This window comes from Octopus sinensis, linkage group LG1 (assembly GCF_006345805.1).
Source record: "Octopus sinensis linkage group LG1, ASM634580v1, whole genome shotgun sequence".
NCBI lineage: Eukaryota > Metazoa > Mollusca > Cephalopoda > Octopoda > Octopodidae > Octopus > Octopus sinensis.
The window spans coordinates 116,567,293-116,628,346 of NC_042997.1; the positions used below are offsets into that span (position 1 = coordinate 116,567,293).

At 38.6% G+C, this 61,054-nt stretch overlaps 2 protein-coding genes across 3 annotated transcripts in view; one reads left to right on the forward strand and one right to left on the reverse strand.

The window, feature by feature from the left end:
* LOC115216481 (serine/threonine-protein kinase 36-like) overlaps positions 1 to 5,765 on the reverse strand; it is a 182,874-nt gene extending 177,109 nt beyond the window's left edge. For both annotated transcript variants that reach the window (XM_029785887.2, XM_036504210.1), the window contains exons 1-2: positions 5,651 to 5,765; positions 811 to 908 (exon numbers count right to left, since the gene is read on the reverse strand). In XM_029785887.2, coding sequence (XP_029641747.1) covers positions 811 to 894 — 84 coding nt within the window. In that variant the 5' untranslated portion in view covers positions 895 to 908; positions 5,651 to 5,765. The remainder of the gene's footprint in view (positions 1 to 810; positions 909 to 5,650) is intronic.
* A 7,926-nt stretch (positions 5,766 to 13,691) lies between these two features.
* LOC115214473 (GPN-loop GTPase 1) lies at positions 13,692 to 54,374 on the forward strand. The gene is made up of 12 exons (XM_029783674.2): positions 13,692 to 13,888; positions 15,659 to 15,752; positions 18,303 to 18,342; positions 22,000 to 22,066; positions 22,911 to 22,948; positions 24,099 to 24,177; positions 27,578 to 27,718; positions 34,209 to 34,355; positions 45,631 to 45,713; positions 49,909 to 50,024; positions 52,538 to 52,636; positions 54,103 to 54,374. The coding sequence occupies exons 1-12, from the start codon at positions 13,727 to 13,729 to the stop codon at positions 54,198 to 54,200; spliced, it is 1,164 nt and encodes a 387-aa protein (XP_029639534.2). The 5' UTR covers positions 13,692 to 13,726; the 3' UTR covers positions 54,201 to 54,374.
* The last annotated feature ends 6,680 nt before the right edge of the window (positions 54,375 to 61,054 follow it).

Genomic DNA, 61,054 nt, shown 5'->3' on the forward strand with positions numbered 1-61,054 from the left:
AGTTCAGTCCCACTGCACAGCATCTTGGGCAAATGTCTTCTACTATTACCCTGGGTAGACCAATGCTTTGTGAGTGAATCTGGTTGATGGAAACTGAAAGAAGCCCATTGGGTATATTATTATTATATATATATAATGTGTGTGTGTGTGTATCCCTACTCAATCCTCACTGCTTGAGAACTAGTGTTGGTTTGTTTATGTTCTTGTAATTTCGCAGTTTGGCAAAAATGACCACAATAGAATAAGTACCAGACTTTAAAAAAAATAAATAAACTCCATAAGTCCTAGGTTGGACATATTTGATTAAAACCCTTTAGTATTCAGACTAATCTGTGTCAAATGTGATGCTTATTTATCCAAATTCTTTTGAATTAATCCGTCATTATCTCATAACATTGATATTTCAATAATATGATAGTTTATTTTTAGAATAGTATTGTAGGGTAGGTATAAGAGGTTAGATCTGGAGATTTTTTAATATAAAACAGACAGAATATTTGGGCTGGATATGGCGGGTTTGTGTGCTAAATCAGTGGGTCTCAACCAGTGTCCATATAACCCTTGCGGGGTCAATTATAAGATTTTGTTAAAATCTCTGAGCAATAAATTGGTTAATTCCTAATAATAATTAATCATAAAAATAGGATTTTTTTGAACATGTGGGGTCCAGTTGAGTAAAACAGGAACCAAAAGGGCCCATAGGCAAAAAACAATGGAGAATCAACGTGCTAAAGGGTTAAAGCAGAGCCCCAGCATGGTCACAGTCCAATGAGTGAATCAAGTTAAAAATAAGAGACAAAACATACTTACATTGGCAGTAAATTTACGCTGTCCACGGTAGACTTTGCCATAGGACCCTTCACCAATTAATCCCAAAATATGATAGTTGTCCATAGATGTTATCACAGCTGAAAATTAAAACCAAATTTTGAAAGAGAATAAATACAACACTGAACATTGTTTTCTGTTTTGATAAGAACATTACATGTTCAAACGTGTATCTCTGTTTATTGACCAAGGAATCTATGTATCTAATCTTTACATGTAATCCCTGATCCCAATGGATACATTGAGACCAGTTGGTGAATTTTTAATTTCATGTATTTTCACCATAAAAAAAGCTCTACTGTTAAGCTGCTGTGTTTCAAATGACTGATCATTAATACAAGTTTGTAATCCAAATTCCTTTCACGTGTGCTATGCCACACACATAATCGGCAGCGAGCTGGCAGAAACGTTAGCATGCCAGGCGAAATGCGTAGCCGTATTTCGTCTGCTGTTACGTTCTGAGTTCAAATTCCGCCAAGGTCGACTTTGCCTTTCATCCTTTCAGGGTCGATAAATAAAGTACCAGTTTTGCACTGGGGTCGATGTAATCGACTTAATCCCTTTGTCTGTCCTTGTTTGTCTCCTCTATATTTAGCTCCTTGTGGGCAGTAAAGAAATTATGCCACACACATCAGCAAATAAACTTCACTCTATTTGCATATAGGTCATAGACTGGAGCAATGCTCTGCAACTGGTGTGCCACAGAGTAACCTGAACATAATTTTTTACCCTGTACTTTTAGTTATATCTTTATATCAGGTATGCCCTAGTCCTAGGGATTCAATTTGTTTTGAGATGATCCAAGTACATGGTATTGATAAGTCACAATAATGATGAAATTTTGGTAGCTACCATTCTTGGTGATTCCAAGGAAAGTTGTCTTGCTTGGTCTGTGACATTCAGATGTACTTTAACACTTGGCATCAATTGGGGAACTGTCCCCAGATGCTATCCCACAGCAAATTTGGCATATAGACAAAATATACACTTTGTATGAGTAACCTAGAATGAGTTCTAAGTTTGCAAGAGAGACCATGTTGTGTCTATGTTGAAGCTAAATACTTTGCCCCTATCTTTTTTGATTTTAATTTTTACTCTTTTTTTTTTTTTGAGTCCATAAGAACTCATAAGGCCGGATATAAGCGACCAGGATCACATTTCCCTTGGATGAGATGCCAGTCCATTGCAGGGTTCAAAGCCTGTAATTTTGAGGAGAGAGGACAAGTCGATTACATTAACCCATGAAGTATACCCTTATCTTGACATCATACGATGGTTGTAAAAGAATGTTTCCAGTCTTCGGTGAAAAATGTCTGGTAATGGGAAATATTAGTTTGCTTGGAATCAGGTTGGGATTGGTGGCAGGAAGGGTATCCAGCCACAGAAAATCTGCCTCGATAAATTGTTTGACCCATGCAAGCATGGAAAAGTGGACAATTAAGATGATGACATGTGTTTGTGTGTGTGTGTATAATGAGGATGATGATGATATACAGATATTAATAAATAACAAAGAAAGTAGAACTCAATCTGTATGGTTAGAGTAACATGTATTTAATAACAGTCTGGCTCAGTTCTGCATTACTTAAAGTTTCATGAGTCCACAGAACACATCCACCTAGTCAGATGTTCAGAGACAGGATAAAGAGTTTGAAAGGAATTTTAAATGGTTCTTGGTGATTAAGCTTCTATTTTGGTCAGCTCAAGTCATGTGGTTGTAATGATATCAAAAGCAACAGTTATTTTCTTTGTTTTTAGTCTCCAAGTTGCAGACAGGATGTTGGTGTCACATTAATAGCAAGCTGCTGGATGATATATTCAGTGATATCAATTCCTTGTATTGAGTACTTTATGGAAACAGTTACACCCACATAAAGACTGTTTTTAATGATTTCAAACTCCACTCAATGATGACTAGCGACTAACACCACTTGTATGATGGTGACACTCATTTACGAACATAACCCAATGTTCCTATGAGACACAAACAAACATTATTTACATTTGATGGATATTTGTCCTCGTCTTGTTTGTTGTTAACACGTTTCAGCTGATATACCCTCCAGCCTTCATCAGGTGTCTTGGGGAAATTTCGAACTTGGGTTCTCATTCCTAAGGTGTTTTTCGATGTTGTTATTATTATTATTATTCAGGTCAATGCCTGCAATTGAACTCGGAATCTTGGAGTTAGCAGCCTATGCTCTTAACCACTACGCCATATACCCAGACATATAGCATGGTTGTTAAGAGCGCAGGCTATTAACCCCAAGATTTCGAGTTCAATTCTAAGCAGTGACCTGAATAATAATAATAATAATAACAACAATAATAATAATAATGCCCTGATGCAGTACCAGGCAGTGGCTCTCATGGCTTCTGATCTTACCTGATTGGAAGTGTTATCATTTACATAGTTTTGTCTTAGTATAAAAGACTGGGCTACAGTAAATATTCTGCTCAATACCACAGATTTGCTTGTCAGTTGTTTGACCGTAACCAGTTGAGCATGTCCCTTAGTGGCTGATGATATGTGCATCTCTGATCATGAGCAGAAGTAGTGGGGGAGCATCATAGCCATGTGTTGAGAGGGTTTCTTTGGGGTTTGAATAATTCACGTCTGAAAACATGGGCGTTTCGTTCAACATCCTTAAACAACCTTTATTCAGGGACCTTTTGAGCGGGATGGGTTACTCGACCAGAAGAAAATTCTAACTGGGCCCCACTGTAAGGTCATGTGCTGTTTAACTTGATGTAAGATCACCATGTCGCACACATACGGTTGTGATGCATGTGCCTGGTGTACCCTAATCAAACAGGTAGTCATGATGGGTATACTAGGCTTTGTATATTTTACCCCAGAGTCACTTTGATGCCACGCGCTGCTCTCTCACTCAATAATAATAATGATAACAACAACAACATCGAAAAACTCCTTAAGAATGAGCACCCAGGTTCAAAACTTCCCCAAGACACCTGATGAAGGCTGGAGAGTATATCAGACGAAACGTTGTGTTAACAACAAACAAGATGAGGACAAATATCCGTCGAATGTAAATAATGTACATAATTCCTCATCTCTTAAATATAGAACTGTAGTAACAAACATGTCTTACAAGTTGTGTCGGTCACGAGTTATCACTGAGTGGCGTTTGAACATAACGATGAGTCTTTATGTGGGGGTAACCATTTTGATGGTTGGAGAGTTACAATTGAGGACATTTGACCAACATCTTGCCTATCCTGTTACATGCAGTCCTCAACACAAAAAAACTAATATCACAAAATACCACACTGCAACCTACTGTCAATATTGTGCTAACATCCAGTCCACAACTCAGACCTCATTTCTGTTTGCCTCCACTTGTTGAAATTTTAAAATGAAGTGAAAATTTTCAAATTTTATGTGTTGACGTAATTTTTCATGCTGAGTCTCAGGCTGTTACAGAAAAATGTTTTTAAAAAGCGGTTTAAAGTTTGATCATTTTTATCCAGTCAGAAAACAGGATTTGGAAGCATTTCAGTAATTAGCATACAAAACCACATCAATACACTAAATTTGAAATCAATTAGAACAAAATTGATAAAGTTGCAAAGTGAAAACCAAATAAAAAAAGAGTATCATCATCATTGTTCAACATCCGCATTCCATGCAGGCCTGGGTTGGACGGTTTGACAGAGCTGGCTAGCAGGGAGCTACAGGAGAAGACACTTTTCCAAGTGGGGCTGAATGTGAAATTAGGTGAGGTTAGGAAACAAACTTCTTCACCACACAGCCATACCTATTTCATTATATATATATATATATATAAGTAAATAAATAAATATATATATATAAGTAAATAAATATATACATATATATATATTCCAGGTTCAGTCCCACTACGTGGCACTTTGGGCAAGTGTCTGCTACTATAGCCTCGGGCTGACCAAAGCCTAGTGAGTGGATTTGGTAGACGGAAACTGAAAGAAGCCTGTCGTATATATATATATATAATATATATATATGTATGTGTGTGTGCGTGTGTTTGTCCTCCCAACATCGCGCTTGACAACCGATGCTGGTGTGTTTACGTCCCTGTAACTTAGCGGTTCGGCAAAGCGACCGATAGAATAAGTACTAGGCTTACAAAGAATAAGTCCTGGGGTCGATTTGGTCGACTAAAGGCGGTGCTCCAGCATGGCCACAGTCAAATGAATGAAACAAGAACATATATATATATATATATATATATGTATAGAGAGAGAGAGAGAGAAATCCTATCCTATATTTTATACGTTATATATACGCCTCATTTACACATTACACACAAATAATACACGCACACACACACGCAGATATAGATATTTTCAATTTTATTTATTTATTTATTTTACTTCTCATGAGGCTTGCAAAACATTCAGTTTCTGCGTGGGATTAAAAGAAAATAGACATCGTCTGCAATATCTCGCAAACTTCAAGAAAAATCAAGAAAATGCGAAGTCATAAAACTTTAAACAACTTCAATGTATCGCTATCTACGTCCATTATATATATATATATATATATATATATATATGTATATATATATATATTATATATATATATATATACATATATATACATATATATACACATACACAACACACTAGACAGTCTTATAAGTTCACAGACATCAGACGAAGTCTACATACAATATGAAAAAAAATAAATAAATACATGTTTAAAAAGAAAGAGGCAAAACTGAAATAGTTTCTTTTAAGTCAAATATCTTTCGAGAAACATTTGAGAAAATAAAATGGCATGCCTGATTATTATAAATAATGGTGATATCGTTTTACTTACTAAATTAATTTACGCTTCCATAGGAAATGCTACAGACGGGACAACTTTAAACTCCACTTCGTTGTTAGGCAACAAACGTAAACAAGCACTTTTATAGCCGCCGATAGTAAATCCTGTTTGAGATATAAAATTAGGAATAACAAAAATATAATTTTTTATATTATTTTTCAGACACATATAATGCATTATTTCTATTCAAAAATATTAAAAGAACATACTAAATACTGAAGTGCAACAGTTACAACCAATTACTTCGTACGATTTCTTTTGAACTCACAAGAAAACGTATCTATTTCTTTATTTTACTGATCCTGGCTAATTGCAATTATTTATATCGACCTTGCTCTATTTTAAATAAAACATGCAGAGGCGTATCTCTAAATAGTTTACTGTTCTTTGTCACCGCCCTTCTAAAGCAAGCAGCAGTTTCTTGGTATGGAATTTAAATAAACCTAACATTCTTTTCCTTATACGTGTGTATGCAGCATCAGTTTACAAGCGGTATTTCGTCTGCTGCTACGTTCTGAGTTCAAATTCCGCCGAGGTCGACTTTGTCTTTCATCCTTTCGACGTCGATTGAATAAGTACCAGTTACGCACTGGAGTCGATATAATCGACTTAATCCGTTTGTTCTTGTTTGTCCTCTCTGTGTTTTGCTCCTTGTGGGTAGTAAAGAAATAGGTTTAACCGTTTTCTTGCTTAAAAGAGAAATAATTTACTGTTGTCCATAACATAGATTCTCTTTTCAATTTAGAAACCAATTTGTTTCGTTTACGGCATTAAATCATCAGGAAAGACGTTCAACGCCTTAAACTGTCCATTTCTCTCGAAGAAGAGATGGCGGTTAAGGCGGAAGGGAAATGAATAGCTTTTCTAATCAAGCAGACTTTTATAAGCTATACGCACTGCTCTTAACTGGGTATAATATTAATTGTTTCTCATTTTGGCATAAGGCCAGCAACTTAGAAGGAAATCTGTTGCATCAACCTCAGTGCTCATTTGATCGCTGGGGCAGACCCCGAAAGAATGAAAACCAAAGTCGACTTTGGCGGAATTTGAACATAGGACATAAAGCTGGAAGAAATGCCGTCAAGCATTTTGTCTGGTGTGCTAACGATTCCGTCATCTCGTTGCCATCTTATAATTGTTCAAATTTTGTTACAAGACCAGCAGTTTTAGTGGTGGAGGAGGGGGGGGCAAGTTGATTATATCGACTCTAGTACTTAACAGCTACTTTTTTTTATCGACCCCGAAAGGATAAAAGTTGGCCGAGACAGAATGGAACTCAGAACGGAATTAGCCGGAACAAATATCACACAGCACTTTTCCGACGCTCAAACGATTCTGCCAGCACGCCAGTAATCGTATCTCACTTTTGTAGAAGTAAGGATTCCTGTGAAAATCATATTTTGGTTGGTTCCGATTCTAGAGATCAATCGCTTGACTTTTCATTATTAGATGCATCTATCGAAAGAAGGACTAAGAACTATGAAGAAACGTTAGAAGCAGGGCACGTGCTCCTCATCACCTTGAGGAAAGAAGTGCGCCCTTCTAAATAATGATATGCTCTTTTCTCCTGGAATTGTATTCCCATCTAGTCGTAAGTAGTCACTACTACAACAACTTTTTAATCTTAACCTCAGTTTGTTTATAAAGTTTTATTTACTTTGTTCGAAAAATATTAATTAAGTTTCTTTGATATGTATTCAGCCTTGAAATACAAACATACGCGCAAGTCGTTGAAGGATCGACTACTTACGACTAGCTAGCGCGCACCGGGACCAATAGTAGTACCAATAATTCTTTCTACTTTAGGAAGAAGACCTCAGATTTTGGAGGATAAGGGGAGTCGATTACACCGACCCAGTTCTTGACTGGTATTTATTTTAACGACCCAGGAAGAATAAAAGGCATAGTCGGCCCCAGCAGATATTGAACACAGAACGTAAACATGGAAAATGCTGCAAAGAAACATCAAATAGTAATATCACTACACCTACCATGACCAACTTATAACACAATAAAGGATATTAAATCAAACGGCGAATCACTTTGGTATGACAAGCATTGGAGAGCAGCGGAAGTGAAGTACTTTGTTCCATTTTAAAAATGAAATGGAACTTTGCAAATTTCTCGTGGAAATGTAGAAAAATGATAATCAAAGAGCAGGTTTCATTTTGCAAAAGTCACCGAATTGAATATCGTTGCTATTATGTAAAAGTGTCGTAAGTCCAAAACGTTGCTTTTTCAGAAAACGAAAAATTAGTTTCACCATTCCATAGCAAAACCGTTGTACTACACTTTGAGACAATTTTTGATATTTTGGCATCTGAAGTAGCTGGAGATATGATAGTTTGACCAAAAGAACCGGCCACTGCTATTCTTCGAAATTTTGGGGGGAGGGTCCAGTCGATTAGATCGACCCCAGTACGCAACTGGTAGTTAATTTATCGACCCCAAAAGGATGAAAGGCAAAGTCGACCTCGGCGGAATTTGAACTCAGAATGAAAAGACAGAAGAAAAAATAAATATCGAAAAAACGCATTTAGTCAAATTTGAAAACCCGTGACAGGGGTTATCTCACCCTTTTTCCTCCCCTCTTTTTACATAGATGTTGTGACATACAAACAGATGGAGATCAACTTCTCTATTATAAGATTATCCTAGTTTTATCGGAATCGAAACCTCTATACGCTAATTAAGCCAACCAATTCAGAATCGATCGTCTGCTTAAATTTGAGCGGTTCGATCTCAATCCTAACTCCCCAATGGTTGTTCAAGAATAGAAAATTTCTTCTCAGTTCTGTCTTAAGAAAACTTTGTGTAAAAAAAAAAAAGAAGTTTCTGAATGTACTACTTATGAAAGAGCTATTCGTATGCAGACGTTTTAATTTTCCCCGTTGTCTTGTGAGTTATTTAATAACCCTTATAAATTTTAGACCTTTTTAGATAGTTCAACAAAATTACATGATTATTTTAGCGAAGCAGGTGTTTTACGGAATCAGTCTGAGAAGCGTAGTTTAGACTAGAAAAAAATTGTTCTAACTAATTGGCTTTCTCTTGACAAATCCGCTCGACACCAGATTAATCAACCAGATGTTCAGATTTGTTCTCTCACTTGTAACCATGATATGCCGTGTTTTTTCACCTTTTCCGTAGCTTTTGTCAAGTTATAACGCTGAGCTTAGCCTCCACAAACAATTTCTCCTAGTAATTTTCAAGAATCGCTTTTATATAAACTTTTACTGGATTGAAATTGCAAATTAAGATTGAAATTTTTAAAGTCAGAATTTTATTCTATTTTAACCGGTATTCGCATAGTATTATTAAATTATTATTATTTCATCCTATGAACAAGATTCGGCTATCATTTTCTTTTGGTAATCAGAAAACAAAAGAAAAATAATATACAAGCCAACTTTTGTAGCTAAATGTTAAAGACCATATTATAATTTTGTAATAGCATCTTCAAAACATACCAATGAAATTTCGCTCGCTAATACCCTGCAACTCGGCACCAACAGCATGATGAAGAGTCTTTAGACAAGAATCTGCCAGCCCCCAAAACCTTATGTAAAGGTTACCCATTTTCATTCTATGACCGTAGTTCAGCGAAGAGTCAGTTCCTGATGTTTTTATCAGTGCTTTGTGGTTGTCGTTAATGCGAAAGCATATATCAGAACTTTAGATTTCTTGAACATATTTGGTAAGACAAGAGCTCCTAGTTCGGTTCAACACAGTTAAATTATTCAAACAGAGCTACTATATCCGAATAAATTTCTACTTTGTGAAATCAACGCAGAATTCGTTTCGGTAACAGCAGCAGCCAGTGCCAAATGCTTTTTCATTTTTTTTTTCTCGTCTGTGAGTTCTCAAGGTATTCGCGGATTAGTTGACCTGCACATGAAACGAAGTCCACTTCTTGTACAGAGGTATTCATAAAGGCCTACACACTGTTTCGTACAAGCTCACTCCTATGGTCGCACACTTACATGAACGACGACCCAACCTGTTGCCACGGATCATATTACGAACATCGAACCATCATTTTGGATACCCTAGCTTGACAGCGAGAAATGATACTTAACATGAACCAGCATTTTCTAAAAGCTATAACATTCTTTTTTGCCAATAAAAGTTGCCGGATCTACGACAACTACAAACCACTGATAATGACATCACAAATTAACTTATATCCGTTGAATTGAGCTCTTTTCACCCCACTCCAACACCTTTTTAAAAAAATTATTCCTTAGTTAGGAAGGAAAAGCAGTACTGATGACCCTTTAAAGGAATTCAAGATTTTATTTACATTCGACGGATATTTGTCCTCATCTTGTTTGTTGTTAACACAACATTTCAGCCTTCTTCAGGTATCTTGGGGAAATTTCGAACCTGGGTTCTTATTCCTAAGGTATTTTTCGATGATGATGATGATGTAGTTGTTGTTGTTTTTCAGGTCACTGCTTGGAATCGAACTCAGAATCTTGGGGTTGGTAGCCCGCGCTCTTAACCACTACACCATATGCCCGTGGGCATATGGTGAATGAGAACCCAGGTTCGAAATTTCTCCAAGACACCCGAAGAAGGCTGAAGGGTATATCAGCCGAAAGGTTGAGTTAACAACAAACAAGATAAGGACAAATATCCGTCGAATGTAAATAATGTATATAATTCCTCATCTCTTAAATATAGAACTGAATTCAAGATTCGTTGGAGGGAGGGAAGAATATATACTCAAAATGCAGACCTGACCCAAATGCCGTACAAGAAAACTGACCATTCTTTCTAAAAGTATGCAGTGGGTGTAATATCTTTGACCATTGTTCTATATTCTCGCCTCAAATTGAAGCTGAAGGTGTTGTAGGGACTACACTAGATCCACAGAGGAACGCATGAAAGCTGTCGCTAGATGCAGTGTGTGGTCGCCAAACTTGAATGTTGAGACTGAAATGACTTGTAATGTTTGTGAAGTATGCTCTCGGGATCAAAGCAGTCCAGCTCAGCCCCGGGAATATCCAAACCAGCCATGAGAAATAATATACGATAGACTTTACTGGTCGATTCGTGAGACATGGTCTTAATTGTTGTTAAGTAATCGAAATGGACGGAAGTCTGTATCAAGAACTGGGCAGCTGCTACTGTCAAAGTGAAAAAGTTGAGAGAAATCTTCGCCATTCCTGGTCCGCCGATAATATCATTAAGTGACAATGGTCTATGTTTTGTTAGTAAAGATTTTAAATTATTTATAGGCTTTCCTGGAATAAGGCATATATTCACTGCCCCGTAACATCCCTTGTAACGACAATGTGTAGCGATACGTTACATCGAATAAATGAATGAAGAACATTTTCTTACTGATTGGGATGACTATTTTATTTTTATGATGGTCGTTACAATATATAAGATGCAACTTCTTCGAGTTGTTTGTGTACACATCTTGTTAGTTTCTACGACCCAGTAGCGTAACTAGGGGGGAGTAGGAGCGGTCCGCCCCGGCCGGCATTTTTGAGTCTGCTGTTGGCAATATATGTTTTTTGTGGGGTCCGGGGGCGGTAAACGGAAGGGCCGCTCCAGATGGCATACACTCTAGCTACGCTAGTGCTACGACCATTTTTCACCTACTGAAACCAAATACTCGCGGTCGAGTTTTACAGTGAGGGCCAATATATGAAATAAAGGGCGAAGATATTACATCCGCTGCGTCTATTTAGAAAGGATGATCGTGTCCTTGTAGAGAATTTTGGAGCTGGTGAACACTGGGTGGGGGTGGGGGGCACTATTACAAGGGCCACATCAGGGTACCGGCAACTCGGGCAGTCGCCCGGGGAACCATGTATTCGGGCCAAGGAGGGCGTGACAAAGACAAGGAAATTTCCACGATTGTCAGCTTGTACGTGCCGAAGTTCAGCTTGCTCGGGGCGCCAACAACCTTAGGGCCGACCCTCGCTATAACCCAGCAGTTGGTAGCCGTGAATTTTGAACTAAGAGTAGATGGAAACGTGTTAGAACGACATTTAGACCGAAGTATCGAATCTCATGTTCCTACTTTCATCGCATCTGAGGTTCCAGTTATTCTTGGTATACCTAAAATTTCTGAGTTACCTGAAATACCGGGTGAAGTTTTTGAATCATAAACTGAAATACCGAGTTCCAGCATCGCTTGAGGTGTCAATTATTGCCGATTCTTCTCTGTATGATTTTGTTCTCTGTCCCAGTACATCTAGAGCACTGATTGGTCCCTGAATTTGGGTGAAGGTAAAAAAATACGCACACCCGATGTTTAGGGTTAGGGTTAGTTTTGGGGTCAGTGGGTTAGGGATTTTGTTACACCGAAAACAAGTGGGTAAATTTTCAGATTAACATCCGCACGACCCCCCACCCCCGGATTTTTTTTACGTGGAATCATGTACCCTGACCTCTTAATATGCTGCAAATCCCATATTTTGGTTCGGAAGGGGGGAAGCGAAGGGATTTGCAGCATATTAGGGAGTCAGGGTGCTTGATTACACGCAAAAAATCCAGATTTTTTTTGTGAAAATCGTACGGGTGTTAATCTGAAAATGTACTGATACTTCTGCTGGTATACCAAAAATGAATGTAAATACAGAAAGCGTAAGAGTGGCTGTGTGGTAAGTAGCTTGCTTACGAACCACATAGTTCCGGGTTCAGCCCCACTGCGTGGCACCTTGGGCAAGTATCTTCTACTATAGCCTCGGGCCGACCAAAGCCTTGTGAGTGGATTTGGTAGACAGAAACTGAAAGAAGCCCGTCGTATATATATATATATATATATATATATATAATGTATGTATGTGTGTGTATATGTTTGTGTGTCTTTGTTTGTCCCCCAACATCGCTTGACAACCGATGCTGGTGTGTTTACGTCCCCGTAACTTAGCGGTTCGGCAAAAGAGATCCTATAGAAATAAGTATTAGGCTTACAAAGAATAAGTCCTGGGGTCGACTAAAGGCGGTGCTCCAGCATGGCCACAGTCAAATCACTGAAACAAATAATTGAGTAAAGAGTAAGACGAGAAAAGGCTTGACAAAGTCGAATCCCCTTTAAAACGGCAATGAAATTCGAACACGTTAGGAATATTGTTTTCATTAGAGTTATTTTTCTCTGCTGTTTTCTTATACCTGTTTCTCTCACTACTACAAACCGATAACTAGTTTATTCGCCCATATGACAACTAACTTATTCTAAACTAGCAGTATCGCCCGGCGTTGCTCGGGTTTGTAAGGGAAATAACTATATAAGCATTTTTAGAGAGTTATAGCAAAAAAATGCATTAAAAATGGAATAAAAAATGATGGTAATTTTTTTTTAAATCGTTGACTCATCGTAGACATTTTTAGAGAGTTACTTCCCTTATATAATAGCGAAAAAATGCATTAAAATGGAAAAAATGATGGTAAATTTTTTTTTAAATCGTAGACTCATGTAGACGCTTTCTTAGCCATTTCTGTTTTGGTGTCTTCAAGCCATGAAGTCGTTGTTCTAAAAGAACGCTGGTCTCCTTGACAAAGCATTACGACGTTGATTTCCTTACACTCCCTTCCCCACAGGTGCAGGTGTGAGTGTGGACGCCAACTCCGCCGCCATCGACACACGAAAAAATGTGCATTAAAATGGAATAAAAAATGATGTTAAATTATTTTTAAAATCGTAGACTCATCGTAGACGCGCGCTAATACCCAGACGGGCTCGATATGAATCACGACTATAAGATACCCGAATTTGGTTAAACTGCACCGCAAAATGTGGTAGTAGTTAGGAATCTAAATCGTAGGAGACAGACACTCACACAACTACAGTTTTATATATATAGATATTGAATTCATAAAACTTTAAATAATTTTTAAAAAATATTTGTGCTCTATTAGTTATTTTCGTATAAATTATATTTTCAATTAGAGAGAAAAAAACTGGGTTCATTTAAATATAGATTTGATATCAAATTAGATTATTTAATTCTTATAATATTTATTTTATTCTAATCTTTATTTTAAGATTAATCATATTTTACGCTATTTGTTTACGAAACAGTGGTAATTGTTTATATTTACAACATGGCGGACGCAAGTGAAAGTTCTCCGTCGGAGAAAGAAGAGAAAATGACACCTGAAGATAATAATAACGTTGAAGGAGCTGAAGGTGGAGCTAGTCAGGTGAAACCAACGTGTGTCATTGTTCTTGGAATGGCTGGATCTGGTAAAAGCACATTTGTACAGGTATTAATTCATTTTTCTTTCTCGTTCCGATTCATGACTTGTTTATACACGCTGCTTGTTTATATCAGGCCAGGCCCCGACTGAACAAGCAGGTGATCAAAGACAATCCAACATTCACCATCCTATCCATTTATATATCTAGGTTTCCATTGTCCAGTTTACTGGATAATGGAATCAGTATTTTCTGAATACTGTATGTTTTGATTTTGGTGGCTGCTGTTTCTAGCTGGCGAAGCTACCGCGATTTGACTGTTAATTCTAGCTCGTTGAGTAATCATATACTAACATCCACATCCCAGTGCTTATTACATTGTTTGTTAAAAGGCCAAACAACAACCACAACGGCAATGACTAAAAGCTATTAAAATAAATTGCTGGTACTACTTAATAAGAGTGGTCCCGGTGCGCGTACTCGCGCATCCGCGCTAGCTAGTCGTGACTAGTCGATCCTACAACGACTACCTAGCAAAGTAAAACACAAAATAAATAATTGGCGTAACTTCGGTAGAGAAGCAGAAAAGAGAGGTTGAAAACGGTGGAGAAATGTTGTCAATGGCCTATGCTCCATTGGGAGGAAAGGGCTGTAGTAATTCATAAATAAAAACAGGACGATCATGGTTGGAATACCTTTAATCATTGATCTCTTTGTTCATGGTTGACCTGAGTTTAAAAAAAAACTTGTATTTGTTTGTATATAATATTGTTTATTTCATAATATTCCAATATCTTGAAGGCGGCAAGCTGGCAGAAATGTTAGCATGCCGGGCAAAATGCTTAGTGGTATTTTGTCTGTCTTTACATTCTGAGTTCAAATTCCACCAAGGTTGACTTTGCCTTTCATCCTTTCAGAGTTGATCTAATTGACTAGCCCCCTCTCCCAAAATTTTGGGCCTTGTGCCTAGAGTAGAAACGAATATTCCAATATTTTGAGAAAGTATGATGGCAAGCTTGCAGAATCGATGCCACACTTGTTAAAATGCTTTGTGGCACTTTTGCAAATCAAAGTCGCTGACTGGCGCCTGTGACAGTGGAGCGCTAAGGGCACCATCCGAGCGTGATCATTGCCAGAGCAGCTGACTGGCTTCCGTGCTGGTGGCACATGAAAAAACATTCGAGTGAGGTCGTTGCCAGTGCTGCTGGACTGGCTCTTGTGCAGGTGGCATGTAAAAAACACCATTTGAACATAGCCGTTACCAGTACCACCTGACTGGCCCTCATGCTGGTGGCGCGTAAAAGCACTCACTGCACTCTTGGTGTGGTTGGCGTTAGGAAGGGCATCCAGCTGTAGAAAACTCTGCCAGATTAGATTGGAGCCAGGTGCAGCCATCTGGTTCGCCAGTCCTCAGTCAAATCGTCCAACTCATGCTAGCATGGAAAGCAGACGTTAAATGATGATGATGATGATGATGATTTACATCCTGAGTTCAAATGCCACCAGGGATGACTTTGTGTTTCATCCTTATGGTTTCACTAATATAAGTGCCAGTTGAACAGTGGGGTCAGTGTAATTGTCTTATCCCCTGAAATTACTGGCCTTCACCCATTACACTTTTGGAGTTGTTGGTGTTAGGAAGGGTATCCAGCTGTAAAAACCATGTCAAATCAGTTTGGTGCAGTCCCTCAGCTTACCAGCCCTGGTCAAACCATCCAACCTATACCATCATGGACAATGGATATCAAATGATGATGATGATGATTACAATATTTTAGGAATGTAAATATTTTGAATATTTCATTTTGCTATTTCCAATCTTTTTTTCCTTTTATTAGCGGCTAACAGGGCACCTTTTTATGAAGAACAATGCTCCCTATGTCATTAACCTCGATCCGGCTGTACTTGACGTATCTTTTCCTGCTAATATTGGTAAGTAAATTCATTGATATTGATTTTTGTTGAGATGAGTTTTTGTCTTTGATTATTTCAGGTTCAACAACTTAACCCTTTTGCTCTGTGTTTCTTTCATTGTCTTTTACTCTTTTAATTGTTTCAGTCATTTGATTGTGGCCAAGCTGGAGCACCGCCTTTAGTCCAGCAAATCGACCCCAGCACTTATTCTTTGTAAGCGTAGTACTTGTTCTATTGGTGTCTTTTGCTGAACCGCTAAGTTATGGGGACGTAAACACACCAGCATCAGTTGTCAAGCGATGTTGGGGGGGGGGGACAAACACAGACACACAAACATATATACACACATACATACATATCTATATATATATATACGACAGGCTTCTTTCAGTTTCCGTCTACCAAATCCACTCACAAGGCTTTGGTAGGCCCGAGGCTATAGTAGAAGACACTTGCCCAAGGTGCCACGCAGTGGGACTGAACTCGGAGCCATGTGGTTGGTAAGCAAGCTATTTACCACACAGTCACACCTACGCCTATATTTACTTCAAATATAACAAAGAATTTAGTAAAATAACATAGTTATCATTAAGCTAGTGTTAGAGACATAAATTGTGACTAAGGTTTGGTGGAAGATTTTAATTCAAAACTTATGAAAACAAGACATTTGTACTCTGAGCCAGAACCGGTTTCAGCTGGGTTGGTAACGAAAGGGTTAAATCCCTTTGGCATTCAGATTACTCTGTCAAATCTCTTGCTTATTTATTCACATCGTTTTGAATTAATCAGGCATTATCTGATAGCCTCAAAATTGCAATGATGAGATCGTTTAGTTTAGAATGTCATAGCAAGGTGGGTGTGCGAGGCTGGATCTCGTTAGTTTGAACATAAAAAAAGGTAGAATATTTAGTCCAGTTTAAATGCTAAAGAGTTAAACACCTATAGTTAGCTTAATTATCCCTTTCCTTATTAATCTTTTATATTAATGTGTTAATGCTAAATTCCTGTGGTGAAAACAATCTGTTGACTCTGTGGGAAGGAGATAGTCAAGTGTGTGTGTAATAGAAAATGAGAGACACAAAAGAATGCTACCAACATATGCACATACACACACACACACACACACAAATACAACTGACATGGACTACAATGAACTCTGTGTGTCTGTGTAGCAAGAGAGAAGGAGAGAAAGAGAGAAAGGGAGTGGTGGGTATTCATATTTGTGAGAACTGAAACTATTTTTGGATCTTACATTTCACACATCTCTGTTACCGAGAGATTGGTGGCTTTGCTAAGGACACAGTGTGACATGGTGACTGAAGCAAATCTCAGCTGCAGATTGGAATGGTCCAGTTAGTTCACTGTAGTTAGTGGCAAATCACTGTATGATGAACATCATCATCATCATTGTCATTTAATGTCCGTTTTCCATGCTGGCATGGGTTGGATAGTTTGACTGAGGACTGGTGAGCCAGAAAGCTGCACCAGGCTCAATCTTATCTGGCAAAGTTTCTACAGCTGGATGCCCTTCCTAATGCCAACCACTCTGAGAGTGTAGTGGGTGCCTTTTACGTGCCACTGGCATGAAGGCCAGTCAGGTGGTTCTGGCAACGATCATGGTCAAAAGGTGTTTTTTACGTGCTACCTGCATGGGAGCCAGTCTGGTGGAACTGGCAATGACTACGCTTGAATGTTGTTTTCAACATGCCACCGGCACATGTGCCAGTAAAGTGACACTGGCAATGATCACGCTTGAATGGTACTTTTTACCTGCCACGCAGAATATTTTATTAGCCAGCAATTATCAGCTTCAGTAGTCTAAGAAGTCATCACTGATAGGGTCACACCAATGTATCTTGTAGTGAATCACCACATGTAGGAAAAGTCGTACTTCTTTAACAATCCAATTTTAACATCCACTTTTCCATGCTTGCATGGGTGGAACAAAGTTTATTGAGGCAGATTTTTCTGCAGCCAGATGCCCTTCCTGTTGCCTACCCATGCCTGTTTCCAAGCAAAGTAATATTGCCCCATGGCTAGACATGGTTTCACAGAATATTGGAAATGAATGACATTTCTTTACAATTATCACATGATGCCAGGACCAGGACACATGGACACACACATGCAATCTAATGTGGCAGTCCTAGGTAAGGGAAGAATGCTACTGCTATTTAACCCCAGGAAATGCCGTTTCTAGTTGGCTATGCAACACAAGCATCCTGTGTCCTCAAGTTTTCAAACAGGGGAGATAAGCACCTCTCCCCCACAAAGCCACCACCACCACCACCACCACTGCTTGACGACTGGTGTTGGTATCTTTATGTTCCTGTAACTTAACAGTTCAGCAAATGGGATTGATAGAATAAGTACCTGGTTTAAAAAAAAACAAAAACAAGTACTGCAGTTGATTCACTTAACTAAAACATTCTTCAAGGCAGTGCCCCAGCATGGCCACAGTCTAATGACTCTAACATGGAAAAGATAAAGCCTCGAGTTCTATTTCAATAACTCAATTAACTGTGAAATTTCTTTTTTGATTTATTCTATGTCTGTGCGTCTTTTCAGATATTCGAGACACTGTGAATTACAAAGAAGTCATGAAACAGTATCCTTCTTGTTGTATTGTGTTTGTTTTGTTCAATTAAGTCTTTCAATACCAACCTGTCTGTTTTTAAGTGTTCATGTTGAAACTTTCCATCTCTAATTTTATTTAAGAACTCTTCATTAGGATTACAAACACCATCATCATCATCGCCATCATCATTCTAGCATCTTTTTTTTCCATGCTTGCAGGGGTCAGGTGGGATTCGTTGAAGGAGATGTCCTACATCTGTCACCATTCCTTACTTGTTTCCGAGTAAGGTAACATTTCCCTGTGGCTGGACATGTTTGCTTGGAAAAGTGAAATGAACGGCACTGCTTGTATGATGGTGATGGTCTTTTCACTCTTTTGACAATTATTACTCAATGTCAAAACTAGGAGACTTAAAAAACCTCCTCCTCCATATACATACACATATATACATATAGATGTGTGAACACACACACACATACACACATGAACTTTAGGTTAGTTAAAATATACTTATGACATGATGCTGTTATATACACACATGTAGACAATCACATACATGGAAAGCTTCTCTCAGTTTTCATCTCCCAAATCCATTCAATACTTTGGTTAGTCTGGGGCTATAGTAGAAGACACTACCCCAAGATGACGCTTACTAAGTTCTTTTAAATCTTTTATTATTTTCCTCTGCTTGCGAAGACCTGTTGAGGCAAGTGAAATCGAAATCAAATTCGATGACTGGCATCCGTGCTAGTGGAGCGTGATTGTTGCCAGAGCAACAAACTGGCTTCTGTGCCGGTGGCATGTAAAAAGCACCATTTGAGTGTGATTGTTACCTGCGTCGCCTTACTGGCACTTGTACTGGTGGCACGTGAAAAAACATTTGAGCAAGGTCGTTGCCAGTGCCACTGGACTGGCTCCTGTGCAGGTGGCACATAAAAAGCACCATTTGAGCGTGGCCGTTGCCAGTACTGCCTGACTGGCCCTCGTGCCGGTGGAACATAAAAGCACCCACTACACTCTCGGAGTGGTTGGCATGGGAAGGGCATCCAGCTGTAGAAAATCTGCGAGATCAGATTGGAGCCTGGTGCAGCCATGTGGTTTGCCAGACCTCAGTCAAATCGTCCAACCCATGCTAGCATGGAAAGCGGACATTAAACAATGATGTTGATATTATGTGAAACCTAGGCAAAGTATTCGTTTAGACAGCAATATGGTTACAAAAGGTTTGATGACTGCTCAAAATGGTCTCTTCATTTAAATATTGATTAAACTAACCTACTTATTTGATAATATTGTATATGGATGGACAAGTGGGCACGAGAAATATAAGATTTTGTTAAAATTTATTTGCAATACATTGGTTAGATGATAGATGCAGAATTGGCTGTGTGGTACCTTGGGGAAGTGTCTTCTACTGTAGCCTTCAGCTGACCAAAGCCTTGTGAAAGAAGCCTGCTGTATATATGTATATGTTTGTGTGTCAGTGTTTGTACCACCACCATTGCTTGACAACTGATGTTGGTGTGTTTATGTGCCTGTAACTTAGCAATTCGGCAAAAAATCTGATAAAATAAATACTAGGCTTACAAAGAATAAGTCTTGGGGTCAATTTATTTGATTAAAGTATGTATGTATGTTTTCAGTAGGGTTACTTTAAAAGGAAGGGATTTCATCTTTTCATTCTGCAAGGAGTTTTTGCAATTTAGAAGCTAAAGGTTTGAGAGTTCTCCATCTGAATTCTTATATTTGATGTTGTTAACTTATGACTTTATTCTAAATTTGTAAATATTTAATGATATCAATATAGAAGTCGACATAATAAGATCAATTGATAGAAGATTGGAGTACTGCGAAATTCTTTGTGTTTTCAAATCTCATTAGTCATCATCATTGTCGTCATTAACGTCTGTTTTCCATGCTGGCATAGTTTGGAAGGTTTGACTGAGGTTTGGAGAGCCAGCAGCTGCACCAGGCTCAAATCTGATCTGGCAACGTTCCTACAGCTGGATGCCCTTCCTAACACCAACTACTCCGAGAGACTAGTGGGTGCTTTTTACATGCCATCAGCACAGGAACCAGTCAGATGGGCCTGGCATTGCCCACGTTCGGATGGTGCTTTTTATGTTCCACTGGCACGGGTACCAGTCAGGTGAGCCTGGCATCGATCACGTTCGGATAGTGTTTTTTACATGTCACTGGCACGATGGCCAGTCAGGTGGTACTAGCATCGGCTGTGTTCAGATAGTGCTTCTTACGTGCCACTGGCACAGGAGCCAGTCAGCTGTCCTGATAAATGATAATTTCCTCTAATTAGTTTGCAGAATTTTGATTATGACATATCATCAATGTTTATGAAATAAATGACTCCAACTTAGAATCTCATTGGACTTTCTTGACTTTCTTTCAATATTTCACGGTTTATTATGTGATATAGCTTTATATGGTGATGTGATACTGACTTACATAACTACCTAACGTCATGTAGCAGGAATATACTTCTATATTTAACAGATTAAGAATTTTGTACATTATTTACATTCGATGGATATTTGTCCTCATCTTGTTTGTTGTTAACACAACGTTTCGGCTGATATACCCTCCAGCCTTCATCAGGTGTCTTGGGGAAATTTTGAACCTGGGTTCTCATTCCTAAGGTATTTTTCGATGTTATTATTATTATTATCATTCAGGTCACTGCCTGGAATTGAACTCAGAATCTTGGGGTTAGTATGCCCACGGACTTATGGTGTAGTGGCTAAGAGCGCGAGCTACTAACCCCAAGATTCCGAGTTCGATCCCAGGCAGTGACCTGAATAATAATAATAATAACATCGAAAAATAGCTTAGGAATGAGAACCCAGGTTTGAAATTTCCCCAAGACGCCTGATGAAGGCTGGAGGGTATATCAGCCAAAACGTTGCGTTAACAACAAACAAAATGAGGACAAATATCCGTCAAATGTAAATAATGTAGCAGGAAGTTCTAAATTTTCTGCTGTGATTCACATTTTCTGCTGTGATTCACATTTGGCACTTTGTGGGCTGCGAGTGATGAAATAAATTGTTTGCCTAGGGAGATGTGGATGCCATAAGCCTTAGTGAAGTTAACCCTCTCTGGTGAGTAGTCGTTTCTATTAAGTTTCCTGAATGAAGAGGATGTAAACTGTGTAAGTCATAGTGAAGGCAACCCATGAAGAGGAACATCTCTGAATATAAACTGAAAGTGTAGTGGGGACAATTTAGTCATGGTAGACAACTTCTTTAATGCTGGTGGAAAAAAAAAACGAACAAAAAATTACTCCCTGTCCATGTAATAAAATGGTTGATGGTAGGAAGGACATTCAACCTGTAAAACTATGCCAAAATCATGCAAAGATCTGTGATGATGATGATGTATGTATGGTGTTAGGTGTATGTATGCATGTATACGAGGTGGGTACTAAAAAGTTCTTAACTTTAAGGGTATCACAAAAGGTCTGGTTGGAGGCCCAATCTTCCGAGTTCTTTTAACAAGGTTTCAAAAAAACTGAAGAGTTGCTGCAGTAAGTGTGAGTCTGAGAGGGGAATATGTTGGATAAAATCATAATGAACTGATCCTCCTGTATTTTCTTTTACCTAAAGCCAGGGATTTTTCGGCACCCCCTCGCATCTATTAATTTCTTAGCTGTTCTTCCTTAACCAAAATCAGATATAATCTTGGACCAAATGGAGGCATTATCACTTCACTGAATCTCTTTGCTACTCGTTTTGATCAAGTAAGAATTTTACTCATTTAAATTTTCTTTCATCATCATCATCATCATTGTTTAACATCTGTTTTCCATGTTAGCATGGGTTGAACGGTTCGACTGGGGTCTGGAGAGCCAGTAAGCTGCACCAGGCTCCAATCTGATCTGGCAAGGTTTCTACGGCTGGATGCCCTTCCTAATGCCAACCACTCCTTGAGTGTAGTGGGTGCTTTTTATGTGCCACTGGCACAGGGGCCAGAGGAGGCTGGCAATGACCACGATCAGTTGGTGTTTGTGTTTTTTTATATGCCACAAGCACGTATGCCATTTGACTTTGAATTTGATCAAAAAAGAAAAAATCAAATGGAAATTGTAGTTGTGTTCCCCATGCTGGTGGCACATAAAAAGCACCAACTGATCATGGTCGTTTCCAGCCTCCTCTGGCTCCTGCACTGGTGGCACACTGTTGGAGTGGTTGGCATTAGGAAGGGCATCCAGCTTTAAAAACAATGAAACAATTTCTGGAGATTTATTTGTAATTTATCAATTTTATCAAATTTAATTCCTATTAAAAGCCTTAATAAAGAGCAAGGAATTAGTTCATTATTTACATTTGACAGATATTTGTCCTCATCTTGTTTGTTGTTAACACAACGTTTCGGCTGATATACCCTCCAGCCTTCATCAGGTGTCTTGGGGAAATTTCAAACCTGGGTTCTCATTCCTAAGGTATTTTTCGATCTTATGCCTGTGGGCATATGGCATAGTGGTTAAGAGTGCAGATTCCTTAAGTTTCTAGCCATCAAATTCACTTACACATTATATAGTTTTATATGATATTGTTAAACAACTCCTTTATTTTATTCTTCAGGTAATGAAATTCATTGAGAAACGGTCGAAAGAATGCAAGTATGTATATCTTTTAATATTGTTTTGTAATTATTTATTAAATATATAACCTATATTTTGTTGTGGTTGAGAAGATACTTCGAGCTAAGTAAACTTGTGGTTGTCCTTGCATATAGGCTTGTCCCTGCATCCCTCTTCTGCTGAGCACTCCTAATCTTGCAGGTTGGTGGGTGCTGGTGCCACATTAAGAAGCATCCGTGCCAATGCCACATTAAGGCATCTGTGCTGGTGCTACATAAAAGTGCCCAGTACACTCTGTAAAGTGTTGGCTTAAGGAAGGACATCCAGCTATAGAAACCATGCCAGACATGGAGCCTGGACAGCATGAAAAACAGACATTAAATGATGTTTCAATTCAGCTAAAATTGAAGCTTTTGGTTCCACAATGGTTGAAGTTCTGTCAGTTTTATACAATTACTCCATCCTTTATCTTTTTCCTTTTACTTGATTCAGTCATTAAACCATGGCCATGCTGGAGCACTGCCTTGAAGGGTATAGTTGAATGAATCGACCCTCACAACTTATTTTCTAAGTCTGGTACTTATTCTGTTCGTCTCTTTTGCTGAACCACTAAGTTATGGGGGCATAATACAAAGACACACACAACAGGTTTTTTTTTCTAGAGGGGCACTCTGTTGGATACGATGACGAGGGTCCCAGCTGATATGGTCAATGGAACAGCTTGCTTGTGAAATTAATGTGCAAGTGGCTGAGCACTCGACAGACACGTGTACCCTAAACGTAGTTTTCAGGGAGATTCAGTGTGCTACAGAGCGTGACAAGGCTGGCCCTTAGAAATACAGGTACTACTCATTTTTGCCAGTTGAGTTGACTGGAGCAACACGAAATAAAGGACACAACACGTCGCGGGGAATTGAACTCATGACCTTACAATCGTGAGCCGAATGCCCTAACCACTAAGCCACGTTTCCATCTACCAAATTTATTCTCAAGGCATTGGTTGGCCTGGAGCTATATTAGATGACATCGGCCTATGGTGCCCCATGGTGGGACTGACCCTAAAATCATATGTTATTTAAGAGTTTATAAGTTCTATCTCATCTTGCTACCTAAATATATATTGCTATATGTATAAACAGTATTGAATCATAATGAAAATGTGTGACTTTGATGGCCTTTTATTTTGTAGGTATGTTATTTTGGACACACCTGGTCAAATTGAAGTATTCACTTGGTCAGCATCTGGAAGTATTATCACAGAGGCTCTTGTAAGTAAATCCATACAATATTATGTATTATTTTAAATACTCTTTACTCTCTTTTACTTGTTTCAGTCATTTAACTGTAGCCATGCTGGAGTACCACTTTTAGTCAAGCAAATTGACTCCAGGACTTATTCTTTGTAAGCCTAGTACTTATTCTATCAGACTCTTTTTGCCGAACCACTAAATTATGCACACGTAAACAAACCACTATCGGTTGTCAAGCTATGTTGGGGGAGGGGGGAACAAACCCAGACACACAAACACACACACATATATATATATATATACATGTACATATATACGACAGGCTTCTTTCAGTTTTCCGTCTACCAAATCCACTCACAAGGCTTTGGTTGGCCTGAGGCTACAGTAGAAGACATTTGCCCAAGGTGCCACGCAGTGGGACTGAACCTAGAACCATGTGGTTAGTAAGCAAGCTACTTACCACACAGCCACTCCTTTCATCATCATCATCATCATAATTTAACGTCCGTTGTCCATGCTGGCATGGATTGGATAGTTTGAACGGGGTGGCACACTGGAAGGTTGCTGCAGACTCCAGTCTGATTTGGTATGGTTTTCTATGGGTGGTTGCCCTTTCTAATGCCAACCACTCCGAGAGTGTATGGGTGCTTTTACATGCCACAAGCATAGGTGCCATTTGCATGACACCCGGGTACTTTTATGTGCCAATTTGCATGACACCGGTATCTGTCACAACTGTGATTTTGCTTGGCTTGATGGGTCTTCGTCTCAAGCAAGACATCATGCCAAAGGTCTGTCATTGCCTCTGTGAGGCCCGACACTTGAAAGGAACTCAGCTACTTTATTTTTGTTATTTGATTTTCAAGATCCTTGATATGAATTCATGATGGAAATAGATTTTACTGTATCTTGAGAGAGCCGTTATGCTTACAGATTGTTTGATTAATTATTTGGTCAGTCAGTCAGTCAATCATTTTGGTTTTCCTGAGTTCTTTTGGCATTTGTGACCTCATCACTGACTTGCCCTCTTTACACCAGGTCTCTCTCTCCTAAGAAACAGATGAACATAGCTGATTGATTGATTGACATGAATGATTGATCAAACAATTGATTATTTAATTGGTTAAACAGTTAACTACTTGACTGATAATAATAACCCTTTCTGCTATCAGCACAAGGCCTGAAATTTTGGGGGCGGAGACTAGTTGATTTCATAGACTCCAGTGTTCAACTTGTAATCTTTTATCTACCCCCACCCCAAAAAAGATGAAAGACAAAGCCAACCTCAACCAAATTTGAACCCAGATCATAAGATGGGTGAAGTGCTGCTAAGCATTTTGTCTGGTGTGCTAACAGTTCTGCCAGTGTGTGTTTCTTATTGGCATGATGACCCTCCCAAAATACAACAAAATTATTTAAAATCATTCCTCCTCATCATCATCGTTTAACGTCCACCTTCTATGCTAGCATGGGTTGGATGGTTTGACTGAGGTCTGGCGAACCCGATGGCTGCACCAGACTCCAATCTGATCTGGCAGAGTTTCTACAGCTGGATGCCCTTCCTAATGCCAACCACTCTGAGAGTGTTGTGGGTGCTTTTACGTGCCACTGGCACAAGAGTCAGTCAGGCAGTACTGGCAACGACTTCGCTCGAATGTTTTTTCACGTGCCAGTAAGGCGATGCAGGTAACGATAATGAATTATTATACATTTTTGTAAACTTAGATAAAGAAAAACTTTACATTTTAGGTAAAGATATTGGACTGCTGATAACATTGTCAAAAGTTCAAACTCTGCCTCAGTTATACTCTCAAGCTAACAGGCAAAGTACCTTATTCCATTTGCTGTAATGTATGTGGTTGTCAACATATTGGAAGACACCATATTTCAGTGGTTAGCTCAAATATGAAGATTTCAATTGTAAAATAATTTGCTCAGTACTCGTTACAATGTTATCGTTAGAATTGGGTAAAAAAAACAAAAATGAAAACAGAACAATACTGTTGTGGAATATTAATTTCCAAAGCTTATTTTAAGACATTGAATTCATTTTTTAAGGTTATTTTCTTTTGTTCATTTCATTTTGGAAATATACTCTATTTTCTGGTCTACTAGTTGATGTAGTATAATAGCGTTAACATGTTTTGTAAACATCGAAGTCAAAATCAAACTCGATTGCGAAGACCTGTTGAGGCATGTAAAATCAATCAAACTCGGTGACTGGCATCCGTTGCTAGTGGAGCACTAAGAATACCATATGGGTGAGATCATTGCCAGAGCAACAAGCTGGCCTTCGTGCCGATAGCATGTTAAACACACCATTCGAGCATGATCGTGGCACGTGAAACATTCGAGCGAGGTCGTCGCCAGTGTCGCTGGACTGGCTCCTGTGCAGGTGGCACATAAAAAGCACCATTTGGGCGTTGCTATTACCACCAAACTGGCACTCTCGGAGTGGTTGGTGTTAGGAAGGGCATCCAGCTGTAGAAACTCTGCCAGATCAGATTGGAGTCTGGTGCAGCCATCTGGTTTGCCAGTCCTCAGTCAAATTGTCTAACCCATGCTCGCATGGAAAGCAGACGTTAATTGATGATGATAATGTTTTGTAAACATCTAAACTCTGTCACTATTTTCCCAAATCCTGCTGCATTTCACATGGAATTTTTGATCCTCCAAAGTTGTCTTGGTGTATAAATAAGCATCCACTGCGACCAACAGATATCCAGAAATGCAGTGCAGCTTCTGCAAAGACTGACAAAGAACCATTGACTTCAGACATAGTAAAGATATATCAGAATAGTTAAGTAGCTTTTTAGCTGTAAATTTGAGTCTGAAAAATTCAATTTGTATTCCAAAAAAAATGGTAAGTCAAGTTATAGGGTAAACATTTCTTGTATTCGGAATTGTCATGAAACTTGACTGTATTTAATTAAAATCTCTAAATCTAATTACCTTCCATTTTCCTCCTCCTCCTCCTTCATCATCATCATCATCGTTTAACGTCCGCTTTCCATGCTAGCATGAGTTGGACGATTTGACTGAGGACTGGCGAACCAGATGGCTGCACCAGGCTTCAATCTTGATCTGGCAGAGTTTCTACAGCTGGATGCCCTTCCTAACGCCAACCACTCTGAGAGTGTAGTGGGTGCTTTTACGTGTCACCGGCACGGGGCCAGTCAGGCGGTACTGCCAACGACCTCACTTGAATCTTTTACACATGCCACCAGCACAGGTAAGACGATGCTGGTAACAATCACGCTCGAATAGTGTCTTTTACGTGCCACCGGAGGCCAGATAGCCACTCCAGCAACGATCACGCTCGGATGGTGCTCTTTATACCCTACTATTTAATATTTAGTTCTGTGTATGTTTCTATATTTTGAAAAAAGTATTAATTAAAATTTTCCTCTATTTGCAGGCGTCTTCATTTCCTACAGTGATTGTGTATATAATGGACATTTCACGCAGTGTCAGTCCCGTCACATTTATGTCCAACATGCTCTATGCCTGCAGCATCCTGTACAAAACTAAGTTGCCATTTATTGTTGTGATGAACAAAGTAAGTAAATAATAATAATAATAGTCGTGGTGGTTGTTGTTGTTGTTTTATCATCTTGTTGATTTTTTTGTGATGGTTTTGTGACTGGGTTAGATCAATGGTTCTCAACCGGGATCCACATAAAGATTCTGTTCTTAAAATTTTATGTGCAATAAATTGGTTGCCAATGAAATAAATTTGGGTAGTCTAAGAATTAAGGAAGCTATCCTCATAGACAGACTAGGGTCCCTAATTAACAACAGACTGGAGGTTGGCAGTTAGCATATTATTTAGCTACATCTGGATGCATGTAGGTTCATTTTTGATCACATGCTCATGTATTATTTATAAAAAAAAGAAGGTAACTGCATGTATAATACATAACTTAGAAACAGCATTCGCTACGGATGTGCCAGCACATACAAGCTTGAGACATGGCCACCCCCATGCAATTCTTATGAGGAATTCTGGAAGGAGCTTTGTGAGACCACTGCAGAGATGCTACCGGAAAAAAAAAAAACTGTTGGAAAACCGATTATAGCAGTGACTCGATCAATTCCTAGGGACATCTGAAGAAGGAATTTCTATATTCCGAAATATTATATCAGACTATCATCATCATCATCGTTTAACATCCGCTTTCCATGCTAGCATGGGTTGGACGATTTGACTGAGGGCTGGCAAACCAGATGGCTGCACCAGGCTTCAATCTTATCTGGCAGAGTTTCAACAGCTGGATGCCCTATGATTAAATTATAACAGCTATTATAGTCCATTGTTGTGCCATTCTAGACACATTATCTTTTTTAACAAAATATTTTATCTTTTTATACAAAACCTAATATGTAATTATAAAAATATAGTAGGATTTGTAAAATATAACGGGTCTTGAATGGCACAACATTGCAGAGTGGACTATAACAGTTATTATAGTCCACTCTGCATTGTTGTTCCATTCAAGACCCATTATATTTTACAAACAATACACAATGTTTCAAGTTACCTACAATACTCTCCTATAGTAGGATTTTTTTTATACATCGAATCACTGTGAGGGTCCTTCTGAGTAAAACAGGAATCAAAAGGATCCATGGATCTAAAATGGTTGAGAACCACTGAGTTAGACTGTAGTAAGGAAAATTGTTGTATTTCTTGATACTGTGACATATTGTCTGTGAAAACCAATGTCATTAGATCTGGCCTCACTTTTATTTTGTATGTCTTCCCCTTTCACACTGTACCTTACACTCAAGCACATAATTTAGTCTCCATTCTCATCATATGCCCAAAACAACACTGTCATGTCTTCTGCATACAATTTTGATGTCTTTATCATTTAATTGCTCTCTCAGCTCATTTGTGCTCTGCCTTTTTAATATTACATATCTGTTTGGTTGTGACTCAATTATATAGAACCTGCAAATTTTCTGCATTCAATTCCACTGTCACAGTACCACAAAATGTGGCACACTTTACATATCTATGAAGGGCAAACTTTTTTCGTTGTGCTCAGAGGTAACAACTCCTTGAATATATTCCAGGTCTTTCTTCTGCTTGGTTCTCTGTCTCATATGCTCATGAAATTCAATTTCAAATGGTTAAGCACTCCACAGACCTACATACCCTTAACTGTTTCATTACCAACCCAGCTGAAACTGCCTCTTGCTCTGAGTACAAATGTCTTGTTTCCATAAGTTTTTAATTAAAATCTTCCACCAAACCTTAGTCACAATTTATGTTTCTAACACTAGCTTAATGATAACTAAGTTATTTTACTAAACTCTTTGTTATATTTAAAGTAATTGAAATAAACACAGAGCATCTCAACAGAAATACTGTAATGAAAGGGTTAAAATATATACTAGAGAAGCAATTCTTAACCCTTTTGTTACCAACCCAGCTGAAACCACCTCTGGCTCTGAGTACAAGTGTCTTGTTTTCAAAAGTTCTGAATTAAAATCTTCCAAAAAACCTTAGTCACAATTTATATTCCTAACACGAGCTTAATGATAACTAAGTTATTTTACTAAATTCTTTGTTATATTTAAAGTAATTGAAAGAAACACAGAACATCTCAACAGAAATATGATAGCAAAAGGGTTAATGTGTTTTTCAAGGAGATTCCTATGTGACACACAGTGTAACAAGGGTAGCCCTTTGAATAACAAGGACACCTCATTTTTGCCAGCTGAGTGAACTGGAGCAATGTCCAGCTACTATTCTAGCTGCTATATTTTCCACTAAAACTATAACTTTGTCCCTCTGCAGTACTAATTAGGTCACCTATCAACATGAAGTCTTATATCTAGTCAGCCATCTGAACAATTTAAAGATTCATTTCATGGAAACTCCTGCTACTTAATTAATTACTCCTGAATATCTTCATTATATCAGAAGTCCTGGTTCTTTGTCAGTCTTTGCAGATGCTGCACTGCATTTCTGGATATCTGTTGGCCACAGTGGATGCGTATTTATAAGTTCTTGGAGCATTTTCAGGAGCTCATTCACTGATTCTGCAATAAGATCCAACTTGTAAAAGTTTCCAAAGATGTTCTGAACTTCTGCTTTTCTTGTCTTAAGATTTTTAAGAAATTGAAGGAAGTGAAAATCAATGTCCCAATAAACCAATACATGTTGATTTCTTCGAATTGCTCCCCTCTGTCATTCATCGACAATTAATGTCCTTAGAACGGGAGAACAGACCCTCCCATATATTTACATTCCTCTTCACTTTATTATATATGACTATATTTCTTACATTCTTCCGGTGTATTCAAATTAGATCAAACTAGCAGTATCGCCCGGCGTTACTTGGGTTTGTTTCGACCCTTTAGAATTGGAATTTTTGAAAAGTAAAAAATTTTGAATTATGTAGCTTGTTATTCTCTTTGAGTGAACATTTTTCTGGTTGAAATACACCAAAAAATGGCGATACAGCAGTCAAAAAATTGTAAAAAAATAGGGATTTTCATAGAAAAAAGCACCTTTTTGATGTAAATAATATTTGGTGTTAACATGGTCCGATTTGAAGGTAGAGCACGCCTTCTTCTATCATACCTTCAATTTTGGTCAACTTGCGCCGCAGGGTCTCGGAGGAGATAGTGTTGAAGGCTACCAAACCTGCCATACACAGACAACTTCAGCTTTATATAGAGATAGATTTAGAAAAATTGTCATGAGTTGTCTCCCATGCTTGTCTAATTGCTGTTTATAATTCTGGTCTTTATCTAATGTATTTTTCTCATTACATTATTTTTCTATTTTGCTTTTCGGTAGTCATTGATTAAATATGTTAACATCAGCTTCTAAAATACAGAATGTTATAAACTGTCATTAGTTTTTTGCTTGTACCTCAAAGTCTTTTTCTATAGAAAATTTATCTTGTAACTTGTAAATACAGACACTTAAGTTTATAAATGAACGTTAAATAGAAATTTGGCACTTAATGTGTTTATACATAATGTTAATTGAAATATATGTTGTGAATATCATGTATGTTTAAAGTCTCCTTTGATTTTATAATCATTAATATAATATGCAAACAAGGCAGTAAAATGGCATCTTTTCGTCCTTCATATTCTGAATGCAAATTCTGCCAAGGTTGACTTGTTTGTTCCTTCTCAAGCCATGCCTGATTCATAAGGGCCGGTTTCCCAGTTTCCTTGGCGTATAGGTTCCCCACCTGGACGGAACACCGGTCCGTTGCAGGTGAGCTGCAAGAGGAAAGAGTGAGAGAAAGTTGTGGCGAAAGAGTCAGCAGAAGTTCGCCATTACCTCCTGTGCCAGTGGAATGTAAAAAGCACTATTCAAGTGTGGCCAATGTTAGTACCACCTGACTGGCTCTCGTGCCGGTGGCACATAAAAAGCACTGTTTAAGTGTGGCCAATGCCAGTACTGCCTGGCTAGCCCTCGTGCATATTTGAAACAATTGTTTATAAAGCATTTACAAAGGTTCATGTACATTTATTCTCTTTCACACTTTAGCATTTAAACTGGCCCTGTCCGGCCCAAATATCTTACTTGTTCTGTGTTCAAACTGGCCCCTTCCAACCTCTCTCATCAACCCCACAATTTCATTCTAAAAATAAGCAATCACATCACTGAAATCTCAAAGCTATGATATAATAACATGATTAACTCAAGACAGTAGGTTCAGTCCCACTGTGTGACACTTTCGGCAGGTCTCTTATACTTTGGCCATGGGCCAACTGAAGCCTTGTAAATGGATTTGGTAAATGGAAACATAAAGAAACCTGTAGTATTATCATCATCATTGTTATTAAGATTTAACGTCCGTTTTCCATGCTAGCATGGGCTGGGTAGTTTGACCAGAGCTGGTAAAGCCAGAGGCCACACTGGGCTCCATTGTCTGTTCTGACAAGATTTCTATGGCTGGATGCCCTTCCTAATGACAACCATTCCACAGAGTGTACTGGGTGCTTTTTATGTGACACCAGTGCCAGTATCAATTCTGCTGTGGCAGACAGGTCGTTTTTGAGTACGGCATGGAACCTTGGACAAATGTCTTTTACTATTGCCTCAGGCTGACCAAAGCCTTGTGAGTGGATTTGGTAGACAGAAACTGAAAGAAACTCATCGTATATGTATGTGTATGTGTGTGTGTGTGTCTTTGTCCCCACCCCATTGCTTGACATTAGTGTTGGTGTGTTTATGTCCCCTTAACTTAGTGGTTTCACAAAAGAAATTGACAGAATAAGTATTAGGTTTCAAAAAAAGGTCCTGGGGTCGATTCATTTGACTAAAAGTTTTCAAGGTGGTGCTTCTGCATGGCCACAGTCTAATGACTGAAAAATGTGAAAGATGTTTATGTGTGATTTTGTGTTTGTCCCACACAGCCACTTGACTAGCAGTGTTGGTGTGTTTACATCCCTGTAACTTAGCAGTCTGGCAAAAGAGACAAACATAAAAAGTACCAGACTTGAAAAAGATAAGTACTGGGGTCAATTCGCTTGACAAACTGTTCTTTGAGGCAGTGCTCCAGCATGGCCGCATTCTAATGACTGAAACAAGTAAAAGAAAAGATAAAAATAAACCTTTACATTTGACACAGTAATCTGAATGCCAAAGGGAATTAACCCTTTTATTACCAACCTGACTGAAACCGGTTCTGGCTCCGAGTACAAATGTCTTGTTTTCATAAGTTTTGAATTAGTCTTCCACCAAACCTTAGTCACAATTTATGTTCCTAATACTAGCTTAATGATGACTAAGTTATTTTACTAAATTCTTTCTTATATTTAAAGTAATTGAAAGAAATGCAGAGCACCTTAATAGAAATATGGTAACAAAAGGGTTAAAATATATAATAGAGAAGCAATTCTTAACCTTTTCGTAACCAACCTGGCTGAAACCGGCTCTGGCTCTGAGTTCAAATGTCTTGTTTCCATAAGTTTTGAATTAAAATCAAGCTGAATGATGATAACTAAGTTATTTTACTAAATTCTTTGTTATTTTAAAAATTAATTGTAAGAAACACAGAGCATCTCCAAATAAAAACAGTAATGAATGGGTTAAAATAGAGAAACAGTTCTTAACCATTTCGTTACCAACCCGGCTGAAACTGCCTCTGAATGAGTACAAATGTCTTGTTTTCATAAATTTTTAATTAAAATCTTCCACCAAACCTTAGTCACAATTTATGTTCCTAACACTAGCTGAATGATAACTTAGTCATTTTACTAAATTCTTTGTTATATTTAAAGTAATTGTAAGAAACATAGAGCATCTCAAATACAGTAACAAAAGGGTTAAAATATATAATAGAGAAGCAATTCTTAACCCTTTCATTTCCAACCCGGCTGAAACAACCTCTGGCTCTGAGTACAAATGTCTTGTTTCCATAAATTTTTAATTAAAATCTTCCACCTTAGTCACAATTTTTGTTCCTCACACTAGCTGAATGATAAACTATGTTTTTTTATTAATAATTCTTTGTTATATTTAAAATTAATTCAAAGAAACACTGAGCATCTCAACAGAAATATGGTAACGAAAGGGTTAACCTCTCTACGTCTGTCCTGTAGCCTATATGCTATCTACAGTGGAGGCGCAATGGCCCAGTAGTTAGGGCAGCGGACTCATGGTCATAGGATCATGGTTTCGATTCCCAGACCGGGCGTTGTGAGTGTTTATTGAGCGAAAACACCTAAAAGCTCCACGAGTCTCCGGCAGGGGATGGTGGTGATCCCTGCTGTACTCTTTCACCACAACTTTCTCTCACTCTTACTTCCTGTTTCTGTTGTACCTGTATTTCAAGGGGCCGGCCTGTATCACGCTGAATATCCCCGAGAACTACGTTAAGGGTTCACGTATCTGTGGAGTGCTCAGCCACTTACACGTTAATTTCACGAGCAGGCTGTTCCATTGATTCGGATCAACCGGAACCCTCATCGTCGTAACCGATGAAGTGCTTCCATCCATGCTATCTACACTGATACATTTCAGCTCCTTCATTACTTATTGTTCCTCTTGTTTTTTTTTTCTGGTGCAGACAGATATTGTGAGCCATGAATTTGCAGTGGAATGGATGACTGACTTTGAGACTTTTGAAGAAGCCTTACAGAATGAAACTTCATACGTTTCAAACTTGACCAGGTCCATGAGTTTGGTCTTGGATGAATTTTACACTAACCTTAAGGTAAGTCAGAGTTTACTACTACTACTACTACTGCTGCTGCTGCTGCTTCTTCACCATCATCATCTGACCTTTTTCCCTATGATAGCATGGTTGATGATAGTACTGCCGGATTGGCACCCATGCCTGTGGCATGTAAAAAGCACCATTTGAGTATGGTAGTTGCCAGTGCCACCTGATTGGCTCCTGTGCCAGTGGAATGTAAAATGCACTATTCAAGTGTGGCCAATGTTAGTACCACCTGACTGGCTCTCGTGCCGGTGGCACATAAAAAGCACTGTTTAAGTGTGGCCAATGCCAGTACTGCCTGGCTAGCCCTCGTGCCAGTGGCATGTAAAAAGCAATCAATACACTCTCGGAGTGGTTGGCGTTAGGAAGGGCATCCAGCTGTAGAAACATTGCCACTTCAGATTGGAGCCTGGAGCAGCCTCCTGGCTTGCCAGCATGGAAAGTGGTCTTTAAATGACAGTGATGATGATGATGATGATGATAAGATGAGCCAAAGGGCATGGTTTCTACATCTGGATGTGTTTTCTAATGCCAACCTCTGAACAGAGTGTCCTTTTTATGTGACACCAGTGAGGTTGCCAAGTACCAGCAAGATAAGACCCCTTGCAGTGAGTGGAGTGGTGTTTTAAATTCATTATGTACCTTTGTCTTTTTTTGTTTTATGTTTTTATTTGTTTCAGCCATTTGACTGTGGCCATGCTGGAGCACTGCCACAAAGAGTTTTTAGTCAAGTAAATTAACCACAGAGTTTATTTTTATATTTTTTCAGCCTAATACTTATTCTATCAGTCTCTTTTGCTCAACTGCTAAATTACAGGACATAAACACATCAGCATCAGTTTTCAAGCACACACACATGCACATATATACATATGGCAGGCTTCTTCCGGTTTCTGTCTGTCATAAGCTTTTGTTTGGCCCAAAGCTACAGTAGAAAACATTTGTCCAAAGTGCTACGTAGTGGGACTGAACCCAGAATCATGTGGTTGGGCAGCAAGCTTCTTACCACACAGCTATGCCTGCACCTGTATATATGACAGGCATTTAACCTTTACAATACCTACCATCCTAAAGGTTGAAAGCTGGCAAAACGCTTAGAAGCATTTTGTCCATCTGCATGCACTGAGTTAAAATTCCTCTGAGGTTGACTTAGCCTTTCATCCTTTCAAGGTTGATAAAATAAGTACCAGTTGACTACTGGGGTGTATGTGACTGACTTAGCCCCTTCCCCGAAACTACTGACCTTGTGACTAAATTTGAAACCAATATCTAACTTCCTAAGGCTGCTTCTGTACAATACAGAACCTCTCATTTTAAAGGTTCCTAACCAATTTACAGTAATCCATGAAGTAGAAAGGATGAAAGGCAAAGTCGATCTCGGTGGAATTTGAACTCAGAACGTAGCGACGGGTGAAATACCGCTAAGCATTTCGCCTGGCATGCTAACATTTCTGCCAGCTCAGTGCCTCGACAATAACCCTATCAACTATTGGCACAAGGTCTGATATTTTTGGGGAGGGGCTAAGTTGATTACATCGACCCCAGTACTCAACTGGTATTTATTTTAACGGCACTTGAAAGGATGATAGACAAAGTCAACCTCAGTAGAATTTGAACTCAGGACATGAAGACCTATCTTGCTCAGAACCCCTATCTTGCTCAGAACCCCTATCTTGCTCAGAACATTGACCTCCTGGAATCTGTCCAGAGACGTGCAACCAAACGCATACCCTCCATCAGACACCTACCATATTCTGAGCACCTTGTTTCCCTGGGCATGGATTCACTGAAGCTCCGGCGTCTGGCGACGGACTTGGTAAACACCCACAAAGTTATCAACAACAACACTGAACACCTTTTTGATCTCCATGTGTCTAACACACGTGGACATGCCTACAAAGTCAGAAAACAACACAGCTCCCATGACTTTCGGAAACATTTTTTCACGCTCAGAGTTGCTGAAGCATGGAATAAACTGCCTGCATCAGTTGTTGACTGCCATGACACTGCATCCTTTAAGGCCCTCATGCTTTCCGAAATCCGCCGAAACTACACCTGATTATATATACACTTTAGATGAGTTGTAGTGCACCTGTGCACTGTACACAATTATTATTATTATTATTATTATAAGACGGATGAAATACCACTGAACATTTCACCCGGTGTGCTAATGATTCTATCAACTTGCTGCCTTAATAATAACAGCTAGCTGACCCTGTGGATATTCTGTGGTTTGATTAGAAGCAACCATCTAGTGTTAAATTATCATCTGTGTTTGCATGTGTGTGCCGAGAGCATTTGTATTTGTGCATGTGTGTATGTACCAATAGTTTGTATATGTGTGAGTGTGTGTCTGTCTCTAGCACAGATATTTATCTTCTCACCACTTTAATGTAATAGAAGATAAATTGATAGGAAGATGTGTGTGTGTGTGTATGTATGCCTGTACCATTTGTTTGAATCTCTCTTTTTCTTTCCCTCTTTGTCACACACACACACACACACACACACATACATTCCCTTTCCACAATATGACAGATTAACACCACAAATTGTTTACACAGATCTGTCATTAGCGCTTTAATACAATAGATTATTGCAGTTGCTTCGGGTGTTGCCCTAAGGGTCAATAATCGAAGAACCACCAGTTGGGGGTCAGTATAACCCTTTTGTTATGATTCTTCTTTCCTCCTTTTCTTTTATCTCATTTCGGAAAAGATGGCTGACTGTAACAAGAGTGTTGAGAATAAATGAACTTGTTTGAGCGAGAAATTAAGGAGTCTACCAAAGGATTCAATGTTGGAATGTGGTTTGTGGTGTCTGCCACGTGCTTCACTTTATAATAATTTTTTTTTCATTCATTTCTGTTCCTCATCCGAATTTTATACTTATTAATCATTGATTATATGTTCCATTTGTCCCCCGACCCCTTGTCTGTCCTTGTATCGTCCACTCTATTTTTTTACCTTTATGGTTAACAAAGAAAGGACTTATTCCTTATTTCTTTACTATCCACAAGGGGCTAAACATAGAGGGGACAAACAAGGACAGACAAATGTGGATGAATTCTCCTGGTTGATGACGGAGGGCATGACCCAGGCAATGCAGACATCTTGTTAAGATGACTTGTCGGAGGGAGGTGATTTTGCACTGGTGTCGCTCCAAATTGTTGGAGACAAAATGATGCCATCAGACACGAAGGATGTTTAAAAGTGCCCTGCAATTGTTGGGCAAAATGTGAAGATCTGTTGAACCAAGTAAAATCCTAGTCGTGGCCGATACCAGTGTTACCTGACTGGCACCCGTGCTGATGACACGTAAAAAGCACTATCCGAGTGTGACTGATGCCAGTGTCACTTGTGTTGGTGGCACTTAAAATGCACCATTCGAGCGTGGCTGATTCCAGCGCTGTCTGACTGGCACCCGTGCCAGTGGCACGTAAAGAGCACGGTTTGAGCATGGCCGGTGGCACATAAAAAGCATCCACTATATTCTTGGAGTGGTTGGTGTTAGGGAGGGCATCCAGCTGTAGAAAATTTGCCAAACCAGAATGGAGCCTGGTGCAGCCTCCTGGCTTGCCAGTCCTCAGTCAAACCATCCAACCCATGCCAGCATGGACAACAGACGTTAAATGATGATGATGATGGCAGCATAAAAAGAGGTGGGTTTTGTGCTGGTGTCATGTAAAAAGCACCCAGTGTACTCCTTAAAATGGTTGGCATTAGGAAGGGCATCCAGCCACAGGAGCCATGCCAAAACAATTGGTACCTGGTGCAGCTCTCCAGCTTGCCACTGCCTGTCAAACCGTCCAACCCATGCCAGTATGGAGTTAAATTATGATGATGATGATGATGATATGTTGCCAGTGGTTTTTGTTGCTGTTGTTCTCATTTGGAGTTCTAATCTTGTTATGGACAACTTTGCTGTTTTCAAGGTTGATAAAGTGGCCGTTAAGTATTGAGGTCAGTGGCATTCACTGGCCCCTCCTCTCAAAAATTTCCAGCCTTATAACATTAGGAATTCATGTATAATATATACTGGTCAAGGCTGCGAGCTGGCAGAATTGTTAGCATGGTGAAATGCTTAGCAGTATTTCGTCTGTCTCTATGTTCTGAGTTCAAATTCTGCTGAGGTCGACTTTGCCTTTCATCCTATCAGGGTCAATAAATTAAGTATCTGTTGCATACTGGGGTTGATCTAATCGACTAGTCCCCTTCTCAAAAATTTTGGGGCTTGTGCCTAGAGTAGAAAAAAAATATTAAAAAGCAGCAAGCTGGCAGAATCATTAGCACGCCAGGTGAAATGCTTAGCAGCATTTTGTCATTACATTCTGAGTTCAAATTCTGCTGAAGTCGACTTTGCATTTCATCCTTTAAGGGTCGATAAATTAGTAGAAAAGAATAATACACTGGTCGTATTATACTATTGGGAGGTATAATTAAGTGTTGTACAACTTATATTATGTATAAACTTTTGCGTAAAATGTGCATTGTGCAACTTATTGCACTACAGCTGGCATTAGCTCCTTGTTTTATTAGTTTTTATCTTTTATACTACTACTACTACCACTACTACCAAAACCACCACCACCACTATTTAGTAAAGGCATCGATCATCTGCAGCTAAACTTTAACCTTTCGCTGTATCCTTTTAGTTGAGACCTTTTAAACTAATGCTGGCCTTCATGCTAATTCACTTCCTCTTTTTCTACTCTTTCACGATTGACCCCATTTTTTTTCCCCCTTTAGTATTTTCTGGAGTTACACCACCTATGATATTACCTTATTTTTTCCCCTCTACCTTCCTATGTTGTTCCACCCTCAACTCAACCCTCCCCACCATACTTCACCTTTTAAACTTCATTGTTTCAAAATATCTAGAATAAAATATTTTTTTCTTATTTTTTCCCTTCTTCCCCTAATCTTTCTAATCAACTCACTATTGATTATTTCTAACATTTCCAGGCCCGTTTCAATTATTATTACTTTATCTTATGTCATTTTTTGTAAAAATAACTAGACAAAAAAAGAAAGAAAGAAAAACTACCAATTTTGGTTAAATTTGTATTTTTCTCTAAATTTTAAGAATTCACAAATTAACCTCTAATTTGATAAATAACTACAGTATAATTAAATTTGAACAAAATATTATTGCTTTACTAATCAGAATCATCGGTAAAGCATTCTTTATTAATTCTTTTATCTTTTACTTATTTTAGTCATTTGACTGTGGCCATGTTGGGGCACCATCTTGAAGGTTTTTAATCTTGAACAAACTGACCCTAGCACTTAGCTTTTTTAGACCTAGTACTTATACTGTCGGTCTTTTTTACTAAACTGCTAGGTTACAGGGACATAAATACACCAATATTGGTTGTCAAGTGGTGTTGGGGGATACAAACATAGACACAAAAACACACACACATGGATATATATATGTGGAGGCACATGGCCTAGGGGTTAGAGCAGCAGACTTCTGGTCAAGGGATCGCAGGTTCGAATCTCAGACCGGGTGATATGTGTGTTTATGAGCAAAACACCTCAGCTTCATACGGCTCCAGCAGAAGGTAATGGCGAATTTCTGCTGACTCTTTCACCACAACTTTCTCTCACTCTTTCCTCCTGCATCTAGCAGCTCACCTGCGACAGACTGGTGTCCTGTCCAGGTGGGGAACCTATATGCCAAGGAAACCGGGTTACCGGCCCTTATGAGCCAGGCATGGCTCAAGAAGGAACAAACAATATATATATACATGCACGTACATACATACATACATACAAATCCACGTACAAGGCTTTGGTTGGCCCAAGGCTATAATTGAAGACACTTGCCCATGTGGTTGGGAAGCAAACTTCTTACCACACAGCCACACTTGCGTTTAAATTAAATTTAAATAACTTCACACATTTCACTGAATTTACCTGTTTTTTACAGGTGCCAGCATAGGTGCTTTTTTGTGTAGCACCAGCACCAGTGCTTTTTGTATGGCACCAGCACCAATGCTTTTTATGTGGGACCAGCACTGGTGCTTTTTGTACGGCACCAGCACCAATGCTTTTTATGTGGGACCAGCACTGGTGCTTTTTATGTGGGACCAGCACTGGTGCTTTTTATGTGGGACCAGCACCGGTGCTTTTTGTATGGCACCAGCACAGGTGCTTTTTATGTGGCACCAGCACCAATGCTTTTTATGTGGGACCAGCACAGGTGCTTTTTATGTGGCACCAACATGGATGCTTTTTATATGGCACCAACACAGATGTGTTTTACATACCGCCAGCATCATCATAATAATGATGAGATCAAGAGGCTGAAAATATTTAATACTTATTTCCATATTTTCTAACTTGAAACTAATGTGAGATAAACTTTACCATGGATAGGATGCTACTCTACTACAAGTAACTTTTTTGGGAAGCCAGGAGGCTGCGCCAGGCTCCAGTCTGATCTGGCAGTGTTTCTACAGTTGGATGCCCTTCCTAACGGAGTGGTTGGCGTTAGGAAGGGCATCCAGCCTTAGGAACACTGCCAGATCAGACTGGAGCCTGGTGCAGCCTCCTGGCTTCCCAGACCCCGGTCGAACCATCCAACCCATGCTAACATGGAAAACGGACGTTAAACGATGATGATGGTGGTGGTGGCGGTGGTGGTGTAGTTATTCTCCAACTTCAAAAACAGGAGCATACAGTATTAAATGCCTTATCCAGTCATACACAATACACACATAACTGAAGAGCTGAAACTTAACATCATCTCCTCTTAATTAGCACAATTACATCGTCGTCGTCGTCATTTAACGTCTGCCTTCCATGCTGGTATGGGTGGGACGGTTTCATAAGAGCCAGCCAGGCAGAAGCCTGCATCAGACTTCTGTAACTGTTTGGCAAGGTTTTTACAGCTTCATGCCCTTCCTAACACCAACCCCTCAGCAGAGTGGACTTAGTGCTTTTTATGTGGCACAAGCATAGGCGATGTCAGTTTTGGCAAGGTCTTTACAGCTGGATGCCCTTCCAAATACCAACCACTTTACAGTATGATGAAATCTAATTGGGGAGGGGGTATTAAAAGTATTAAAAGAATTAGATGCAAGCATAGCTGTGTGGTAAGATGGCATGCTGAGATTGAAAAGCAGGAGTGAATTATGCCTACCTAATCGACAAACCCCAAAATTTTTTTGCATTTTATGCATAGTAATTAGAGTAAATAGGTGTGGGAGTGGCTGTGTGGTAAGTAGCTTGCTTACGAACCACATGGTTCCGGGTTCAGTCCCACTGCATGGCACCTTGGGCAAGTGTCTTCTACTATAGCCTCGGGTCAACCAAAGCCTTGTTTGTGGATTTGGTAGATGGAAACTGAAAGAAGTCCATCGTATATCTGTGTATATATATATATATATATAATATATATATATATATATATATATATATATATAATATATATATATATATATATATATATATATATATACATATATATATATATATATATATATAATATATATATATATGTATGTATGTATGTATGTGTGTGTATATGTTTGTGTGTCTGTGTTTGTTCCCCCAACCATCATTTGACAACCGATGCTGGTGTGTTTACGTCCCCGTAACTTAGCGGTTCGGCAAAAGAGACCAATAGAATAAGTACTAGGCTTACAAAGAATAAGTCCTGGGGCCGATTTGCTCGACTAAAGGTGGTGCTCCAGCATGGCCACAGTCATATGACTGAAACAAGTTAAAGAGTAACCTTCATAATTTTATTGAATTAGGTGCATATTTTACCTTAAAAGAAAATATTGTTATCAATCTTTTTTTTTGTTTAAGGTAGGCACTGTCTACCTTGCCTGCCTTGGTGACACATCCCTGCTGTATACCTACTTTTGCACACCTTTTGCTCTGTATAACAAGAGGTAGTGAAGAATTGTCTACATTATTGGATTTTCAGTTGAACTTTGGTACATGTAAAGCAGGTGTACAAAGAATAGTACAAGATATTGGAATTTATTAGTGCCTGAAGAAAATTGCTAAACTTATCTATGCACCACCATGCCGTAATTAATCACTAATATCATTAACCACTAATAACATAATAATCACATTTACTAGTATAAATACACAGATGTACTTACAATAATGATGTACTAATACAAGAGATTCACCAATATAATTATACAGAATTCATCACTCACCTTGCTGATAAATTAAATTACAGGTAATTTAAAATTTCAGGTAAATAAACTAGAAAAAGAAAATGAGAAAAGTTTACTTTGAAAATAAAAATATTTTATAAAAGTAAAATCATCATCATCTTTATCATCACATTCATCATCATCATCATCATCATTATCATCTGCCTGTCTGTTTTCCTTGCTGGTATGGGTTGAGGTTTGGCTAGAGCTGACAAGCTGGAGAGCTTCACTAGGTTCCAGTTGGGTGTTTTTGTATTGTTTCTGTGGCTAGATGCCTTTCCTAATGCCAACCACTTATACAGAATGTACTGGGTGTTTTTTACGTGGCACCAGCACAGATACTTCCTATGTGGCACAGGTACAGATGCTTTTCATGTGACATAGGCACAGATGTGGAGGTGCAATGGCCTAGTGGTTAGGGCAGCAGACTCGCGGTCGGAGGATCGTGGTTTCGATTCCCGGACTGGGCATTGTGTGTATTTATTGAACGAAGACACCTAAAGCTCCACGAGGCTCCGGCAGGGGGTGGTGGCGACCCCTGTTGTACTCTTTCGCCACAACTTTCGCTCACTCTCTCTTCCTGTTTCCTGAGTAACGCTGCGATGGACTGGCGTCTCGTCCAGCTGGGGGGGAACACATGCCACAGAAACCAGGAAACTGGGCCCATGAGCCTGGTTAGGCTTGAAAAGGGTGCATAATAAAAAAAAAGGCACAAATGCTTTTTACATGGCATCAGCACTGACAGGATCACAGAGTAACTTGCAAGACAAAACTTATACACATTAGATAATATTTTTTTTTTTTGTGGAAAGTTGTAAATGCATAAGTCAACCTTGTAGAATGCACATCTAAAAGTTATTTCAAAAGCCTGTCCATTAAGGGCAGGGGTGCTTTCCTTTTATAGTGTATTCTTTGTACAGTCTCTTGTGATTGGCTTTTTTTAAAAAAAAATTTCCTTACCTCTTTCATGGAAATTGGTTGAATTCAGTAGTATATCATTCTATCATATCTCTCTCTCCCTCAACTGCATTGTAATGTCTGTTTTGAAATGCAAATGGTTTTATCACTTTTAACCCTTTCATTACTGTACTTCTGTTGAGATGCTCTGTGTTTCTTTCAATTACTTTAAATATAACAAAGAGTTTAGTAAAATAACTTGGTTATCATTAAGCTAGTGTTAGGAACATAAATTGTGTCTAAGGTTTGGTGGAAGGTTTTAATTCAAAACTTAGGAAAACAAGACATTTGTACTGAGAGCCAAATCTGCTTTCAGCCAGGTTGGTATCTAAAGAGTTAAGAATTGTTTCTCTATTATATATTTTAACCCATTCATTACTGCATTTATTTTAAGATGTTCTGTGTTTCTTTCAATTACTTTAAATATAACAAAGAATTTCGTAAAATAACTTAGTTATCATTCAGCTAGTGTTAGGAAAATATACTGTGACTAAGGATTGGTGGAAGGTTTTAATTCAAGACTTATAGAAAACAAGACATTTGTACTCAGAGCCTGAGCCAGTTTCAGCCTGAAAAAAAGAAAATGTAAAAATGGCATTCACAGTACTCCTATCTAGCAATCAAGTTATTGTCACCACTTATTTATCCAGTCTATTTATCAAGAAATAATTCATTATCTGATTCATCTGATCTACACCATTATCTGTTGGCATCTCTCTACTCTGGCAAGTGTTTATCTTATGAAGTTACTTATTGGGTGGTATTGGATGGATTGGTAATCTAGGAATGTGCATAGTTTTGGGTGGCATTGAGAAACATTAACCCTTTCGTGCCAAAATTTTTCTCGTGATTGAAATTGCCTGAAAATTCACAGATATTTTTATTTTGACCTAAATAACAGCTAAAAAAAAAATTTCATTGGAATCCATTTGATACAAACTGCATATGTGTTAAGAACATGTTTCATTCTTTGATACAGATCATACACAAATGACAATTTGTATCAAGTATTTGTTTTATACCCTTATAAATTAAGGGTCAGATTAAACGGACAATCAGCATGAATGGGTTAACATATTGCTCTGGAAACAACTGAAAATAAGTTTACATGAGCTTGGTTCCTAAACCATATGGTTCCAGGTTCAGTCCCACTGTGTGCCACGTTGGGCAAGTGTCTTCTACTATAGCCTCGGACTGACCAAAGTCTTGTGAGTGGATTTGGTAAATGGAAACTGAAAGAAGTCTATGTGTGTGGGTGTTTTTGTGTTGATGTATGTCCACCACCATCCCTTGACAACAAATGTTGGTGTATTTATGTCCCCATAATTTACTGCTTCAGCAAAAGAGACCAATAGAATAAACACTACACTTTAACCCTTTTGTTACCAACCTGGCTGAAACTGGCTCTGGCTCTGTAGTACAAATGTCTTGTTTTCATAAGTTTTGAATTAAAATCTTCCACCAAACCTTAGTCACAATTTATGTTCCTAACACTAGCTGAATGATAACTAAGTTATTTTACTAAATTCTTTGTTATATTTAAAGTAATTGAAAGAAACACAGAGCTTCTCAAAATAAATACAGTAACGAAAGGGTTAAAATATATGATAGAGAAACGATTCTTAACCATTTCATTAGCAACCCAGCTGAAACCAACTCCGGCTCTGAGTACAAATGTCTTGTTTTCATAAGTTTTGAATTAAAATCTTCTTCCAAACCTTAGTCACAATTTATGTTCCTAACACTAGCTGAATGATAACTAAGTTATTTTACTAAATTCTTTGTTATAGTTAAAGTAATTGAAAGAAACACAGAGCTTCTCAAAATAAATACAGTAATGAAATGGTTAAAAAAGGAATAAGTCCTATTTTTGATTTGTTCGACTAAAACCCTTCAAAGCAGTTGCCCCAGCATGGCCGCAGTCCAATAACTGAAACATGTAAAAGAAAAAAAAAAACGAGTGCTGCAAGTGTGTATGGTCTGGCTTTGCTGATTTGCCATTTGGTTGTAAATTTTGTTCTTGATTATGACCCGAATATTTGAACCCCTAAGCCACATGGTGCCATGTATGTTCCAGTAGTATTTAAAATGTTCTTAACTCGTGTATATTTTAACAAATTTTAGTCTGTCGGGGTGTCGGCCATTACTGGTCAAGGATTTCCTGAATTCCTCAAACTTGTTGATGATGCTACAGAAGAATATAAACAGTAAGTTGTTTCACTTTTCCTTTCTGGTAATTCGTTAATCTGTCTTTGGTTTAATAATTCACAAGATTAACCAGAAATAATGGTTTCTAAATTGGCATGAAGTCAGCAGTTTTGAGATAAGCTGGGGTTAGTTAATACCACTGACCCTAGTACTTGACTGCTATTTTATTATATTGGCCCTGGAAGAATTAAAAACAAATTTTCCCTCAGTTGGATTTGAAACCAGAATGTAAAGAGCCAGCAGAAAGACTCATAGCATTTTGTCTGAGTTGCTAACAATTTGGTCAGGTTGCTACCCTGGATTAACAAGAAAATGGTAAGAATAATAATTCTTTCTACTGTAGGCACCAGGCATGACATTTTTTGAGGGGAGGGATCTAGTTAATTTTGATATCAACCCGGCTGAAACGGGCTGTGGCTCTGTAGTACAAATATCTTGTTTTCATAAGTTTTGAATTAAAATCTTCCACTAAACCTTTGTCACAATTTATGTTCCTAACACTAGCTGAATGAAAACTAAGTTATTTTACTAAATTCTTTGTTATTTTAAAAATTAATTGAAAAAACGCAGGGCATCTCAATAGAATTACGGTAACAATGGAAAACCATATACTCAAAAAAAGGAAATAAGAATAATGATAATAGACATGACAGAGTTGAGACCTATATACACTGGAACAGAAAAAAGATGGTATAGGCATACACCAGAAAAGGTCACAGAAAATGAGAAAGCAACCATACTATAGGATATGCCAATACACACAGATAGAGAAATTAAGGCCAATAGGCCAGATATAGTTGTCAGAGATCATGAAGGAAAAAAATGCTTTCTAAACGATGTATCAATACCAACAGATGACAACATTTCTCTAAAAGAAATGGAGAAAGTTTCAAAATACAAAGACCTGGAAATAGAGATAACTCGAATATGGAGTCTAAGACAAACAATTCCTATCGAAATAGGCATGTTAGGTATGATTAAAAAATATTCAGACAAATACATAACAAAAACACCAGGACTTACAAGTATATATAACATAGAGAAAATAGCACTACTAGGCACCACACACATTCTATGTAAAACACTTTCAGTACAGTAACAATAAGAGCATCATAACAAACCACAGCACATACCTAAGGCACACAGAGCTGTACTCGGTAGTGCAGTGAAAGCATGTGATAAAAATAAGACTACTCAATAATAATAATAATAATAATAATAATAATAATAATGATGATAATAATAATTAGGTGTGAAGCAATTGTTTTGTTAAAGACATACAAGTATATCTCTTTCTTTTATCTCTTTTCTCTTTTACTTGTTTCAGTCATTTGACTGCGGCCATGCTGGAGCACCGCCTTTAGTCGAGCAAATCGACCCCAGGACTTATTCTTTGTAAGCCCAGTACTTATTCTATCGGTCTCTTTTGCCGAACTGCTAAGTGACGGGGACGTAAACACACCAGCATCGGTTGTCAAGCAATGCTAGAGGGACAAACACAGACACACAAACATATACATACATACATACATATACATATATACGACAGGCTTCTTTCAGTTTCCGTCTACCAAATCCACTCACAAGGCATTGGTTGGCCCGAGGCTATAGCAGAAGACACTTGCCCAAGATGTCACGCAGTGGGACTGAACCCGGAACCATGTGGCTGGTTAGCAAGCTACTTACCACACAGCCACTCCTGCACCTATGTTATTTCTTTTTTATTACAACCAATTACTTATGTTTAATGAACTGTGGTTCACCTTTGAAAAAGTTGTTAATTATGTATGAAATAAGTTTCATGTAAAGCAAAGTATAAAAGTTGGAAATGGAGTTTGATAGAGTCCTATGAGGATAGGGGAAAAAAACCATCTGTAGAAAATGTCAGAGGTTGCCATGGGAGAGTTAAATAACATATCGTCTGTTGTTGTTATTGTATCGATGCAGTGGTTATCACAAGGTTTTGGGGTCAATCCTACTGCATGGCACTTCAGAAATTCCAGGTTGGTGTCCAGTGTGCTGGATGACCATTGTGATTGAGGCACCCCTTAGCTTTTGTTAAAGCATGCGTCCAGAACCCACTTCAAACTCAGGCTGTGTCTGCTCCGATAATTGGTGGTGACTTGGTCAGCTAATCCTCTGCGACGGTTGACAATCAATGGCAAGATGAGCTGCTGTGGATGACACTATCACAAAATGTGGCGCTGGAGTGGCTGTGTGGTAAGTAGCTTGCTTACCAACCACATGGTTCTGCGTTCATTCCCACTTCGTGGCACCTGGGCAAGTGTCTTTTACTATAGCCTCGGGCTGACCAAAGCCTTATGAGTGGATTTGGTAGACAGAAACTGAAAGAAGCCCGTTGTATATATTGCATATATATATATAATCTTCATCATCATAATCGTTTAATATCCGCTTTCCATGCTAGCATGGGTTGGACGATTTTGACTGAGGGCTGGCGAACCAGATGGCTGAACCAGGCTCCAATCTTGATCTGGCAGAGTTTCTACAGCTGGACACCCTTCCTAACGCCAGAAATATATATATGTACCCATAACACCTATCTTCATCATCATCATCATCGTTTAGCGTCCGTTTTCCATGCTAGCATCGGTTGGACGGTTCTACTGGGGTCTGTGAAGCCAGAAGGCTTACTTTGTATATATGTATATATATATATATATATGTGTGTGTGTGTGTGTGCGTGTGTGCATGTTTGTGTGTCTGTGTTCCCTCCAAATCGCTTGCCAACCGATGGTAGTGTGTTTAAGTTCCTGTAACCTAGTGTTTCAGCAAAAGAGACCGAGAATAAGTACTAGGCTTACAAAGAATAAGTCCTGGGGGTCGATTTGCTCAGCTAAAGGCTGTGCTCCAGCATGGCCACAGTCATATGACTGAAACCAGTAAGAGAGTATGTGATCGGCGACCACAGGTGAATATGTATTGCCACTGAAACTATACCTCAACAGTGAATGACAGCTTCAGCTGGACGTGGTCAGCAGTCATCAGGGACATGGTGAACTTGTTGGTCACTGTTGGCTCCACTAACCCCAAGTACAAGTACATATATGGCATCTCTGCTATGTGTCTTTACCATAACCTCGGGTTTATCCAAGTCTTGATCATCATCATCATTATCATTTAACGTCCGCTTTCCATCCTAGCATGGGTTGGACGATTTTGACTGAGGGCTGGCGAACCAGATGGCTCCACCAGGCTCCAATCTTGATCTGGCAAAGTTTCTACAGCTGGATGCCCTTCCTAACATCAACCACTCCAAGAGTGTAGTGGGTGCTTTTCACGTGCCACCGGCACGGGTGCCAGTGAGGTGGTACTGGTAACGACCTCGCTCGAATCTTTTTACACATGCCACCAGCACAGGTGCCAGTAAGGCAATGCTGGTAATGATCACACTCGAATGGTGCCTTTTACATGCCACCGGCACAGAAGCCAGTTAGTCGCTCTGGCAATGTAAGTAAAATTTGGGTAGATGGAAACTGTGTGGAAGCCTATCAGATAGACTGTAGCTGTAATTCAAAGGTCCTGCCTTGTCACATATCGTCTCATTCTAATATGGTTTAGGGATTATATTAAGGGGTTGATGGGTTTGTGGAGTACTCAGCCACTTACACATTAATTGAATGTGTTGGATGTAGATTTCTTTTGTTCCATTTTACTTGTTTCAGTCATTGGACTGTGACCATGCTGGAGCACACTCTTAATAGGTTTAGTTGATAAAATTGACCATCAATACTTCTTTTAAGCCTAGTATTTATTTTGACAGTCTATTTCTGTTGAACTGCTAAGTTGCAGGGATGTAAGTAAACCATAACCAGTTGTAAATTGGTGAATAATCTGAAAGACACACACCCATGTGCACATACACGTACTGACACACACACATGCACACACACACATACACACGCTCACACACACTTGTTTGGGCTTCCATACAGTTTCTATCTATTGAATTCACTCACAAGGTATTGGTTAGCTGAGGGCTACAGTGTAAGACATTTGCTCGAGCTGCTGTCTAGTGAGACTGAACCCAAAACCGCTGGGTTGCAAAGTGAGCTTTTTAAACCCCTCAGCCATGAATGCTCGCTCCTGTTTGGAAATGATGGACAATCCATCGTTGCTGACCACCACCATTAAACTTCTCAAAGCCCACTGGTAAATCGCTTTCTTTTGCAGAGAATATCTGCCAATGTATGATAAATTACAGAAAGAAAATGAAGCCCGGATAGAAAAAGAAAAAGAGAAACAACTGCAAAGAGTGAAAGATGACATGGCTACGGAGGATATCAAAGGTAAGAGTCTGTGTGTCTGTGATGCTTTTGGTCCTTTTCTGTTTTGTTTTTTGCTTCTTGCAAATTTTGTAATTTTTTGTTTGGCTGGCAAAAATCAAATTTTATCATAGTTTTATCAAATAGATCATCATCATCATCATTGTCATTTCATCATCACCATCATCTTCAACATTGTCATCATCATCATCATCATTGTCACCTTCATCATCATCATCACCATCAACTGTCATCATCATCACCATCATCATCACCACCATCATCATCATCATAACCGTCATCATCACCATCATCACCACCATCACCACAATCATCACCACCATCACCATTATCATCACCATCGTTGCCATCAAGATGGCAGTGATGGGGTGCCAGAGAACCCTCAAGGTACAAGGAGGTGAGCCTATGTGAGGGTACAGAGTGGATGAGGAGTGGGTGGGGGGTTATTTGTTTCATAAGAGTGTGAGGGGAGAGTGACGGGTGATTAGAGATGGGGGTGGAAGTGATGTAGTGAATGATGTACGAGGGTGAATGTGTTGTTGATGGGGGTGGGGATATCAGTATGGAAATGGGGTAGGTGTGAGGGGTAAAAATGGCTCAGGAAGTAGGTGGATGATGTGTAGGGTGTGTGGGGAGGGAGATGTAGACGTACATAAGGGTAGCTGTAGGGAGTGGAACAGGATGGCAGAAATGAGAGCACAGTTTTTAAATCTTGGTTGCGTGTGTGTGTGTGTGTGTTTGTTTGTGTGTATGTGTGTGTGTGAATATATGTGTATATGCTGTGCTTGAGAAGACTCGCCAAGTCTAGTCGTGATCATTGCTGGTGTCATATAAATGGCACCCATGCCAGTGGCACATAAAAAGCTCCCATTACACTCTGGGAGTGGTCGGTGTTAGGAAGGGCACTCAGCCATAGCAAAATCCAAGCCAAATCAGATTTGGATCTGGTACAGCCCTCTGACTTACCAATTCCAGTCAAACCGTCTAACCCTTACCAGCATGGAAAGCGGACATTAAATGACGATGATGATGTCCTTGCCTTGAGATCGTGTGATAATTGTAAATGTGTGTCATTGTCAAAGAAGGCGTATCATTAATTTTCAACCTTTGGTGAAAACATCTTCAGTCCAGTTATATATTTAAGAGATGAGGAATTATGTACTTACCAACCACATGGTTCCGGGTTCATTCCCACTGCGTCGCACCTTGGGCAAGTGTCTTCTACTATAGCCTCGGGCTAACCAAAGCCTTGTGAGTGGATTTGGTAGACGGAAACTGAAAGAAACCTGTCGTATATATGTATGTGTGTGTATATGTTTCTGTGTCTGTGTTTGTCCCCCCAACATCGCTTGACAACTGATGCTGGTGTGTTTATGTCCCCGTAACTTAGTGGTTCAGCAAAAGAGACTGATAGAATAAGTACTAGGCTTACAAAGAATAATTCCTGGGGTAGATTTGCTTGAATGAAGGTGGTGCTCCAGCATGGCCACAGTCAAATGACTGAAACAAGTAAAAGAGAGTATTATTTACATTTGACAGATATTTGTCCTCATCTTGTTTGCTGTTAACACACCGTTTTGGCTGATATACCCTCCGGCCTTCACCAGCTTCGAAATTTCCTCAAGGCACCTGATGAAGGCTGGAGGGTATATCAGCTGAAACATTGTGTTAACAACAAACAAGATGAGGAGAAATATCCATCAAATGTAAATAATGTAAATAACATCTTCAGTGATAGGAAAATATTAGCTTGCTTAAGAACACTTGAGGGTTGGTAACAAGAAGGGCACCCAGCTACAGAAAATCTGCCTTAACGAATTCCATTTGAGCCATGGGGGATAAAAAAATGTTAAAACAATGATGGTGATGATGATGGTGGTGGTGGTGATGATGGTTATGATGATGACGACGATGATGATGATGATTATGATTGGCAGTGATGGTGATGATGGTAGGAGTGGCTGTGTGGTAAGTAGCTTGCTTACCAACCACATGGTTCTGGGTTCATTCCTACTGCATGGCACCTTGGGCAAGTGTCTTCTACTATAGCCTCGGGCCGACCAAAGCCTTGTGAGTGGATTTGGTTGATGGAAACTGAAAGAAGCTGTCGTATGTGTGTGTGTGTGCCCTTGTCTAGATATCACATGTTGATTGTAAATGATGATCATCATCATCTTATCATACAAGTGATGTTGTTTCCCTTCTTCCATGAATAACATGTCCAGCTGCTGGAAAATATTATCTTGCATGGGAACAGTTGAGGGTTGGCAGCTGGAAGGGCATCCAGCCTTAGAGAATCTGTCTCAACAAATTCCATCTGACTAATGCAAGTATTAAATAAAGATGATGATTCTTCCATCTTTTAATATTGGCACAGTCTGATTTGAGGATGACTTGGCTGCTGTTTCTTGCAAATTAAGTGACCACATAGTGGCCTCTTCATCAGCCCATTTTAAAGTGTTGTTTTATCCAGATGTAACAGATGAAATCATTTACATTATGTTTGTCTTTTGCAGAAACATTTGGTAAACCTTACCCAGGGATTGCAATCACCCCAGGGGTTGTGGAAAGTGACAGTGATGAAGATTATACCGGAGATCCTGATGATTTTATTGGTAATCTTATATCTTTCGTTTGTTTCAGTCAGTAGACCACAGCCATGCTGCAGCACCACCTTGAACAATTTTAGTCAAACAAATCAATCCCAATGTTTATTATTTACTTTTTTTTAAAGCTGGGTACTTATTTTATCAGTCTCTTTTGTTGAACTACTAAGTTACAGGGACATAAACACACCAACACTGGTTGTCAAGCAATGGTTGGGAACAAAACACAAACACACACACACACATACACACACGCATGCACACACACACATACACATACACAGAGTTGGCCAAAAGTCACCCGACAGTAAATCAAAATTCCATAAATAATGTCTGTAATTCTGTATTGACTCGAATGGAAAAATGTGTCGCTCAAGAAGGAATTCAGTTTGAACAATTTTCACGATTTTTAACATTTAGATGATTTTATTAAATTCATTCACTTGTTAAACATAAATAAATCTTGGAATTTAAATGGTTTTGATTTACTGTCAGGTGACTTTTGGCCAACCCTGTATATAAAATCACAAATGACAGAGAAATAGTTTGATGAAATTTTATTGAACAGTAAGAAAATTCTAATTTCACAAGATCTTTCCAGGATCTTCCATATGTGTATCACTGCACATCTTTCTCATTTTCTCTCCAGGGAGTAGAGCTTGAGTCTTTTGTGGCCCCTCCCAGTAGTTCTTCTGTTCCACTGAGTCAATCTTCTTTGTGTAGTGGTGCCGGGTTGCCTCAAGTTCCGCCACATACTTACAAACATGATAAAAGCTCTTATACGTGAGAATATGTATTTTATTTAATTGGCAGAAGTTACAGAGTGACTCAAGAGCTAAGTGCTTCATGCATTAGCACTTACCAAACTTCTGCGTGTGTATGTGTGTCACAAATTCGGTTAATGTGTTCAGGTGCTGGGCTACTGCTTATTAATTCGAATGGTAAATCTATTAGTCTGTTCTTTTGAACTTGCAGACTGGACCTGGTTTTCTCTTAAAGTTTGTTCTACAAACTTTTTTGTTTGTCATAACCCTTCGTTACTGTTTTTGAGATGTTCTGTGTTTCTTTTAATTACTTTAAATATAACAAAGAATTTAGTAAAATAACTTAGTTATCATTCAATTAGTGTTAGGAACATAAATTGTGACTAAGGTTTGGTGGAAGAATTTAATTCAAAACTTATGGAAACAAGACATTTGTACTACAGAGCCAGTTTCAGCCAGGTTGGTAATGAAAGGGTTAACATTTTACGGTGTATGTCACCTGGGTTCTGTTGTTGGTGCCGCCTTCCAAAACTCAGACATTCTTAATCTATACACATCTACAACTCTTAAAACCTTCATTAATCTTACTTATATACGACTGAACATTACTAATCTGTAAAAGCCCCCCCCCCCTCCTCGCTCCTTAATTTGTATAGTCTGAGATTTCTCTTTAGACAAATCAATTGAATTCTTTATTGTTTTACTTTACAGATGATGAAGAGCACCGAGAGAGGGAGTCATTCCAACGCTTTTTGGAGAGACATCGAGAGAAACAAATTGAGAAAGTCAAAAGCCAAAACAACAGTTGATGGTCTCTTTATGGTTTTCATAAAACAGTTTTATTGGATTTTGTATTAAAAAGCTTCATTTGATCAAATTGTGTTGCTATACTTGTGGAAAAAGTGAGTTTAGCAACTGCAAAGTAGAAGTTTGGGGCTTTTAATATTTCTGTAAATAAAAGTATTCCATTTTTTTCTATTTTGGAAATGGTATTCTTTCATTAAGTAACTTGATCTGAGGGTTTGCATTGAGACTGAAGCAATTACATAGAGATTTAAAGTGGGTCTTCCACTCTGTCATGAAACTGCACCAATGACTAGATTACAGTTTATCATCATCATCATCATCGTTTTAATATCCACTTTTCTATGCTTGCATGGGTTGGATGGTGTTTATTGGAATTGATTTTCCACAGCCAGGTACCTTTTCTGTTTCCTAGCAAAGTAATATTTCTCCATCGCCAGACATGTTTTTGTAGAATATTGGAAGTCAATGACACTCATTTACAAGTGTCATGCAATATCAAAACAACGGGGACATAAACACACTCACACACATATACATACATTCATTCATGCAGGTATATATGTTCAAGTGTGCGTGCACACACACAAGACTCTTGGGTTAAGAGATATAATACTTCGCCTAATTTAAAGGCATCAGAGATACTCTTAAAAGATCAGATTTAGTTATCCTCTCATTAAACCTGGTCCAAAATGTTTTATATTTAAGAAAATATAACTTTTCTATAATGAAAAGCTGTTTCTTAAAAAAGCAAAAATAAATTTTCTCTTCTTGGAGAATGAAACACAGCAATTATTCCTCAAGCTCTAATTTTAGTTTAGTCATAACTCCTAACTTATTTTATTGGGTTGGTGCATAATTATTGCGGCTTTTTTTCAACAAATTTTATTCCAATCAGGAATCCAATGTGGATTTCGTCTACAGAAACTGAAGGAGGCCCATTGTGTGTGTGTTCATATATCACGGTATCGACCAGACTATTGAATGTTGTTATACATCGCTGGTCACAATGCGCTTCACATTGTTTTAGCTTTCAAATGATGACTAGGTGAGCGGATCAACAGTCCCTCTGATTGGAAGGCCATCACAGGGTGGCCCATTTACAGATCGATAAAATAAGTACTAGGCTTACAAAAAATAAGTCCTGGGGTTGATTTGTTCGACTATAGGCGGTGCTCCAGCATGGCCACAGCCAGATAACTGAAACAAGTAGACAAACAGACAAAGACGAGTGATTACAATACCCTGCTTTCACTTACGCGCGTGGAGTAATAATAAGGAGTAATAATAATTCATGTGCAACAAAATTCGTCGGGAAAAGGGCAAAAGAAAGGACAGAAAGTGGGGCATAAGTCAGGTAAAAGAAGACTGCAATGAAAGAATTACATGCACTGTACACAGGAAAAGAAAGACTGGCACACACCGGCACTCTGTCGGTTACGATGACGAGGTTCCAGTTAATTCGATCAACGGAAGAACCTGTTCGTGAAAGTAACGTGCAAGTGGCTGAAGAACTCCACAGACACGCGTAACTCTTAACATGGTACTCAGGGAGATTAAGCGTGGTATAGAATGCGACACGGCTGGCCCCTTGAATAACAGGTACGACTCATTTTTGCCAACCGAGTGGATTAGAGCAACGGGAAATAAAGTGTCTTGTCCAAGGATACAACGCACCGGCGGGTATCGAACTCAGGACTCTACGATGGTGAGTTGAATACCATAAGTACTAAGCCAAGTGCCTTCATTACACACATGGGCGCGCGCGTACGCACCCAGTGAAAGACAGGCAAGTGAACACAAGAACCACAAAAAGAAAAGGGTGGACAAGCATGCTAAGAGCAGTGATGGTGAATTTCGGAAAGCGTGGAATTTTCAGGAAGTTGTGTCCTGATAGTTGACAACTGATGTGGGTATATATACGCCGGGCTTCTTTCAGTTTCCGTTTATCAAATCCACTCACAAGGCTTTGGTTAGCCCGAGGCTATAGAAGAAGACACTTGCCCAAGGTGCCACGCAACCATGTGGTTGTATAGTATTAAGTTAATGTATAAATTACCTATAAATTTTTGGCACTACTTAAGAAGAGTGGTCCCGGTGCGCGCAGTCGCGTACTTGCGCATACGCGCTAGCTAGTTGTGACTAGTCGATCCTACAAACGACTACCTAGCAAAGTAAATAAAACACAAAATAAATAATTTTTTACACAAAGTAAATGATTTTTTTAAAACAAAGTAAATAAAACAAAAACACAAAGGATCGACCAGTCACTAGCTAGCGCGAGTGCGCGCACCGGGACCACTCTTCTTAAGTAGTACCAACATTTTTATAGCATGCTGACTACCTGATAAAAATCATTAATCCTTATATTCCATTACGAATTAAATAAGATATATTCTGTTGTGTCTGGGGAGAGTCATTTTCTTTTTGTGCCTTATAATCTAACGCACACACCAGTAAAATTTCCACTTTTTTCTTATTTTTAGTTTCCTAAAATTGCGTCTTGCAACCTATTCAATAGTCTTGACTGTCCGTTATTTACACTGCATTCCTTTGTGCGCATGTGTGTGGGTCAGTGTGTGTGTGTGTGTCTATGCATGCATGTACGTATGTATGTGTGTGTGTGTGGGTATATATGTATGTATGTATGTAGTGTATGTATACATGTGTATGTATGCATATATATTGAGAGGCAGTAAATGATATGAAGTCGAAAGAAAGAATACCATTGGTTAAAATTCGAATTATTAAACAACGTTAAACTTAGAAATTACAATTCCGCTTTCATTTTGGTTTACAATTATGTTTTCTTTTGATACATTCTACCAGTATACGAAGTTTCAAATTGTTTAGTCAACTCGGAAAATCTGGCCTTCAAAATGAAAAGATCCTATATGTATGTATGTGTGTGTGTGAGCGTGTGTTTGTATATGTATGCACCTCTGTCTCCTTGTGTGTGCATGTCTGTGTGTATGTGTGTGTATGTTTTGCAACTATGCACCATGTTTGTATGTATGGATGTGCATCTCTATATGTGTGGACACATGTCTCCATATGCGTCCTTGTGTGGAGACATGTCCACACAAGGAGATGCACATCCATACATACAAACATGATACATAGTTGCAAAACACATACACACACAGATATGCACACACAAGGAGGCAGAGGTGCATACATATACAAACACACGCTCACAAACACACACATACATACATATGTATACACACATATATACATACATACACATGCAAACATACATACACACATACATACATACATGCATGCATAGACACACACACTGACCCACACACATGCGCACAAACAAACAAAAAGGAACGCAGTGTAAATAACGGACAGAGTCAAGACTATTGAAAAAGTTGCAAGACGCAACGAAAATTTTAGGAAAATAAAAATAAGAAATGAGTGGAAATTTTACCGATGAGTGTGTTGAATTATAAGGCACAAAAAGAAAATGACTCTCCCCAGACACAACAGAATATGCTTCAACACACGAACTCACATAAAGAATCTTGCCAACCAAATCCATAAACGAAAAATAAAATATCTATATATATAAAGCTGAAGTTGTCTGTGTGTGTGTGTGTGGCAGGTTTGGTAGCCTTCAACTAACACTATCTCCTCCGAGACCTGGCGGCGCAAGTTGACCAAAATTGAGAGTATGATAGAAGGCTTGCTCTTCCTTCCGTAGAAGAAAAAATTCAAATCGGACTATGTCAAGACCAAAAATTATTTACATCAAAAAGGTGCTTTTTTTTTCTATGAAAATTCCAATTTTTTACGATTTTTTGACTGCCGTGTCGCCATTTTTCGGTGTATTTCAACCAGAAAACTGTTCACTTAAAGAGAATAACAAGCTACATAATTCAAAATTTTTACTTTTCAAAAATTTCCAATTTCTAAAGGGTCGAAAAGAAAACAAACCCGAGCAACGCCGGGTTATACTGCTAGTAATTATATATTATTAAAAAAATATATTAAAATATTGTTGAAATATTTTGATTATTGTAAAAGTAAAAACAATTTATTGCATATAAATTTAAACAAAATCTTATTTGAACCCTCAAGGGCCACATGGACTCCAATTGAGAACCACTGCACAAGACAAAGGGTGAAATGATCGAAAGAGTGTGTCTGTGCATGACTACAAGTTCACCGAAAGCAATTACCAAATCATCCTTGATTGCGGGCGACAGCCGTAGTTTAGATGTATCTGGAGGAAAAATAGACGGTATAGTCACGGTTGGAATATTCTTGATAATTAAGGGCCGATTTGGAACTAATCAAGAACGTCTATTTTTACATATGGAATCTATTAGAAACTTTACCCTGAGACAGGCTACGGACATTAATGACCAACATAGCCAGTGGCTGGACAGTAAGTAGTGAAGCGCAAAACTCAGCAGTGAACATAACTAATTTATCTTCTTCACCTTCCGACGAAAGTAAAAGCTTTTGATGTTGTTAAGTCAGACGATGATATTCTACTCTCTCTCATATTGCCTGAAATCAGCGATTAAATCAGATTTAAACACTAACAAGGCAGATCAACAAACTTGCTTTATGTCATTTTCTCAATTACGATCTATGATTTTACAGTAATCTAATGCAAAGCAGAGATTCAGCTAATGAACGTGTAATAATAGACTGGAAAACACTTTTAAGTCTTTCGTCATTTGCCCTCGAAACTTATTAAATATTTATCTGCTTGGATATTCTTAACACAATGTCTTACTCAAATTCGCATCACATGCAGTTCTTTGACATTCTGTATGTCAACCGCCAGTACGTATTATGGTGATTAGAAAAGCTACATCTTTAAGAAGAGAAAAGGAAAAAATACCGACATAGGCGCATTCGTGGCTGTGTAATAAGAAGTTTGATTCCCAACCACATGGTTCCGGGTTCAGTCTCACTGTGTGGCACCTTAGGAAAAGGACTTCTACTATAGTATCGGGCTAATCAGAGCCCTGTGAGTGGATGGGGTAGACGGAAACTGAAAGAAACCCATAGTGCATATATATATATATATATATATATATATATATATATACTAGCAGTATCGCCCGGCGTTGCTCGGGTTTGTAAGGGAAATAACTATAAAGCATTTTTAGAGAGTTATAGCCAAAAAATAGCAATATATATATATATAAATATCGTGTACATTAGAACACATTTAGAGGCTTAAATGTACACGATATTTTATATGAATAATATATAGTCTATTGACTAAATTTTTTTGTGCTAGGCCACTGGTAATAATAATTTCTATAATTCTTATTACATTAATATTATATATATATATACACAATATATACAATGTGTGTTTCTCACCCACCACCGCTTGACAACCGATGTTTGGTGTATTTATGTCCCTGTAACTTGACGGTTCAGCAAAAGAGAGCCGATAGAATAAATACCAAGCTTAAAAACAAAAAATAAAACGTGCTGCGATCGATTCGTTCGACTAAAATTCTTCAAGGTGGTGTGCCCCAGCATGGCCGCCGTCTAACGACGGAAACAAAAGACAAATAAAACTATAAACACAAATAAATATAATGACTGGGTGGATTGCCTGTTGATTTTGATTTGCTATTGTTTAAATCCGTTTAATCGATATTTCAGAGAGGGCGGTTATTGAATAGAATTAATAGCGATGATGTCTAGACAATAATAATAATAATAACAATAATAACAATAATAATAACAATAATAATAATAACAATAATAATAATAATAATAATAATAATAATAACAATAATAATAATAATAATAATAATAATAACAATAATAATAATAACAATAATGATAATAATAATAACAATAATGATAGTAATAATAATGATGATGATGATAATAATAACAATAATAATAATGATAATAATAACAACAATAACAACAACGACGACGACTATTATTATTGTCATCGTTATGAAAGCTTTCACTTTTGTTGGGTGGGTAAAGGTGGATGGATGGTGGTGAATTAATTGTGATTGCTTTGGCAACGTTTGAAAGTTCACTTTTCGACAGTTTTTGATCAAACTTAAAATAGCATCAAAACACAGCGTTTAAGTTTTATGGTTTTATAACCTTTTTTAATGAACAAAACATATTAGAACAGTTTATGTATAATGTTTGAGGTTAGTAAAGTTGTTTTACTTTATAGCAACATCAAAAAGAAAAATAAGCTTGACTTTTTTTCTCTGTTTTGCAGTCGTTTGATGCGGCCATGCTGGAGCACCGCCTTAAAGGTTATTTTTCTTTTTTGTTTTTTTTTAGTCGAAGAAATCGACCCTAGGACTTATTCTTTGTAAGCCAATACTTATGCCGTCGGTCTCTTTTTGCCGAACCGCTGGATTACGTGGACATAAACACACCAGCATCGACTGTCAAGCGATGGCGGTGGGACACGCACACACACACACACACACATACGACGGGCTTCTTTCAGTTTTCTTTTTTCTTTATTGCCCACAGGGGGCTAAACATAGAGGGGACAAACAAGGACAGACAAACGGATTAAGTCGATTACATCGGCCCCTGTGCGTAACTGGTACTTATTTAATTAACTCCGAAAGGATGAAAGGCAAAGTCGACCTCGGCGGAATTTGAACTCAGAACGTAAAGACAGACGAAGTACTGCTAAGCATTTCGCCTGGTGTGCTAACGTTTCTGCCAGCTCAGTTTCCGTCTACCAAATCCACTCACAAGGCTTTGGTCGGCCCGATATTAGAGTAGAAGACAATTGCCCAAGATGCCATGCAGTGAGACTGAACCCAGAACCATGTGGTTGAGAAGACAGCTTCTTACCACACAGCTAAAACTGCGATTTGATTCA

Bases quoted from the DNA above. Each gene is read 5' to 3' on its own strand.
- LOC115214473 (XM_029783674.2), top strand. From the start codon at position 13,727: ATGGCGGACGCAAGTGAAAGTTCTCCGTCGGAGAAAGAAGAGAAAATG. The intron at 13,889-15,658 runs GTATTAATTCAT...TCCTTTTATTAG, and splicing joins GTAAAAGCACATTTGTACAG to CGGCTAACAGGGCACCTTTT. The intron at 18,343-21,999 runs GTATCCTTCTTG...AACCAAAATCAG, and splicing joins TACAAAGAAGTCATGAAACA to ATATAATCTTGGACCAAATG.